Source organism: Cygnus olor, chromosome 2 (assembly GCF_009769625.2).
Source record: "Cygnus olor isolate bCygOlo1 chromosome 2, bCygOlo1.pri.v2, whole genome shotgun sequence".
Taxonomy (NCBI): Eukaryota; Metazoa; Chordata; class Aves; order Anseriformes; family Anatidae; genus Cygnus; species Cygnus olor.
In genome coordinates this window covers 22,655,259-22,727,347 of record NC_049170.1, presented here as the reverse complement: position 1 = coordinate 22,727,347, position 72,089 = coordinate 22,655,259, and the positions used below count along the sequence as shown (strand labels likewise).

General features: G+C 41.9%; 1 protein-coding gene and 2 long non-coding RNA genes across 7 annotated transcripts in view; 1 reads left to right on the top strand and 2 right to left on the bottom strand.

The window, feature by feature from the left end:
• The window catches only part of FAM171A1 (family with sequence similarity 171 member A1), an 89,666-nt gene extending 64,302 nt beyond the window's left edge, over positions 1 to 25,364 (bottom strand). Inside the window, exons 1-3 of one of the 5 annotated variants that reach the window (XM_040548111.1) lie at positions 24,644 to 25,364; positions 13,384 to 13,495; positions 12,314 to 12,396 (exon numbers count right to left, since the gene is read on the bottom strand). In XM_040548111.1, the coding sequence (XP_040404045.1) occupies positions 12,314 to 12,395 (82 nt within the window). In that variant the 5' untranslated portion in view covers position 12,396; positions 13,384 to 13,495; positions 24,644 to 25,364. Of the gene's footprint in view, positions 1 to 12,313; positions 12,411 to 13,383; positions 13,496 to 21,898; positions 22,277 to 24,152; positions 24,421 to 24,643 lie in introns of those variants that run through there. The other 4 variants (XM_040548113.1, XM_040548109.1, XM_040548108.1 and 1 more) reach the window with 4 other exon arrangements.
• An 8,031-nt stretch (positions 25,365 to 33,395) lies between these two features.
• On the top strand, positions 33,396 to 36,295 carry LOC121066226. The gene is made up of 2 exons (XR_005817600.1): positions 33,396 to 33,838; positions 34,385 to 36,295. It is a non-coding gene; the product is annotated as an uncharacterized LOC121066226 (long non-coding RNA).
• A 5,604-nt stretch (positions 36,296 to 41,899) lies between these two features.
• LOC121066307 lies at positions 41,900 to 53,267 on the bottom strand. Its single transcript, XR_005817660.1, has 5 exons — positions 53,127 to 53,267; positions 45,461 to 45,561; positions 44,570 to 44,789; positions 42,306 to 42,349; positions 41,900 to 42,210 (listed from the first exon to the last, which is right to left on the bottom strand). It is a non-coding gene; the product is annotated as an uncharacterized LOC121066307 (long non-coding RNA).
• Between the last annotated feature and the right edge of the window lie 18,822 nt (positions 53,268 to 72,089).

Below are 72,089 nucleotides of genomic sequence, written 5' to 3'. Positions count from 1 at the left end.
ATTTTCCATTTTTGGAGATGAGAAGAGATGCTCACAATATACATTGCTTAAGATGTTTCAGGCTTAACAAGAAATTGCTCACGAGGGAGCTATTTTGACAATCAGAAAATAATCCCCCATACTTTTAATTAGGGCTAAACAAGTCTTTCCCAGACAAAGGAGTGCTCAGTCCAGACTGATGTAGGTTAAAACCCCACCCTTGGATTGGTAGACACAGTAGTTGTGGGATAGCATTATATGATATGTTGAGGTCCAACCAATACCTGAAGCAAAGAAGGAGAAAAAATGGTAGAAAAAGGGTAAAAATAGGAAACTTCAAGACAGCTACGTAGGAAAAGATCAACTTACAGGCAAACCATAGTGGACTGGAGTAGTAAGCAAGACACAAGACCAGACCACATAGCAGAAAAAGAACTTGCTTCTGGGATCCCCTTCTACTGCAATTTCACTTGGGATCAGTTTTCAACTAACAAGCAATTCTGCCAAGCCAAATGTTGAAACAGAACATTCTTTAGCTGAATAATAATTAAAATATTGAAAATAGTTAAATAGTTATTTTCAGTAAACTCGGACAATCTTAGCTGTGTGGGGGTACTTCCTGAAGAAGGATATTCCATAACCCAAAGCATTCTTGCAAAATACCACAAGTACAATTCCCATCAAGAACCATGCAGAAAAAGCTGAGCTAAAAAAAAATATGATTAATTTTAAAACGTGGATGTGAAGTAAAGGCAAAAGAGCATGCAGAGTAGACTGCATTTCCCAGAACAAAGTACAGCATTTCAGGGAGAAAGACTGACATTAGCTATTTCTGAGATCATGGCTTTCTATAGATAGAAACTAGACGCTTCTGCTGCTCTGCTGTGAGACACAGCAATACAATCTTCCCAAGTGCAGGACCTGCCCAGTGGCCCCATCTTTGCCATCACAGATAGCAATAAGCAAATGATTACAGAAAGCTTCTTGGAAGAAGTCAGACCACTTCCTCTCAAAAGCAACTTGATTTGTATACTAAATGAGCTGATCTTTATTAAAGCATTGTACATTTTGCATCAAAATGTCTATTTTTTTTAGACTTACTACCACAGACGCTTGATATAATATCAAACTATAGCTAAATACAACATCAATTAGCTCTCTATTATAACTCTGTTTTCATCTAAGTGTTGAAAATGCTTGGATGGCCTATTAAAAGCTTCAGCTTTTGTCGCTTTATCACCTAAGACTTTAACACTACAAACACACAAACTGACAGTCTGGCAGTTGGCAAGTAGGTTCGCTGAGAAAAACCATCATTACATGAAATTTATTCCACCAGCTCAGTAAGGCAACATCTGCAATAGTCACACCTCCACAGGGCTAATGATTTATAATAGAGGTACCTAATAGCCATTTAACTTTTCCCAAAATTAGGATCTGCATTTCCAAGTTTGGTATGGTTTACACAGTCCTTTTGCTGTCCAAAGGTGGCTCTGCATTAGCAATTAACAACCACCAAAACCACCACAAACAAAAAAAGCAAATTCTCTCATATTTAAATCTCATTCAAATCAGCACTGAAACTCAGTTACAGTATTTTTCCTTTCAGTCCCTTGTCCACACATTAATAACTTTGCAATTTTACTCTCAGCACACATGTAATTATTTTCAACAGAATTAGAGTTCTCAATCAGGAAAAAGGGACAAAAGAGACTTAGAGAGTAATCTGCACAGAAATTATCAATGTATACTGACAAACAATCCTTAATAAACTGGAACATAAATACAAGAGGAAGCATAAACCTCAAGATTTCAGAGTTACTTTTTCCAACTTCTTGTGATGGTTTTGATTTTTACTTTTTATTTAAAGACTGGGTAACCTCAGGCCATTTTTAGAAAAGGATTTTATTTTTCCAGTGTTCCACTTCAAAAAAAGCAACAAAAATGCGAAGGAAAAAACATTTTAGCAGGACCTTCATAACACTACTGCATCTTTTCTATGTTTCTATTTTTTCCCCATTTGTTCTTAGAAGGAATGTTTTAAATTAGAATAAGGGACATAAAGGAATCCTGTGGGAAGTCAAATCTATGCCTTCACCACCACAAGAAACACACGTAATAAAAAGGCTCAAGCTTTTCAAGTTCCATCTTAAAAGGTAATTACACATCTCCTGCCCCCACACAGCAAGATGCTGTGCCAGAACACCATTCTTCAGTGGCTATTTCTTTTACCTGCATACTTTTCTTATGGCCAAATTCCTAGGTGTTATTCTTTCCTTAAACAGCTCTCTTGTTTATTTATCTATTTATTTATGTGGTTCTCCACTAATCAAGACACATTCTCCTTCGATTTATCAACTTAGCAAGCATTTCCAAATGTTTGAACTCATCTTTTCCAAATAGGAAAAAGATCTGAAGCCAGAATTTCAGGGAAGGTGCTGCCAACGTCTTCACAACAGCATTAATATCCCCCTGTCTGCTGAGAACAACTCACCCAATACATTCTGCAATCACATCTGCTTTTTCCATAGCAGAATCACTGCAGAGGCTCATAGAACACTGCGATTGACCAATATTCCTGTGTCTTTTACTTCCTCTGTAACGAACAACTGATGAGCCTCCAACTTAGACATTCTTATTATTGGTCCCAAAATACACAAATTCATACTGTAATATATAGTTGCCTCACATTGTAAAGAATGCTATAAAATTAAGTCTTTATAAATGTTATTATTAGAAATGTGAATAAAAATCCACTAGTAAAAATATTCAATATCTACTCAAAAGGCTGGTGTGTTAGGTCACACAGGAATGCTTTTACAAGGCCAAATGTAAAGCAAAATCTTTATGAAACCTTACTAACAGCTTTGTTACTACAGGTACTGTAAGGTTTAGTCTTTACAAGATTAATATTGAATGGGATAATAGTGCTGTTCGTATTAAGTTTATGCGCAATGGTAACATGTTACAGAGAAAGATCCAAAATAGCTTTTACACGAGTCAATCCGTCAGGATTTCAGCTTTGTAGAAAACAGCTGGAAACAGTCATAAATGTTCATTGTCACAGACATTTTCTGACTCTAACAAATAAAATGGCAAAAGAAGTATAAAAGGATAGGCTTTTTCCCTACCAAAAAAAAAAAAAAAAAGAGGCACTGGTTCTGGAAGCCTAAAGACAAGTGCAATCTGCAGACATGTTAAAGCCTTTATCAAGTTGTAAGAGTCAGAAGATCACAAGTAAAAATTTAAGATTCAGACTCTGCTAGCAATCCTGACAGATATGATGCTTATTCACACTAGTGGGTTACTGCACCGTGAAGCCACTTATTTCAAGGCCATTAATGTATATATTAAATGAATGACAGGACTACGACTGGATACATTTATGCCGTTTAATATTAATAGTGTTAGGTTCATTTTATGGCAGTCATTAACAAAGCAACAACATAGAGTAAGCACATACTCTTCAGGCAATGAACTGTGATAAGGTAATTCCAACCTCACAAAAAAAAGCAGTGCTGTTTCTACAAACAGTTAAACCCACAGAAGGGCAGTAAGGTAAGCAGAAGAATACCTTGTTATCTCTGGATAAAAAAGCTTAAGAAAGTTCCTGTGAGAATGAGCTTCCTATCTGTGAAAATTAAATTACAGTATTAGAGCCATAAATGCTCCAGACCGATGGAATTGTGCCCTGGCCACTAAGAAGGCCAACAGTATTCTTGGCTGCTTTAGGTAAACTATTGCCAGCAGGTCCAGAAAGGTGATCCAACTGCTCTACTCAGCAATGGTGAGGCTGCATCTGGAGAACTGTGTCTGGTGCTGGGCCCCCAGGTGCAAGAGAGACACGGACATGCTGGACAGAGCCCAGCAAAGGGCTGCAGAAGTGCCCAATTCCCTGATGTGTACCCAAGACGGGAATTTCCACCTCTGTCGCCTCCTCTTGCCTGGAGGCAGTGACAACAACTCTTACCGTGCCCAGGTGCTCGAGCACCTGCCCTTATCCAGAACACTTCCAGAACTCTTCAAGAGGGGCTGCAGGTCAAATGGGAGTAACCTGTGGTTAGGCAAGATACAGAAAACCAGCCCATATAGGAAAATTTAAGACTTTTTTCTTCTATCCCCAATGTTCCCCTGTCCTCCCCCCCCTCTTTTTTTTTTGGTTAAAGGATAGAGAACTATTTTTTTGTAAGTACTGGGATGCCGCATTAGGTAACAGAAAGCTGAGAGTCAAAAATCATGCAATGACATCTCTAAGATGCTGATACAATCTACCATATAAAATGATTGACGTGTGATTGAGTAAGGTCATCTGCAGTTCAAAAACTAGGTATCAACAAACAACAGAAACAAGAAATAAAAAGTTTAATAATTCATTTATTATCTCCAGTCATCACACGTTGATGTTTAGATGATTATTCAGGGCCTGAAGCGCCTGTTTCCTCCTTTCTGGGAAAAGAGAAAAAAAATTGAATGCGATGGAGCTGTGCCAGGTGGCACAAACAGACCTGAAGAGAATAAACACAGCCACACATGGCTTCGGGAAGCTCTGACCTCAGGCAAGCAACAGCAACCTTTTCTGTACAGGCAAATAAGATCCACTTCCTATTATCCAAAAGAGTAAGGCAGCCTTTTGAACAGGACAAAATACTGTTGATACAGCTACTTGTCATGGATGCAGAAGTGCAGGTGTATGAAACTGTATAATCACAAGGATCAATAGCAGCTTAGCATACTCATACCCGTGCTACCTTGCTCCATCCCTCACCTGAGTATTATTGCTCTTCCGGCTGAAGAACTGCAGTGCGTTACTTGAGCACATGTGATCTACATCAGTGTAGACTGAGTCTCCATCTGCTGATTTTGCCAGTGATGCTTACAGGTTTTTGGTAAGGGGAAAAAATATTAAGTTATCTGGACAGTGTAACAGCAACCAGTAAATGCTGTAAGATCCTAAGCTGATCTTTCTAGATCTGGAAGGACAATATGATCACACCTTAACTGTGAGGAAGAAACAGTATAAGGGGTATGTTATAAAGCTGCTTATCAAGTAAGGTATAGATGTTAACGTACATGACACTACAAACTTAGAAGCACAGTACTACCACAGTTTACTGTATTTTAAATTCTACACAGTCAGTTATGGATAGACAGAGGCAATGTTAAAACATTGCTCATCAAATGTTTTAGATCATAAGTAACTATTAAACACCCAAAATTCCTAGCAGCCCACCTTGTATCTTTACCATTCATGTTTTAACAAGTGCTATCAAAGCAGTAAAACTCCACTCAAAATAACCTGGCAGACTTCTGGCAATATCTTAGCCCCAGTATGGAATTAATAACCTTGAGGAAACAAGCAAGGCATGATTCCAAGAAAGATATCTTTTACTGGATGAATAATTAGTAAAAGCTTGATAATTTTTCAAATACAAAATTCTTTCTACCCTTTCTGGTCTTATCAGTAGCAGCACCTTCCAGCTAAGTTCAACTAGGAAAAAGCTGCTTTGAATGTGGCATAATTATGCTATTACACGTCAGTTTTTCCTCACATTCTTCTTCCTCTTAAAGAAGACAGAGCCAGGCTATTCTCAGTGGTGCCTAGTGACAGGACAAGAGGCAATGGGCACAAACTGAAGCAGTGGAAGTTCCCGATGAACTACGAACTACATAGCGATGATAATGGAGCACTGGCACAAGTTGCACAGAGAGGCTGTGCAGTCTCCATTGCGGGAGATATTCAAAAGCAGCGTGGACATGGTCCTGGTGGCCCTTCTTGAGGAGGAGCATTGGACAAGATGACCTTCACAGGTCCCCTCCAACCTCAATCATTGTCTCATTGTCTTCCTTGCCCCTCACAACTTGAATGTCTTCCTTTCCTCAAGCTGATGGACATAGACTAACTTCCCCCCCCCCTTCAACTTGTCTTGATACTAACTAAATTCAAGCCAGAGAAATTGCACTGAGGTATGTACAAGTTGGAAAGCCAACTTTGTCTGAGACATGGAGAAAAAAATGATTTGTGCAAGCCCCATTCGTTTGAATAAGACTAGAGAAGGAAAGCAGGAGGTATTACCAGGTTTATGCTAGCTTAACATTACAGTTCAGTTACTTAAGTTCTCCTGAATTACCAACTGGAATTAAACTCTTTCTTTTCCAAGCACTTGCGGCTCTGTACTGGTAAGTGTTTTCTGCATCTTTTTTGGCAGTGACCCTGCGTGTCCAATCTTTGGTTAATAAAGCACTTCCGTTTCATTATTACTATGATTTTTTTTCCCCGTGAGGGCATTTATACAAGTGCTAGTTTCACTGACCCAAACAATTCAGCCACTCAAGCTCTGACCTAACTATTTTAGTTGCTGTTACAGACAAAAAGTATTGCTGCATTTGTACAGGACAGTACAGTATTACTAACGGTGACATGCTCTGAAACATCTTCCGATACACATATTGTGGAATCGAGCAGAATTCAGTTTTAAGACGAGGTCAATCAGATTCCAAAAGAGCTCACGTGGCACCTGCTGTAGGGTAACAATCCAGTTGGTTCCAGTCCCACACTCCTACACTTCCACTGGGCTTGGGATCCATATTCAAAACTGCACTCCAAACATACTTATATCAAGCATATAGCTTGACACATTGCTGCGTGTCATTACTTCTCCCTGTCTACAAAGCAAGCCATGGTCACATCATGCACGCCACCCGTAACTTCTGCAGTGACAAGTTCCCAGATCCGATGGCAGAAGGGACATATGGTATGATCCACAACGTAATGCTGAGGAGTTTCACCTAGTTCCAAATTCTGTTCTTCATGCAAGCACCAACACCAAAAAGGAGAAATCAGCTAGCAAATATCTGCTTTCCATATTCTGCAGTTAACAATCACCCTGCTCCAGGTTGAAAGCAAAGAAGACAAGGTAGTCCACGCTATTAAAACAAAGTGGGAGGAGAAAAAAAGAGAAGGAAAAACACAACAGTAATCCAAAAATCAAGTACAGCCTATTGCTGGTGCCTATAACAGCTTTCAGAAAGTCAAATAAACACAGATTACTAGCAAGGAAATCTAAAGTTTATGCAATACACAAAATCTTGAGACTATTACTGAAAGTTATGAAGTGCTCCAAAGACTACAAATGGTCCCTGAGGAAATGATTCTAAAATAATAATAATAAAAAAATTAACCAGAAATCACAAATTGCATTTGTTCTGGCATACGACCTGTATATTTCTTGGAATTAAATATCTGTCTTGTTATTAAAAACATCCATGTCTGTTCATGCTGGGTTTAAAACAGGAACAGAAGACATTTGCTAGATTAACACCCTTGCTATCATGTTAACTTTTTAAACAATCACACAATAAAAACTTAGCATCTGATTCTCATCAGTTCACGATGTAGTCCAAAGTTTTTCTTCTTATCATATTAACTTTATTTGTCACTCGATATAAAAAAAAGACAGAAAGTAAAGAGTTAAAGCTGTTTGGCAGCTGTTATTTTAAACTCCTTTGGGTTTTATAATTTGCAGAGCATGTCAGCTCCTCCATCCTGCAACTTTTTTTTTTTTAAAGCACCCAAGCAGAGGAATGTCACAGCACGATCATCTGCCGTGAGTAGAACAGAGATATGATATATCAGCGGACCTCTGCCTCTGAATCTGTCAATTGTAATAAAGTATGGTATAGCCAGGAGCTGACTGAGGCCGAACAGACAGAGAAATCAAAACTAAGAGAGTGTGTGGAAGCGGACATGACCTATATTGAAGTGATGTAAATGGGTGAGCAGAGCAGTATGATTTCCTAGAGGGAGCAAATATGCAGAGAGGAGGGACAAGGACAGAGCCTAACGACACACTAAAGTGAAAGGGACAGATGAGTATAAAACCTTCAGTGCTCTTATAAAAAAGAAGCTATTTAAGAGCAGGCATTCAAGTACAAGACACACCAGTTTTCTGTTAAAGTTGCTCAGAAAGTAAAGACCAATGTGTGGTACTAAAGTCCAGCCACAGTAAAATCAGAGCATGAAGAAAACTCACCAGACAATGTCAGCATTACAACAACTGCAGGCCATGCAGCACACAGCAGAGACTGTTTGAAGAGAATACCTATGACAGAATCGTTTGCAAACTAGCATAAGAAAGAGAAACACTTGTTTATAATTCTTAAAAAAAAATCTGCTTTTCCTATTAGAGCCTCTTTTCCAAAACTAGGTAGAAATGCCATTTCATCACACGAATGTTGCATATTGCTACATCAAGCCCCTGGATCTAGACAACTCAACACACCTTGGAGCGGAGAATCCCTGTGCCAAAGAGAAGCTGACACTTAAAGATAGGTAAATTGCTATCCCATCATTTCATAACTTTGCACACTACCTTTGCTACCTCTAAAAGCACGCACTTCCATCAAACCCAAGCTATCAGCAAGAACGAATGGACAGCGAACTACCCTCGGGCTCCTACCCGCTACCGCAGGGTAGTACCTCTGCAGCACTCCTGAGCACGTGTCTTTGGCAAGTAAGGATGGGCAAACTCATCTCTTTCTGGTTTAGAACAAGCACCCAAAACCAGCAAGACCCACATGGGTACCTTTCAAGTATCCTCTGCTATTTTGTTCACCTCTTTCAACTACTCACATTTTCATACGAACTTATCCTGCGTTTTTACCTTACTTGCTCTTCCCTACCACACAGCTTGCAGCGTGAAGGATCACAAAGCACAACTTGTGCTGCTCAGCTCCCTGTGCAGTGGAAAGAGGAGAACAAATGCAGCAACCTGACAGGTTACAGACCAGGAGAACCCTGGTCACAAGCCGGGGCCCTGATGCACTGCAGCTATTTACAGACAACGTAAGACCCAAGAAGTTGGAGTGGCGGTAGGTAGCGCAAGGCCAGCATCTGCCTCCCGCAAGCAGAGATCAGAACAATGAGACATTTGTTCTGAGCTCACGCAGCACGGCAAAAACAACTGCACAGCAGCCACCATTCTTCTGAACAGAAGCCAATGGGATGATTTTATTTGATTTTATTTTTAATTTCCCCAAATGAGTTCAAAGAATCCTCGGAAGAATCGCTCTGTTCTTGTAATTATCGCATAGCTCCACACAATCCGGATGCAGAGTTACTCAGGAAAAAAAAAAAAAAAATGCAACGGGGTTGTGGTGAGTGCGAAGGAGCAGCAGCACAGCCCGCTTGCGGCTGCGTGCCCTGCCACACCAGCCCATGGCGAGAAGCTGCAGCTTAGGATCCTGAGCTGGCAGAAAGCCCACACCACTGAGCTGCTGGGCTTGGCTGCAGCGTGTCGAAGACGACGACAAAGCGCTGGCCAAAGCCACAACAGTTAGTAGCCATCAGATACTGACAGGCTGTCAAGATAACCAAGCTTCCCCTGAACAGGAATAGGAACACGCTGCTGTAGCTGCAGTCCCATCTGCGCGCATCCCCGTGTGCCAGGAAAGGCCATCTATGTCCTTATTCCACCCACACGTCCACATCTCTCCGCAGGACCCACTGAGCAACAACATCCAGCCTTCTCGGCCACTTCACGTGGGGACTGAGAACCTGGGAGCAGAACAACACACATGGACGAGAGCATTTCAGTCAGAGATGAGTTCAAGTGAATCTGACAGAGCATAAAATATCTCCAGAATCACCACGAGGGTGGACAATTTCCAGCTGGAGTTTTTTCCCCAAAGTCCGATTTCTACACAGTTGCCAGCACCAGAAGTCAAAAAGACAGTGGCGGAAGATTCAGCCATCGCAGGCATGTTCAGAAGAGATGGATCAGAGCATTTACAAACTGCACGAAGAGATCAATGGAAGAGATCTGTCCCTCTCACCACGGATATTAAAGATATCCACAAAATTCCCATTCTCTCATTAGATGGTATGGTGACTTTAACTGAGCATCTTGCCTTACATCAGGGCCATATAATCTTGGAAACAGGATTTCTTTTCCTTTGGTGACAATACATCAATACTAAACCACATGGTATCTAGCACAAAGCACTGCTGAGTTTGGAACAGGAAACAGAAATACACAAAATTCTTTGGTTCTGGGCAAATACCCTACAAACTGACATCTTGAATCAGATGCATCGTACCTACCTCTTGACTCCTGGTTATCTTAATACAGATAGAAAGACACAAAGTAGGTCAGGTCTCTTTTTAGTGGTAAGCATATTTGTGTTTTTAGAAGGGATTATTTATGAAGGCACTATTGCGGAGTAAAGGATGAATTCTCTCGAGTTACTAGATGGAGAGAAAAAATTCTAAGTGATACAGACTTATATAAAGATTAAAGCCTTAAAAAAAAACAAAACTATTATTAGACAGTAGAAGTCTAACATTAAAATCCACTGTTCCTGTGAAAGTTGGAAATTTGTAAGACCTGATAACAGTATGCAAATACCATGAAAATTGCAGGAAGAGAAGACAAGAAGCCAGTAATGCTTAATTAGAGGCCTCAACTGATTGTTTAAAATGCTTAAACGTGGAAGCCCACATACTCATACACACAATTATTCACATGCCTTGTATATGCTAGCAAGGATTTATTTCAAATCTATTGCTATGAACAAGAGAGCACAAACACATCTGTATACATTTGCAAGCCAAAGCTGCTTTGAATAAAGCAAGGGAGCAGAAAAGGAAAGACGACAACTCCTGGCGTTATTAAAATAGCCACAGCGATCCAAGGACAAAATTTAAGCCAAGTATCCTGGATAACACATTAATTCCATAGAACAATGACCATTTACAAAAGACAATCGCTTAAGTCGTTCAAAGCACAGAATACCCTACCATGAACACATAGCTGAAAATGGTGGAAAACGCATTACATTTTTACTGCCGTGAGGTAAGGCTTGATTCATACCATATGGCCTCACACGACAAGCATGTGCGCACGTCTGCACGTGTATGCACAAACGCCGAGGTCTCCAATCCGCAACTGTATCCATCCCACTCTTCTAGAAGAAGTGAGAAGATGGAAGGATTTGGGCAAACACAAAATCCATACTTTCCCAGGGCCATGCAGGAAAACTGTCCATCATGATTCACTATTTCTGTCTCAGAAATCTGGTAACTAATACAAATCAAGATAACTTAAGGCATGAAGATAACACCTAATTATGTTTATATACTACATCTCTTCTCTACAGCGCTTAAAAAACAGTAAAACCTAACAACAATCAATCACACCAGTGCCTGAATAATTCATGATAGAGAAAAGGATCGATGGACTTAATCATTAAGTTCTTTTCTTCTCCGCTGTTCTGTTTAACGTGGTATAAAGCATACAGCAGTTTATTTGCCCCTTGGGCAAAAAGGCCCTGTTAACACAATATACGGCTACCTCATAAAATCATATCTGAAGCCATCAGTCTGGGTTTAAACTAAAGAAACCTAAACCAAATATTATACTAGGACCACAGACAGCATTATGTACAAGATCAATTAGTTACCGGCATACTTTTCTGAAATCAACGTTTATTTGCACTGCCTCACTCTGAGATAAAATAATTGCTTCTTACAATATTTTCTTTACTGTAACTACAAACAATCACTGACTTTTCAACAGCACCTTGGATTCAAGGTGTTTTGTTCCCCTGGTGCTTAAGAATATGAAATGAGACTGATGTTACTAACAACATCAAGTTTGCAAGTTATGTTTGAAATACAGATTTGTTTACATGACTACTTTTGGAAATGTAGGTTGTCTTCTGGTAGACTGAAATTAGGTTTACAATTTAGCTCAACTCAATAGGGAGGGGTTAAGGGAAAGAGTAAGAGGAAAAGGTAGAAGGTTTTTAGTACTTGTAGCTGGAACACATTCAAATTTCGCTTCCTACACTGAAAGTTTTATATGCCCACCTTATCATCTTTATGCTATTTTTTTCTCACCCTAATTAGACAGATTCAGAAACCAAGACTGTCATCCATTCTGGGGACAAGTGACTGTGTGTCTACTTACAAAAAACCACCTCAAATTTGAACATCAGGATAGCAGCAATGGTCACCGAGGTGGCTGCTGTCTGCCTCCCACACGTGCTGAACGCCAGCCCAGGCAGGGGAAGCACAGCTTCATTGCCCACGGCCAGGCAGCTCCCTGGCTGCGCCCCACCTTTGGCATTTCTCCTTACACTCATGCAAGCGTGACAAAGAAAAGCATGGAATGGCAAGAAAAAGGTGACGAAACCTGAAAATAGTTTCATGAGGGTCCTGCAGTAACTGCCACGACTGAATGTAAATTCCTTAAACAGTCCCTAAACACTAAAGTAAAAACAGCGGGAATTAAACCCTCCACTCTTCTATGGCCTGGGTTTACTTCTGAGCCCTCACCTGGACAATGTGCCATCTCCATCACTGTGCTTTCTCTGTACTCCTCAACTGATCTTCTGCACAAGAGAAGCATCTTCTCCATCCTGTGGATAGAGAGTAAGCTCTTGAAGCAACAGGTGTTACTTCTATTTCAAAGTTAGGCCCATTTATTAATACAAACTTTTATTTTACACTCAACATGCTATAAGAACGATTTTGAGATGCAGCTGAACAAGAAAGTGCTACTCCTTTTGGTGAGCATGTGTACCTCCTTCAAATCCTTTGGGCTGTCCAAAGTGCTTCTGACTTAACAACATTTTGAGTAACAAAGGTCAAAAAGACACACCAGACAGTAAGCAGTGACCAGCCAGCAACCTGATGTTGTCACGTACTATTTATGGTCAGCCCCCAGATCCACAAAGCTCTTTCACAATGGATTATTTAGAACACATCCTTATTAACTGCTAATCTGAGTAACAGTAGACAGAATGGCATAAAGTAACAGTGAATGTAAAAGCAATGAAATTTTTGCCCCACGTTAGCATCGTGGGCAGAAACACTGCTGCGCATTCACCCTTCCTCCAGTTAATTATGTAACTTCGTGTAAAAGCTAAAATCACCACAATTTTGTAAAGCACGGGCATGTACGAACTGAAGAAACGTCACCTGAGAAGGAGTTTGGCCTGATTTGAGCTTCGGGATTTCCCACCACACAGGCCGGCTAGGGGCAAGGGAGGACGATACTCGATCATTCTGAGTGGCTAACTGATGCAAGGCTTTTAATACTTGAATGCACCAGATATTAAAAAGCATCTTTGTTTATGTGCAATCACCCATGGTAAACAGATTGTCCGCTGCTTTGACTGAATCTATAGGGCTATCATTTATTTATGAGTTTGATCTTGAGAGCTTACAATTACTCTTTTTTTATTTTTCTTCACCACAGAATAATTTCTGAAAGTTTGGGCTGCTCACTTAAATTATGCATTAAGGGAACATATACAGTATTTTCTTGCACAAGGGAAAAAGCATTACCTTTCTACAACAGCATCAAAATAAAAATGGCTTGGCTCTGTTACCTAGCCCCTCACCTCTGAAAGCCCAAAGATTTTTCTGTGCTGAACGTTAACGTGTGACACGACACAGCTTTGATCCTTTCTCTGAAGATGTCTGCTAAGTTAGTTGACTTATGCAGCTATCTTTCTGCAACAGTAAATCATGCTTTAAAAAAAAAAAGAAAAAAAAAGGATGTTAATGAAAGATTAACTGCACGCTCACAGGTAAAATTACTAATTAAAACAAGATCTCCAGTCAGATTTTTAACACAGCTAAGGAGTGCCAAGCAGTTTTCACTGCGGTAAAGCTTCACAGAGCAGATAGCTATTCATATCTGATCTAAAGAAGGAAGTCCTTATCTAATCAAACGTCTGGAAAAGCTAATGGTTTTCAGCATGAATTTTAGTACATGAAGGTTCTCTTCCTTCAACAACTGATATTTAAAAGTACTTTTACCAGCTTAATATTCTGAAGCCTGCTGCAGTTACAACCCAATAGCTTGCAGCAATAAGAAAATTTGAAATTCATCCCATTAGAAGCACTCGCTCCTACTGCTTCAAACTGCTTGAAGCAAGTGTATTTTGTAATTTTCACATCGGCTGCTAACAACAACATTTACATCGACTAAGTCCAGCGCCATAATTCCCTCAAAAAAAGTTTTAACAAGCAGTATGCTAAAGAATGAAAATAACTATCCCGGTAAGAACAAAGAAAATCTTAACTTTTGAAGAAAATGAGCTTCTTCATATTAAAGTTTTAATAGCGGGGGGAGAAAAAAAAAAAAGTAACACTTCCCCCACACAGACAGCCTGAATAACAACAAAAATACAGCTCTCGTTTCAACCATCTGTGTTCCTGGCTCCTGTAAATCATACATCATGAACCCAGAGACTGCTTCACAGTTAAGTTATTTGCCAGGACCTTGACTGCAGCACCACAGGCTGAAATAACCTGAGTTGCAAGAATGCTCTGGGTACTAACAGTAAAGCTAAAAGAGCGAGTATATTGCTGTGCTTCGCAGTGTCTGTCAACGTTATTACCACAAGTAGCTTTTTAAACTCCTGTAATATTTGTCCAGGTCAGCGTGCTGCTCAGCAGGTTTCCGAACTCGCCAGGAGCACGATTTAGAGCAAAGCAGTGAGAACAGCTCTCGCTGCCATCGCGAGCCGATGCCACCTGTCCTGCAAACACAACGCGGCGCCTGGGCAAGTTTGTCGCCGGGCTGCCCAGCAGCGCGTTCCCATCCTTGTCTGCCTCACCCTTGCAGCCCAGCGGTGCTGTCTGCAGAGCTCCCGAACCCGTTTGTTTCCCCAGCGCTGCCCGTCCGACTCCAGCAGAAATGAAAAGCCGCCACGCACCCTCCCTGGCAGAGCTTCCTGCTGGTGCGAGGCAAAAGCCCTCCAAGCCTTTCAAGATAGGAGAGGGCCAACACGGGAACAGAAGGAAGAAGGGTAGGATAAGAAGTTTTCACGTCTTATCTCTCAGCAGACACCCTAAACGAGGAGACATCAATGCAGAAATGCAATAACTAAGGAAAGCAAGGCAATTATCTGGAGGAAAGTGGGAATTGCTCTGGCCGACAGACAGTTGTGAGAGGAGTGACCAGACGCCATCGGGCACCAGGCAGTAATTACGCCAAATCACATACTTGGAGTTAGCTGATAAAAATTTCTCTAGCAGGATGCTATGTTAAGCACCGAGGACTGCGCTCTGCCTTTCTTCCGCATTTCAGTTGGCCAAAGTGCATCATTTCCTCCCAGGCCGCGAGGGAGGGGCTGAGAGCAGAGCCAAGATAACTCAGGTGCTAACCCATGTTCCTCTACAACTGGTAGGAAACTGATGAGCGCTACATACTGCGGGTCACATCGGCTTAAGCCGTGGACAAAACTCTGCTGAAACGACCATGCCAGGCACGAAGCGGAGCAGCAGATGCAGAGACAACCACCACCTGTCCTGCTGCGGACGGAGACGGCCGCGGCTGCAAGCATCTCAAACCATCCGCGAGTACATAGGGCTGGCCATATTCACTGCTCCGAGCTCTAGTGCAGTTTTTTCAGTCTCCTGTGGGCAAACTGGTTATCCAGAAAGCCTTTACAGTTTTTCTTTGAGCAAAGAGGGGGTAAAACATTTTCAACAGTTAGATGTTACTCCTTGAAGGAGACAAAACAGCTTACTTGCTATAAGCTGTGCCCTACAATTTAACAATTTAATCCTGCATCAACTGGCACTGTTGCCATGAAGTCCCCGTTTTCATTTACCAGCTCCTCTCAGCCCCTTCCTCTACACCGGCAGCAGCGTCTGCGTAACTCCCCGTGAACCCGACTTGGGAAGTGATCCAGGTGAAAACTGAAGCGGTGTGTACAAGCGTTTTCAGTGGGGTAACTTCCTCCATCTGATTTATCACACAGCTACACAAATGCCAGTAAGAGAGAAAACAGACAAAGGTGAGAGTAACAATAAAGCTTAATCCAGAATAAATCAACTCTTGGGAACACAAAACTAATTAAAACTGTGGGAAAAAGACCAACACGGAGACAAGCCCAAACAACTCCGCAAGCCTCCTTACTCGTTTCTAAACCTTTCTTTTTGTTTATTTACCCTTGGGAGGAAAACACTTGGACTCATAACACTACAAAGACAAATGGTTTAGAAATGTAAAATAGTGCCGTAGACAACAACTGGTTTGAGCCTTGAGAAACGCATCATAACCCAGCCAGGTAGTCCATGGGTGTGCATTCATTCCTCCAGCAGCGGTTATGTGCTACGCATTCAGTAGCTCTTAAGCTCAGGGCAACAGTGTCCTGATGAGACTTCCAGTTATGATACCTAGGGGAGGATTCATCTGACTAAATGGGAGTGCAAAACGCATTTTTGGCGAGTGCCTGGGCTGCTGGGCTAGTCAGTGGAGATCCCTACAGCCAGTGGATGCTATAGCATGATTCGTCTGACTCAGTGTGCTCGCTCTTGGTAACAGCGACGACGCTCAGCTCCATTAGCTGGATATATCAGATGTTTGCAGACGAAGATGCAGACACCTGCAGACACCTGAATGAGGCGAGATGCATGACAAGTGCACGTCCGTTACATGCGAAGCCATACATTCATATACCAAGTACGGAGTGAGAGATGAGATGTTTGGATCTCAACCTTTCGCTTTGCACGACTGCCCAAGGCGTAAGGTGGAGAGCAAGAGGGATAGATAAAACTGCCAATACGTTTATTTCCTCCCAGCAACAGCCTAAACACATCATTTACAGTTTTTTGTTTGTTTGTTTTTCTTTTTCTTTTTTAAAATCAAGGAAGCCTCACAACATCGCTTGAGAAACACTTGTTGCCACGTTAGTATACAGCCTTGCTTCTAAAGGATGGAAGAAGACAGTGTTTTCAGTAATGGTGATCACAAATGTAGGGTGAAACAAGGTGCTCCCAACATTGCTATCACCTCTAGAAACATCTCCAAGAAGAAACGCCTCCTTTTTTTTTTTTTTTTTTTGGTTTCCTTTTTGTTTTAAGCAAAGCAGGATTACCTTATAACTCTACCTCTTATTTACCTTGGCATTTACTGACTGTTAAATTAAGCTCCCTTTTACTGTGAAGCATTGCTATTATATTACCCACATCTACCACTCAGTACAACAGCTCTCCATCACTTTTGCAGCTGGGATTTCTTGAAAAAAAATGGAAGCATTTTGCACTTTATTGGATTCGGCTCAGTTGTTGCCCCCATGCCAAAAGGATGCTGCTACTTCCTTCCCTCAGCTTCCCCCACGCCCCTGCTTCCTCCCCGCTCACCCCTGCTGCCGCTGTGGCTCCTCAAAGCCTGCTTCCCACAGAGCGGGGAGGCTGAGGGTGGCCCCTGCGGAGTCACCCCAAGTCCAGCAAGATTTATGCTGGGTCCCCCTCATCTGTTACTTGCCTCGCTATCTGCCACACAACCAGCAAGCAGCACAGGAGGGTTTTCCACCGGTGCAGGTACAGGTTTCTGCTCTCAGTGACAGGTTTCTGCTTCACCGCCCAGTGTACGAGGTGTACAGATAAGGGATAAAGACAGGATTTCACTCACGGTGACAGCTCGTAGAACTGCAAAAACTAGGAGCAGGAACAATTAAAAGATAACTTCAATGTTGGATTTCCAGAGTTCTTCTGTGCCCTGCCTGCACACAGACCACTCACCACTTCTATTCTACATTATATACTTTACACTAACAGCAGCTCTGTTTAAATATACCCAATCCTCCACGCAGTCAGCATGGGAGCCAAATTTACAGATTATACTGTACATAAATTAATTTTCCCTTCAGATCATCTCTAAATTCACTGCTCTTCAAACAAGCAAAAAAGCAAAATGGGTATATCCGAAACAGAACATTTCACATTATTTGACCCACTGGCATTTTACACGGAATGAAAAACGTAGCCTTGTGCTGGATATTCTTAAATACTGCTTTCAAGGTTTCAGACTTGCCGTATGTCAGATAGGATTCTGCGTTAATATTTTAAAGTGAAAGATTCAATGCATTTATTAAAAGCAAGAACAAATTTCAGTATGTTCACATTCTTATGGCTCTGTAGTAACAAATATATCTTTCCAGTTTCCAATACAACTAAAGATGGTGCTCAGAAGAAGCATGCGTATAATGCTTATTACCCCTGCACAACAAGCCAGATATTACATTAGCTGAAAACTTAATGTAAACCAGCTTACAGGAAAATGTTTCTGGAATTTCTGGAAAAAAAAAAAAAAAAGGAAAGAAAAAAAAAAAAGCACTCTCTTTGGTATTTCCTAAAACAAAATGTTTTAGTATATATGGCAGGTTCTAAAAAGTGTTGCTACAGGTAGGTTGGTTGGATTCCTTCCCCTCACAAAAACTTGTCAGAATGGACTAAGAAATTAAGATGTCCTTCCGCCCCAGGTAAATCAATGTAAAAATTTTTGTATTACTCATTTGTTTTAGTAAATACAAGTCTCTTTACACAGGCTGCTTGTCTTCCTTACTTGTGCTGCCCGACAGGTATACAGTAAAACCCCCGAGACCTGTGGGAGAGGCAGGACACGAACAGCACAGCTCTCACAGAAGCTGCCTTTCTTCATATCCAAAGGTGGAACTGATACATACCGGTGCAAAGGGAAATTAATCCTACAAAAAATGCCATACAAGGTGATCAGTGTCACGAAAAAGAAGTACTGAAAATGCACACTTTCACTTCAAGTTGCAGATGTTTTGGAGACTATTTGATTCGCCTTTGGCTGACTGGAAGAAATAACTATCTCCCTACCTCATGGGTTCGAGGTACATGACAACTGGATTGCTCAAATGTACTGGAAAAATTTCAAATACATGAAAGCAGCATCATTTCCAACCATACCGCTACCCAGAAGCCAAACTTCAAACACTGCTCTAAGGAATGCCTTTCAAACCGTGCACCAAGCTGCCTGGTACGGCACGTACCCGTACTGCCACGCAGCAGCAGAAGCTGCCGTGTGCATCGCCACCCTGGGGAGGCTGCTTTTATGGTGTCAGATGAACTGCTGGTGGACAGGCAGTGAATTTCCTCCAGGTGAGCTGCTAATGGCCGCTGTGTACAAGGAAGCGTACCCATTCCTTTGTCATGAAGTTTAGTTTTGCCTTTAAGAAACCTCTGATGGTTACTTGCATTATAACGTATTCCATCTTTGCTTTTGCTCTTGCCCGAGTAAATATAACTTCTTAGAGAACACTATCCCGCATGGCAGGGGGGGCAGAGGGGTAGAACTGGATGGTCTTTAAGGTCCCTTCCAACCCAAACCATTCTGTGAAACAAATTCACTAGGAGAAGCTTGTGGTAATGGTCCTTAACCCCCGAAGTACGCATTAAGACTCCCTGCCATGCATTTTGCTCTCATTTTTCTTCATGCACCACGACTGTTGGTAGTCATTGTTCATTTACAGGAGTACGGAACTAATCTGAAGTATGTACTAACAGTGGGCAGTGACACTCCTATCCCTCAATGCACCAAAATCACTGAAGATTTCTCAAGTTTTCCATTGAACCTAAAAGCACAGTCCTCCCTCCATCCCCACACACATACGCCGAGGCTTCTGTTAAAGTACCAGGCATATGGTAAAATTGAATTTCATTGCTACGAGAAACCTCTCCTGTAGAGAGGGGACTGCTATTTGAAACCCTTCACTCGGCCAGCAGTCGGCACAGAAAGCAGCCGACCCTAAAACTTTCATGAACCAGGTCTCATACAGTCAGAGGTGTCGGTATGAGGTTAAAAACAAAAACAACAACAAAAAAAAAAACAAGAGAGGAAGAGAGAAGGTGGTTCTTCCCTGTGTGTTAGGGAACACATGTGATTAACACCGTCTCAAGGCACAAGCAGACAAGCGGCCACAGGGAAGCCAGCATGGGAATTCGCCATCCCCCGACAAGCACATACACGTGTGCTCGTAACCGTACGTAAGGTGAGCTGAACCACTCACTGCAAGGTGTTACAAGCCAAAAAGGTGAACACAAACATTCACCAGAAAGGCTGCAATTTTACACCATGCACTCACCAAGGTAATCGTTCATTTGGCCCAGCTCTCAGCATGCCATCTGCAAGCATTAGGAGTTCAAGGTAAACATGAAAAAGTCTAGCATTCTTCTTAATCTGATAACCAATAAAAATAACAAATACATCCTCCTCATTAAGATTTTACAATACTAGTACTAAGCAAACAATCTGCTCCTCCTAAAGTAAAACATCTTTTGTACTGTTATAGAGCAGTTTAGTTTCTACTCTGGTGAGTCCATTTGTGGTCTCAATGAAATAATGTTTGCATTTGAAGGGCATCAGTAATTTATAGCGGATTGAGAAGAGCTGGTGCTGCGATGCAAGATGAAAGAGATGACTAGTTTTACTTCATCTTAACTTTATCTATCATCACAGCTAGAACTGCAAGCTTGGCGTAAGTGGCTTAAAAAGAAGCCAAGAACTTGAGGGTCTCTTTACTGCGGTTACTGAACCATCCAGAGAAGAAACCTTCGCAAAATGCCCAGCTGAAATGGTTGTGAAATTAGCTTTCACAACGCCAAGTAATGTAATGGCTGGTTGCACGCAGGCAAGCAGCAGCACTCAAGCATCAATTTCCCTATCACCCATGCACCCAGAAGGAGAAGATATTGTGGATTCTGACTAAGTTGTGACAGCTGAACTTTTATTCACCATCATACTAGGAAAAGAAAAACCAAAGAGCCTGATCTTATCCTGCGGTTACAAAGTTGGGACAGCCTGAGCATATGCGTCTACCAGTAGAAAAGTCCTTGAACCGGCTGTTATTTATTATTCAAATGTGTTATTTTATTATTCAAAACTTCTTAGTTTTGAACAACTAATAACATATAAAGACCAGCGAAGAAATAAATTAAAACATACATCCACTGCATCAGCTGAAAGCCATCCTGGGCTTCTGCACTACAACGTAACACTCAGGCAGTTCTTTTATGAGATCCTCCCTTGCATCTACGAATGAATCATCACCACTTTCTACTGCAAAGCAAAGTTAAAAGCCAACAAAGAAATTGAACCCCTCTCAAATTACACTGATTTCACTTGCATTCTGCCTGGGTTCCTGTTGTCTCCTCGCATAACTCTTAAACTCCCACCTTGCCAAGGCTCCCAAAGTTTGAAAGGGTCTGCTCATATGAAGGGAGCTCATCGAGTGTTTTGTCTGTACCCAGACGAATCACCAACTGACAGTCAAAATCAAGCCTAAGGGGTCGTGGGTATTTTTGTTTGCTTGTTTGTTTTTTTAATTCAAATTCCTATACATTAATTTCAGCATACATTCAAACCAATTTAAGTTTCAGAATAAATAATAAAACAAATTTAAAAAAAATCAAATATAATTTAGTCCCACTTGAAACACTGGCCAGGTTGTAAGCATCTGAGAGTAATTAGAGAGAGAACATCAGATCAATCCTTGATGTATTTTCCTGGAATTCTAACAACTTCATTGCTGGGGTGCTAAGTCCCAATAATGACAAAAATGAACAACTCATCTGAATGGACTCTACTGTCCAAAAAAAAAATTAAAATTCTTCCATTTACTGAAACTTACAGGTTACCTCTGTGACCTTCGGAGGCCACACTGTATCTGCGTAATGAGCCAAATAAGGTAACAGCCTGCCAAAGTCATCCAATTTTCTAAATAGGGTGCTAAATGCGGAGCTTAATTACCAGTACTTTCCATATTCACCGATTATGTAACCAGCCTGCCTGAGCAGAATTTCAGGCTGGAATCGTCTGAACAGGAGGCTAAGAGCTGCGAGAAAGAAATGCTAGATGCAAAGACTCGCTCATCTTCCCTTCCTGAACCAGGACACCAGTTACGTATCCCATGCTCAAATAGCTCCAAGTCCGAGACATATTCACATTAACAGAGGAATGGAAAATCTTAACTATGTCTTATCTAACCTATCCCACCACAGGGAGGATTCTACCATAGCCTCCTGTAATCTGTCCAATAATAAATACTGCAGTTGAAGCTATTACTTCACAATAGCATCCTCTGGTTTTCTCACCTCCACCTTCATTTGGATCCCATGGTAGTCTAGTCTCTTCCCAGCCACAGGGGGTACATCCATTCAGAGGAAAGAATCTGCATGCATCCCTAAACTTTGGCAGTGGTGCTCTCTCTTCACCTGTAGCTAGAACTATCACCACAGTGCTAAAGGGCAAGAGGGAAAAAACAGTTGATTTAAGCTGTATAACCATTTAGCGCTTACTGTGCTCAGCACACAAACAAGGAACGTGCGGGGTGCTAAAACACTTCCCCATCCCCACCCCCAATGTTCACACCTGACGGGTATGCAAACAACAATTTTGCATCACAAGCTTTTTTTTAAAGAGATTCACAGTAAATAGCTGGTAACTAATAACTACAGCTCAGCAGAACACGCTTCAGTACTAGATCAGCTCTACATACCCATTTACCAATGCAGACATCCAAAGCTCACAATAAGAATTTGGGAAATAATGCTACCTATGAAAGCTCAGCTGTTCTTACACTGAAGATAAAATTAGACCATTCCAGCTAGATACAAATGTTCTCAACTCACTGACATAGCTGCTATTACTTAAATCATCAGCTATCAGTTTTGATGGGAATGCAGCAGCTATGGAGACAAGTCTCTCCAGATGCTCTGAACTGAGCTTACAGTAGAAGATAAGATCAACAGGGCAGTCAAAAAGCATTAATTTTGCTGATACCTCACTGTTCTGATCGCATATATGGACAGATTTCTCATATGATACAGAAATTACAATAGAACTTCAGATACCAAGTACCAAGGGATGAACACAGGTTTTTTTTTCCCGTCTCATCCATCAGTAAACTCAATATAGTCCTGAGTTTAATGGCACTTGAATCATAGTTTAGTACTTCTTATTTTGTAACTGCTGATGTTTTGTCCTTAAAAGAAGGACTGAATGTGACATTAATATCAGATTGCCTAGTTGTGGTATGTTTCGCTACGAGACACCAGCACCTTTTGAACACCCTATATGAGAACAGGAGTCTACCTAGAGCTTACCTGGTATACCATAAATACAACTATAAAGAAGTCAAAAAATATTACTTTGAACATATTCCTTCTCTTCTTGTGGCAAGCATCGCTTACTGGATCTTAATGAAGGGCAGGACAGGAAAGCTTACAGGAAACGGGACACAAGCACACTCTCACGCGGCGTACTTCCATCCCACCGCAGAGGGAAGAACGCCACTGACCACAGCCACAAGGGCTGAGCTGGAGTAAGACCTCTTCCATCCCTGATGGCGCACGTAGCCACTTGACAGCGCAAGCTACGAGGCAACTGACGATGCTGGAGACGCATTTTCTCCCGGCACATTCAGGACCTGGCACGTTCTGTACCATCAGGTAGCCAGGTTTTCTGCTTTCTGACACAGCCGTGGTCCCGGTAGGCACACCGCTGCTGCAGGGCCCTTTTCCAGGCACAGAGAGAAGCAGCTCTTCTGTCACACCAAGCCGGGAGCCACCGGGGCACGAAGCAGCATCTCCTACCCACCCGGTTTCCACACGGGGTGCGGGTTATGGCGCAGGTGCACCTTGACACCGTGCCCAAAGGTACCTGCGAGGAGTGGGGCAGAGCAACCCCTGGCTGGGCCCAGGAGGACGGCGATTGCCACAGGGGCTGGGGGCACCGCCATGGCACCCCGGGGTGCCGGGGTCTTGCCCCACCGGGGCTCCCGCTCCCACCCCAGAGGTGCTGGCGAGTGACAGGCCATCAAGTCGCCTTCCCCGGCTGCCCCAGCCCACCGCGCCGAACAAAAGGCCGGGCCGAGGCCCAGAAACGTCCCGGGGCTGCGGGGCCGAGCCGCCCGGCCAGCCCCGGGGGAAGGGGGCGAGCCCGCAGCCCGGCGGCCCCACGGAAGGGAGGCGAGGGGCTTGGGCGGCCCCCCCCCGCCCCGCCGCCCCTCACCGCCGCCTCGGGCCCTGCGGCGGGAGGGCTGCCGGGGGAGATGGACGCAATGCAACAGCTCCGGCGGCACGGAGGGAGAGAGGGAGGGAGGGAGGGAGGGAAGGAGCGAGGGGGCCGCACAATGAGGCCGGCGGCAGCCCCCACCGCTAACAAAAGCTCCCCAGCCCCGGGGGTCGCACCCGCCTCCGCCGCGGGGCTGCCCCCGGGAGGGGTCTCCCGTCGCCCCCCCGCCCCGATTCCTCCCCGGCCCCCCCCAAGTCGGCACGATGCAGCCCTCCCCCGGGGGGCCCGCGGCACAAAGCGGGCCGGTCCCGCCGCCCTTCTCCCCGCACCGACCTTGAGCCGCCTCGGGCGCCCCTAAGGTTTTGGTCACCGCCTTCCACACGTTGCAGCCCAGCAGGCAGAGGAGAAGCGCCGCCGACCTGCTCATCTCCACCCGCCTGCCGCCGCCAGGGAGAGGGAACCGCCGCCGGAGCCGCTGCCCGGAGGAGGAGGAGGAGGAGGAGAAAGAGCCGCATCAGGGGCCGGCCCGCTCCGCGCCTCCCTCCATGTTGCCGGGCGCTGCCCCTCCTGCTTTCCCCGCCCGCCGCGGCGCCCCGGCCTCCGCTGCCCCCGTCCCCCCCGGGCCGGGCGGGGAGGAGACGGGGGAGGGCTCCGCGGCCGCGGCTGCCTGCGGGGCGGCACAGCGCTCCCTGCCGGCCCTGCCCCGCCGAGGGGGGCGGCCGGGGGTCGCCGGGCGGCGTGGGAGCCCGTCCGCCGAGCCCCGCTGCCCGGCCGTGCCATGGCCGCAGCACGCCTGGGACCCCGCCGGCTGCCGCCGCGCTTACCTGCCCCTGGGCTTCGTCCCTCCTGCCCCGCCGCCCCCCTTCCTCCCCTCAGCAGCCGCAAAATGGCCTCTCCCCGGCACCACGCTCGCCCGGCGGGGGGGACGAGGCGGGAGAGGGGCGCGATGGCTCGCAGGGGCCTGCTCGCCTGTTGCAGACCCAAAGCGGTTTTGAAAATAAACACAGCAGCGATCGAAGGACCAACCGAGAATCCATCTGCTGCTTTTGCATACAGAATCGTTTCGTGAAAGGGCCTTCGGAAACGGGGCAAGAAAGGAAGGGCGAGCGGTTGAAGGCAGATGCTGAAGGCCGAGGTCGCGGTTCTGCACCCGCTTTGGCCTTGCAAAACCCGTGCGGATGCGGTGGTGGCTGTCACTGCCGTGCTTAACAGGGTGTCACAGGAGGGTTTCTCTCAGGTTTAATTTGTGCCATCCATAAGAGCATCTCTCGGTGTACTTTTTCTCCAGGAGACAGAACACAATGCCGCAGCGCTCACTTCTCCCCTTCCTGGCTCTGCTGAGCGTTATGCTTCCTAGGGGAGCGAGAACAGGCACTGCTCATGTTTCCTCCGGTGCAGAGACTGCTGCTAGGGACAGCTATTATGGCAAGTCTTTACACAGCTGTGCAAAGCAAAGCCTCTGCCCCACCAGCTCACGGATTTCCCATGATCTGGTCCCAAACACTGTCTATGCTTCTGTTTGCCTGTAAGACTGAAGTTTGCATACCTAAAAGTTTAATCCCTCATAGAGGCATCTTATGGCTTCAGGTTTTACTTGTAACATAATTCTATTTTTAAATAAAATCTACCATAAAAATGTTGTATATTTATTTATAGGAAGCAATACAGTTGTTTACCACTTCAGTATGTAAACAGACTAGCTACCGCAAGCTACAGGTTGTTTCTTTACTGAATTTTATGGAACTCATATCCCAGAAGTATAAAACTGATTTTGCAATCCTTGAATATTTTCCATTTTCTTTTTGGAGACACTCCAATTGCTTATAATGTATTTTACCCTGATTTTATGGTTAAGAGGTTCAAATATGTTTTCTTAGACTTGACAAATATGGTGTAGACATCGCTATTTTTTTATTTCTTTTTTTATTGAGAGTTTGGAGGATGTATTTGTAAAGCTCATTCCTATGAGAAAAGTAGTTACAGAAAGACTATTCATTTCAAAGAAAAGACCAAATGAGCACATACAGATCATCTGATTTTATTCCTGTTCTTAAAACAAAGATTTGATCTGATCTTATCCCTGTATCTTAAAACAAAGATTTGAATACTGTCTCATGTCGTGTCTGAACATTTACAATGAGCCAAAAATGGACTGAAGAGCCCAGAGAATTTATAACAGAAACTGAATGAAGGTTTCGAGGCTGTTAGTTACTATCATAGAATCACAGAATCATTAAGGTTGGAAAAGACCTCCAAGATCATCTGGTCCAACCACCAACCATCACTACTATGACACATTCCTTCATAAAGAAAGAATGTTGGCCATATGGTAAAAAAATGCACATGGTCTACCATCTTTTTTAAGATCCTACTTCTCTTTCTTTGGATGTCCATGGATTTAAATTAGCATAAATAAGATGAAAGTCATAGCTTGAAAGTTACGTGTAAGAGATCTCTGTCCATAAAGAAAGCTAGACTGATTTCTTACAAAGAAGAATATGCATTTTCCTGAATATAGTTCTATTATTTTCATAGAAAACAGATACCACGCTCCTTGCAGCATCAGCGGATAACTACTCCAAACAAAATTTTGACAATTATTGCTGTTTGGAAAACATGCTGTTTTAAATTATCAGTAAACCCTACATCACCTCAAAGAAGGCATTAGTCTGTGTATAGCATCAAAAAAGCTACCATACTTTGTCTCTTTGTCAACCATTTTAATAAATTATTACAGCTATACATTGAGGCAAAATAAACAGCATAGAAGTGCTTTTCCATTTCTGATTAGTATGTCTGGGTAGCTGTAGCAATGAAAACAGATTTCAAGCTTCTGTATTACATCAAAAATGCTTCATTTTCTGTAGACCAGAACTTGGCATGAGTCAAGTTTTTGCAAGAGCAAGCTGAAACGGGTTGGAAAGTACTTCATTATTGGTCCATGTAATGAGGAAAAGTTTACGCTAAAGCAACAAGATACCTGGATGTTTATTATTAGCATTAATGTTTTGATAACAACTTTGCCATCAAATGATGGCATTAAATATATCTCCTTGGAATGGTTGGGGTGGAAAAGAAATGAGATATTGCACTGAGAAATAGGATATTACACTGAGTTTTGTCCAGAATTTACATTTATGAAAGCAAAAAGCCTTTTACACAGGGCTCAATCATCTTTTATAAAAATAGAAGCTTTCGCTTTATCACTAGTAAACAAATATTCTGTTTCAAGGTTCAGTTTTGGCAGCATTTGTTCACTTGACCCATAATTCAATGAATTTGCAGTTCCAGAAAAGGAAGGTTTGTAATTCATAGTAAAAGCTACAGGCATATGGAAGGTTAACTTTGCTTTTTCCTCATTGCCTTCTTCCTTCAAATAAGAAAGACAACTTGTGGGCACTCAGCATAGCACTTGCCCCTCTCCTATGGCTGTACATTGAGAACTATCAAAACTCATCGGGATTATACACTGCTCTGGCCTCACTGTGTTATGTTTCCCTACCTAACTTGATTAAGAGACCTTAAAGTTATGAAATTCAACTTTGTAAGGCTAGTGGTCTCATAGCTTTCGGGTTTTATTTAGCCTAGGAAATACAGCTCGCCTATCTGGATTCCATGACTAAGAGATGCCATTATCTGCTACCACTTCACAGAAGACAATTAGATGGGAAGATAGGACAAAAGCTTTGTGGGAAGTGGTTATTCAGAGATCTCTTATTTTCAAATGATGTATCAGTTAATATATATATATTGATATTACAATATTCCATCTAAAGATAACTTCTCAGATGATGAAAAGAAAAGCAGTATATTCCACTCTATTTCCATAACTAATTTGACCTACTGCAATGAGATGCAGATACCTGATCCTAAATAGGCTGTGCATATTTTAAAAACACAAGCTATATGTACAATACCACAGGCTTCCTGTGTTAGCTCTCTTTATTGGAGCCCAGATATACTTAAAGACTATACTGGGCACGCAGGGCTTGTCTCTTTCCCAAGTAAGCTAAATTTATATATATAATTATATGGTAGCACTCTCATAAATGCACCCATTCATGTCATGAAAGTGAGCTATTCTTCCAAATAGCTCCTCTTGAGATGATCCTTTCTCCCTTGCTTCAGAGAGCACTTAAGTATCTAATACTGACATATTGGTAACACCATTGATTTCTGAATGAACACTCACTGTGACACATGGGATAGTTCATGTCTTAGAGCTCAATTCAAATCCTCTTCAAACTTAAGCAAATATCAGTTATACCCCGGTCATGTTTTCATGCTTTTTTTTTTTATTATTATTGGTACCTATTGGCTATACACCTTTATAGGAAAAAGGGAGCCGATTTCCTGCAGCTTGAGTAAACAACACATGAGAGATGTCAGTAAATAACACTGAAATACAATAAAATGCCCTGAGACAGGCTCCCGTGAGAGTTTAGCTAACTCTGCTCATTTCTGTTTAGGAGGGATATTTGAGCCCTGGCATTGGAGGTGCAGTGGGGGCAGGATGTGTTCTTATCCCAAGCTAGGAAATAAAATGTCTCCTTTCTACAGCATTTCCTATTCCTCCAGTCTGAGCTGAGGCTACGCATTACACATTTTCACATTGTATGAACAAACAAATTTCCAAATAGTTGACCATTCAAGTCACATATACTAATATACTTACTACATGATTAGCTATTACTAAGGCTGTTAGTACCAGGCATTAGTGAACAGATATTCAAAGAGTGCCTTGAAGACTATATGCTTTACTTTGAGGTTAGGCTTGTAGCTAAAATGTTCAGTTTCCTATGATGAGTAGTTTCACAGATGCTTTTGAATGGTGTGTTGAATATGCTTAAACAAAAATCCAGGCTAATTAGCTCTTTTCTGTTCTCTCTCACATCTTCTAGCACATTTTTTCAGGTGGTATCATTTCCATGTGTACAAATGTAACTTCTGAAAACAATGTTCAGACAGCCAACGACAAATCTATAATGCATTAACAGTTAAATATTTTCTATATAGCAAGTGAATTCAGTGATCCAAGAGGTGCAAATATTTTTCATAAATACATATCTGTAGCAAGCTGTTATCCAGCCTTTCTGGGTGGTAGTACCAGTCTGTATATTTAAGAATGGCTTTGAAGTACTTTTATCATTTCTAGCAGAATCCTTGTTTACCAGTGTGCAAGTTACATTACATATGCAAGATCACAAAACTAAATCTTAAAAAAAAAAAAAAAAAAGAAAAAAAAAGTGAATGTGTGAGTACAAAGCCCTGAAGATTATTTTGTAATGCTCCCAGTGAGCAGAGCCAGCTACTGATTTTGTGGTGTTCAGCATTTTCACATTAAAACTGTAGAAGTTATCTGGTCCTGGATCTTTGAGAGAGAACAACAAAGTTTTATAGCCAGGACAATAACAGCTTCCTATCCTTACCAGAAATCTAGGAGTGCTTGAGCACAACTGTTGCGTTAGCCGTAGCCAATGCTGAGTCTGGATATAAAAACATACTGCTATCTTTGGCATAAATATCTTTTACCCTGCAGATCTCAGACCATTTCAGTACTGACATACCCATGCTGTGCTATTAATATGAAAGTCAATGAGTACCTGTACGTGCTAGTGAGGCAAAGAAATGTTTGCCTAAGCAAGACCTAAGTATTTGTTTGCATAGGGATGTCAGCGTGGTACAGTTACGTGTGAAATACATCCCCACACCTGAATTCAGTAACCCCCTTGATAATCAACAGGTTGTGGACCAGCTCAAGCCTTCAATAAACATTAAAGCCAAAATTAGGTTTTACTGCCCAGTTTATATATTAAATAAACTAATTCTTGTCTTATGGGAACTACCAGAATAGGACTAGGCTAGGATTAAAAAAGATCTGTAAGCACTGCCTGAAGGCTGCAGAGGAGAGGCTATAGGGGAACCTTGAACTTGAAATGAGGGTTTTAGGAGGCTGGGCTGCAGCAGCTGAGAGACGACTGTGAGGCAGTGGTGGACCTGAAGCAGGGACAAAAGGATGATCAAGGAGTCAGTGGGCTGTGGGAAAGATGAAGGGGAAGTCAGTGGGGAAGGAAAGTGAGAAACGCCATGTGGGGTCTGTGGAGCTTTTGTTAACTACAGGAGACACCAGCATCTGTAAACTTGTACCTCTCCTGCAGCGTGGTCTGCTCAGAAGATGAGCAGATCACAGCTGTCCTCCTTCCTAGATCCTTTTCCTCTTCTAGCAGAAGAGTAGCTGGCAATGGATGAGAAATGAAGGTGAAGAGCAGGCTCCAGGTCGAGAGCAGTGGAAAGGGAGAACACAACTGGGGTGAGAGGTGAGAGGGCAGTGACTGCCACTGTGCAGACTGCCCTTTGAAGTGGCAAATTTTCCTTCCACCATGGTGCTTCTCTTAGCAGGAACAGCAGCAAGTCTGGCTCCGTGAGATCTGCATAACCATCTTGGCAGGTGTGCTGTGAGGAAACATCTGTCCCTTACTGGAGGTGAATGGCAGCTCCTGTAGATTGTTTTGTAGATAAATGGACTGAAACAAAAAATTTAATTATATTTAATTATCTTGGAAGAAAAAAAGAGTCTGGACTGACTCCAAACACTGTAAGGAGTCTAGGGCAAAGGCTTTCAAAAAATGCTGCTCAGGGTTTCACAGAGGGGAAAATGCAAGTTCAGAAATACTGCGCAATAAACTACCACTTTTCTGAAGTGACTCATACTTCTGCTAGAAAAACATTTGGTGGAAGCATATGATGAAAAAGGCATCCAGACATTAGTCTGCCAGTCCAATGGAGAAATGCCAGTCCTGGTACTTAGATATTTACTAGTGAAATGTGTGTCTAGGCAAGCCACGCACCGATACACCAGTTTGCTGCTCTTGAGGTAGGGCAGAATGTATTCAAGTGTGCAGCAGCTGGAAGTCTCTCTCTAAAACGTGGGGATATGCTAAAATCAGCATGTGGGGATATGTCCAAATTATTATTTATTTATCCAAGAAGTTTATGCAGGGAATAGGCTGGAGAGGATGTATAGCCTTGTGGACAGCTTACTAACAGCAAACAAGCCAGAACCCTAGTGCTAGGCTGAAGGGATTTCATTTAACCAAAAGACAAAACACCAAGATAATTCAAAATCAGAACATTGACAAGCAAACCAAGGTCTCAGTATCTGCCTGCAGATACTCTACAACAGAACTGTAGTTATGATGCATTTCAGCATCTGCCAGCTCCCACCCCAGTTCTCATACAAAATACAAGACTTTGGTCTTGCTTACGGCTGAGTAGCTAAGCATGGCCTGATCTCAAGACTCAGTTCTTGCAAACCTGAAGACTTAGCACCATGCATAATGCATCAAATGGATAGACACACACTTGCTTTCATTACTCGCAAACAACAAATATTTGAGAACCCCGTAAGAGCCCCTGACTTTGAGAGCTAAGTATTTACTAAGACCACCAACATAATAAAATTCCTGATAAGATAAGAAAAAGCAACAACATTGATACTAGGGACTGTTATAAGGTTACCATGGACTACAATTAAGAGAAAGATATTCTCCAGCTCAAAAATCCTTCTTTTCCCCTTTATAGTTATTTATGGCTCTGTTTAGCTGAAGGGATGACTCTATCCTTCTGATATGAGCTAGGAGGACTTAAAACTTTCTCTGGAGAAAGCTTGATTTCAACTCTGCTGGACACCACTTACGGGATTGAGCTGCCAAAAGCAGTCAAAAACACAACAAAATCGATGTCAGATGTAAACAAACCAAACTATCTTTCTGCTGCAGTAAAGGATGACAAAAGCATACTGATAAAATTTAAGCAAAGTACTGCTTTGGTGCAATGCCTTACTAAAAATCACTTCAGTTAAAAAAAAAAAAATCACTAAAAACCCCAGTGGTACAGCTCTTCTGGAAGCTGATGGAGGAACGTACGTCTGAGCACCCAGCCAGGTGCGGCTCTGTTCTGGGAGCCTGGGAGTGACTGTGCTTCCCTGTCCCTCCTAGCGGCAGTTCCTTCTGTTCTCTCCCTCCAATTCAGCAAAAATAAAACGCAAGGATCTTGCTTAATGGCCCTGAGCTGTCTTTAAGAGGCTTTGTACAGATCTCAGACTTTGGAAGAGTAATGAAGCCACTTTATAAATCAATAAAAAAGCCTGGCAAGCGTTGTTCTCAACAGCCATAATTTTAGCAAGATTTTTAAAAACTGATTTTCGCTAAAGTTCTCCAAACAATTGTGTCAGTCATCTTCTTTCTTTGGCTCCCCTTCCTCCCATCTGCCTGTCATCTCTGCTTTCAGACCTCCTCTCACTCAGGACACTTCACTTTTTCTCATGGATTCAGCTATTGCCTACGTTGCCAAAATCTCATTTATTTTTCTTGTCCAATTTTTTTCTTACTTTAACCGTGTGCTCTCAAGCACATCAGTTTTGCAGTTGGAAATTATAAACCCCTCAAAAACCTTGTCCTTTCCCTTATTTTAATCATATTTGAAACCTGCTTACTGTTCCCTTTCCCTCACCCCTACTTCTAAACACAGCACTTCCATTTTCCTTCCTTTTCTTTCTATTCGTTTTATCTCATGCATTTATCCCAGGTTCTTTCTAAACTTCACCCTTTACTAAACATACCTACTACTATACCCTTGTTCAAACAGTCTTACCTAATCTTGATTCCTACAGCTCCCTCCTCATTGACTCCCACCTTCCTACTCCAGCCTCTTTCCTTCTTTAGTCGAAACTGAGGAATGGTTCTTTTTGACTGATGAAAATTCATCCCTTATGTCCGTTTTATGACATTTATGACAAACTGCTGATTCAGACAGACAACCCTGCATCAGTTTATTTTTTTTCTACATATGAAGTAGAGATTTTTAAAGTTACAGCTTTTTTTTTTTTTTTTTTCCAAATGCTATTATTCAGTGGCTTAGAAATAATTCACAGTTATCAGTAATTTACAAAGGTGGAGAATTATATTATAATCCTGAAACCTCCAGAAAAAAAAAATATATATATATATTATCTGAGCTTTTAAAAAATATTCTAGCTATTCATTTCACCATATTACGCCACCATTACCATCAGTCCTTACTAGAATTATTTTTTGGAAAATTTCATTTTTATCTACCTAGTTAAAATATCGAGGCAATTATTGGTATTCTTTTTTCACAAATGATTGCTCTGCTACATCTGATTGCCACACACATCCCATCAAGGCTTAGTAATCTCTTAGACAGCTACAGCTCTGTTAGCAAATGCAACTAGTTTCTTAGCTCCCAAGGGCCCAGCTTTAAATTAACTGGTGCTAAGTAGTGTCCCTCCTACCAGAGTTAATGTGATGCACATTGCAAGGTAATTTTTTTCTTCTGTCACTATTTTCATGCTCCTGTTATAAATGTCTTCAAGCTCACATACAATTTGCTAGCAAGTGGTCTTGTGTGCTGTATATGTATTAAATTCTAAATATTAGTATGTGGAAACTACTTGGTTTTCACATGTATTTATGTTTATAAATGATTCTGACTGTTTACTTGCTTCCAATTTGTACAATTGCAGATGCTCTAGAGCTTATTGACCTAGGAAGCACCTTGTTGCGCTCGTGCCTTTTCCTCATGCTGCTCTTTCCCATTATTTTACAAGCAACAAGAAGCCAGACCCATCACCCTTTTGCCACTCCCTGCAAGTGTGGAAGTGGAGGTAGTCACAGTCCTGCTGAGCTCAGGTGGTTCCTGAACACCTGTCCTTGGTGCATAACACAGAGGGAAGAAGTGCTGGAAATGAGGGAAAACACATGAAGCGAGGTGTCAACGGTGTACCTAACATGTAAGGAAGGCAATGACTGAAGGATTGATAAGCAATGTAAGTGTTCTTGGCAGTGAGGGGAAGAAGAGAGAGGAGTGTTCTCTATGCCAGACTTTAGCAGAGAATTTAGTCCCCACCTTAGTGAAAAGAAGAACACAGTTATTTCCTACGTATTTAAAATGCAAAAGAAAATGAGGGGGTTTTACCTGGAGAATAAAAAAGTTATAAGGTAATTGGTTATTACACTTAATTTATTTATTTTATTTTTTTTTGTGGTTCACTGCTTTTCTTTTCTGAGTGCACTGAGACTGAACATTTTAAGTAAGCTAGCTTCAGCCAAGAAGTTAATTACCATACTGGCAAATATTTATACGATTGTGCCATGGCTTTTCCAGGTTAGGTTTTGCATATCTTACCTTGTATTTCCCTGTATTAGAAATGCACAGAACTCTGCACTATTCTCTCTTTTCCATTCTCTCCTTGTATTTGCCCAGGGAATGTAGATATGGCTGAATAGTTTGTTCATTTGAACTGCAATACTTTTCACAGTAAGTTTGCATTATGCTTGATATACCATAGGTCATATTGACTGAAGCATAAATACAGAACCCATCACTGACTGCTAATTAAACCTGACATCTGTGCCATTGATTACAAATGTACGAGAGTTGAACATTTGCTGAATTTTTTATTAAATGACGTTAGAAAGATAGGAGAATGGTAATTGTCTCAGTTGCTATCTGAGAATCAGCCTTTCCCAACCTCCTTTTTGAAGGCTGTCTGTCTGAAACAGATGCCACCGCAGATTTCCAAGGGGAGAGTGTGAATGAGAGGAGGAGCATCTGCAGGTGGTTTTGCCTGAATTACTCATCTGGAAAAGACAGCTTAAGCAGCATGCACAATAAACATAGCGAAATGAGAAATACTGAAATGATGGGCAGAGATATATTATTTGTCTCATGAGTTAATAAGGCCAGGCATCATAATTCATCCTAAATACCACTGGCTGGGAGGGACTTGTTTTGCAATTACTCAGGAAGACATTGAGGTTTCTCAAGAGGTGCAAGTGTCAGGAGGTGAGGGATGACCCACTATTAAATTGCTTTTGTGTCTGGGATTCTGAACCCTTTGAAGACTGCTGTGGGCAGGACTGGCTCTGAGAAAGGGAAGCACATAGCTGCCTATTGGAGCAGAGTCCTGCGAGCAACAAACTGCTGCTGCCACTGACACAGGGATCAGCTGCTGCTAGAAAAGACAGTGAACTTCCCAGACCCTTCACCTCAGCTCTGCTCACTGCCTCTGCCTGATCTGAACAAGGGCTGGTGTTTCCCACCATGCTGACACACCATGTACCTGATGGCTTATGGCTTACTCATTTTAGTCTTACACCAAACCCCGTACTACTTCCCAAGGAATATTTGCAGCCACTCACTGAATGTTCCAACACCTCTGGGTGCTCCATGAATGCCCTCCAGCTTGAAGGATACTTTCTGCAAAGAAGGAAAAAAAAAAGTCTTTATTGGCCCCTGCATCCAACACAGAGAAAATCTACTGAATGCAAGACAGTGTGTAGCCATATATTGGGAAGACTAATGAGAAATCTTAAACACTCTTTTTTTTTTTTTTTTTTCCCTTGGAGGGAAGAAACTTATGAGACATCAACTTATGAGAACATGGGAGTGTGGAATAATCTCCATAAATAAGAGCTAGGTCATACCTGTAGTGGCTGGAGGACATAAGGACTACTTTGTTTCTTTTACAATGACTGTACACTGTAGAGGAATAATATGGGAGACAGGAACCGTGAAGATATATTAAACTCACTCCTTGAAAGAGGTGGTATAGCCATCAAACAGATTATAGAGCCAGTGTGCCATGAAAACTGAGCTGCAGGTTTTGTCTGCTTTCAGCAGAATGCATTATGCCAACTAAAAGATATCTGTTTGAATGTTATCTTCCAGAGCACAAGGAATATGACTCTTCTGGGGAAACCTTGTACAAGATGTGAACTCATTACATGTGTGGTACAATGCTGTCATTTTATCTAGCTTGACAAATTTAAGATAAAAATGAGAGGTTTTGGTCCAAAGAAAATAGGCCCAAAACTTGATCGCAGCCTTTCAGAGCGTAAAGGACTTCAGTACTCTGACTGTCAGGCACGGTGTTCTCAGGAATATTTAGACACACCATTCCCATTAAAATGAAGGGCTCGGGTTGCTTGTAACCTGAGTAAATACTGCTGAAATGTTAGCCCTAGGAAATAGGAACTCTTTAAATGTGAGGCTTAGCCATGTATGTATGCACACGCATGTGGATACACACAAATTATTGAAAATGGAAATCCTGTAATGCCAACATGGAAGTCATAGAATCAAAGTATGCTTTTCTTGTATTTCCCCTCCACGAAAAACAGAATACTAGACTTTTTCATCTTTATATATGTAATGTTAGTATGCATGTTTATCAAGACAAATATACATATATATGTACATACAAGTGTGTCTGTGCATGCCACTGGTAGGCCTACATACATATGTATATACTAAAATTGTTAAATGAGTAAAAGGCTTTCATTCCTTGTTCACTTTAACATCTGTGGAGCTGGTATTGTTCTTTAAAAACGACCGTATCATACAGAGGCACACAAACATTATGTGTTCAGCAAAAATACTAGGCAAAAGTACATTGGTTAAACCTTATAGCTCATGTTCTTACTTTTCAGTCACTACGGTGTGCTTCAGAATAGCATTGTGACCTTAGAGGCAAAGCATGGGAATCACTGGAGTCCAGCTGACAAACCCTGCTGGGGTTATTAGCATGACCTCCTCACTATTGCTCTTAAGAGATATTAAATTGAGGGAGAGCACAAGGAGGAAAACAGAACAGGCTGGGCGAAAGGGTGAGACAGACAAAGATGAAGTCTCAGGACTGGGAAAGTTGAGAAGGTGGCTACAGGAAGTTCTGGCTACAGAAAGATGGGAACAACCGATTCATGTTCTGTAAGATGATCTTATGGTCCCAGCTGGCCTTGACTCTGATGGAAGGGCTTTGTTTAAGAACTATGAAAAACTTCAGTTTTCATAAGATATGAGTGTCATCTAGGAAGAGAGAGAATTTGTCTGACGTGAATCATGTGGTCTTTGTTCATTGTATTCCTTACTGAATTTAGGGAAAAATATGAGAGCCCTCCTGTGGCCAGCTGAACACCTGTAAATTCTCTTGGTTGCAGTCAAAGACAAGACAGTCTGCTAGGTAATGTGTCTGCTTTCTTGTTCACTGGGAGTAAGTTGTTGTTATCATATTATTTATTATGTCTATAGTATCAGAGGTGTGCCTAGCACTCTAAGGAGTAAAATACAAGATAACTGGCCAAAAAAACACATATCACCTAAGTGCACAGACACAATAAAGCAAAACACGGGTAAAAAAAATGCTTGCACAGAACACAGCACCATGTCACCTGTATGTGTAAATTGGCACAACTCCATCAATGCTGACAAAAGAAGAGGGGATTGAAGAAGCAGTTACATGGAGTGGACAAAAGGCAGCGGACCTGAAGAAAGGATGGCTTTCACAGAATCATAGAATGGTTTGGGTTGGAAGGGACCTTAAAGATCACCCAGTTCCAACCCCCTGCCATGGGCAGGGACACCTCCCACCAGACCAGGTTGCTCAAAGCCCCATCCAGCCTGGCCTTGAACACCTTCAGGGATGGGGTAGCTTAACACAGCTTCTCTGGGCAGCCTTGTGCCAGTGCCTCGCTGCCCCCTGAGTGAAGAATTTCTTCCTAATATCTAATCTAAGCCTACTCTTTTTTATTTTAAAGCCATTCCCCCTTTTTCTATCCCTATACTCCCTGACAAAGAGTCCCTCCCCAGCTTTCCTGTAGGCTCCCTTTAGGTACTGGAAGGCTGCTGTAAGGTCTCCCCAGGGCCTTCTCTTCTCCAGGCTGAACAACCCCAGCTCCCTCAGCCTGTCTTCACAGGAGAGGTGCTCCAGTCCTTTGATCATCCTCGTGGCTTCCTCTGGACTCACTCCAACAAGTCCATGCCCTTCTTGTGCTGGGGGCCCCAGAGCTGAACGCAGCACTCCTGGTGGGGTCTCAGAAGAGCAGAGCAGAGGGGCAGAATCCCCTCCCTCGCCCTGCTGCCCATGCTGCTTTTGATGCAGCCCAGGATAAGGTTGGCTTTCTGGGCTGCAAGCGCACGTTGCCGGCTCATGTTGAGCTTCTCATCCACCAACAACCCCAGGTCCTTCTCCTCAGGGCACCTCTCAATCCATTCTCCACCCAGCCTATATTTGTGCTTGGGATTGCCCCGGCCCAGGTGCAGGACCTTGCACTTGGCCTTGTTGAACCTCAGGAGGTTCTCACAGGCCCACCTCTCAGGCTTGTCAAGGTCCTCTGGAAGGCATCCCTTCCCTCCTGTATATTGACTGCTCCACACAGCTTGGTGTCATTGGCAAACTTGCTGAGAGTGCACTCAATTTCACTGTCCATGTTACTGACAAAGATGCTAAGAAGTGCCAGTCCCAATACCAACCCCTAAGGAACACCACTCATTACTGACCTCCACTTAGACATTGAGCCATTGACCACAACTCTTTGAGTGTGACCACCCAGCCAATTCCTTGCCCACTGCGTGGCCCATCCACCAAGTCCATGTCTCGCCAATTTATAGACAAAGATATCACAGGGGAGAGTGTCAAATGCTTTGCACAAGTCCAGGTAGATGATGTCAGTTGCTCTTCCCCTATCCACCAGTGCTGTAACCCCCATCGTAGAAAATCACCAGATCTGTCAGGCATGATCTGCCCTTAGTGAGGCCATGTTGGCTGTCACCAGTCACCTCCTTATTTTCCACGTGCCTTACCAGAGTTTCCAGGGGGATCTGCTCCATGATCTTGCCAGGCACAGAGGTGTGGCTGACTAGCCTGGAGTTCCCTGGGTCTTCCCAAGAATGTTAACACTGTCTACTACTTCCACATACCTTCAGCTTTATCAGACTAATCCTCATTTGTATCTACTTGGTTTAAAGCAGTATCATGCTAAAAGAATTCAATAAGATAAGAAGAGTTGGCATATCACAGTATACACTCTCAGTGTCAGTAACCTTTCTGTATAAAAGTTCCATTTACTACAGATGCAGGCAAATTAATTCTTTGCAGCCTCTCTTGAAAGGGAATCGCTGATCTGAGTAGACAGAGGCTAGAAAGGGTTAGAAAAAGAACTGATCATACAAGGAATATGAACCAAAATAATCCCTTTTAAATTAAGAAATTTGACATAAATTCCGCCTTTTCATAACTATAAAAATGTCTTGTCATGAAATATTTTTTTCATGTATGTAGTCAAATTCAAATAACAGTTTAGCTCTTAATACGAAATGTGCTCGGAGCTTAGCATGAAGAATCAGTGCATGTCTCTTATGTAATGAAAGGCATTACATTACTCAGCTCTTTAAATGGGTGTAGGTAGCTAAATACCTTGGAATAGTTATCTAAGATCATTTACACAATATTTCTGCTGATTTTCATTAGAACGAGTAACAGCGCAGGAAGAGAAAGCAGTTTTTAATTCTTTCAGTACAACATTAGTCAATGTTGCCTGCACTAGTGTCACCAGGTTTTCATGACTTGCAAGTCAAAGCAAAATGACATTTGAATTACCTGTATTTGTAGTTTTTCCAGAAGTAGTTCAACATTATCAAAAAATAAAAATAAAATAAAAATAGTTTCTCACTGAAAATTTTCAGTTTCATTATTCTTCTAGAATTTAAATTCTTGCATTTTTCTGTCTTCCTGTCCTTTTCAGTCATATACAATATGTGACAAACTAGCTCAGTACAGGAAGTTTAATGTGAGAATTAAAACCTCTGCAAATCCAAAATCAGTCTGAGTGGGTGCTCTGCTGGTAGTACAGCCAGTTGATCAGTAGATGGTGGTGGAGCACTGTCACCTGGTGCGGTTGGCTAAGGACTGCACCTAGCTGTTGAATCATTTTTACATTAGGGAAGAACGGTAACAGTCTTGGAGATGACTGGATTTTCAAAATATCTGATCATTAAGAAGTGAGAAATGCTATGTACCTGCCTCTTTTGTATTGTGGAAAAGCTGTATTTTCTTTTTGATTTTTCTAGTGTTTCAGGAAACTTCTAAGCTTCCTTTACCAGCACCCTGGAGTTTTTATTCTGTGGGAAGAAAGTCCCCTAGCTTTTTGCTGTTTTCAGGTGCCATTCAAAATGAAAGAAGCAAGGAGAAAGAGTGGGGAGATACAAAACATAAAGGACAAGCTGCAGAAATCCTGCCAACATGGTTATTTGCCTCCCTACTCCCCCTTCCACATTGATGTTGCCACAGCAGCATCTATTTTGAGGTGAAGAAGGGAGTGAAAGGAGCTGGTTTCAGCCTCCTTCTCCTAGACAGGTAGGATGGAGACGAAGGCATGCTGGGGATATCCTTCACCTATTTTATAGCAGCTGGTTCATGTATGGGATGCTGTCGTGCCTCTATCTCAGAGGCATGATCTGTTTTCACTGCTGCAGAAATTTTAGTAATACCTCTTAGGGTTATATAAGGCATTATTCATCTGAAGCCTGCACTTTCGTCATGATGGACTGTATTGATCTGGGGGCCTCTAAAGAGAGTGGAAGTAGTGGGGACCAGGACCACGAGTGAGTAGATTAGAGCTGCCTTTCTGAGCAGTACAGACACTGAAGCTTTATAGCAGGACCTCTGATGGGAGCGATATGCTGAAAGCAATACTTAAAATACTGTAGAGTGGGGGCCAAATAGCAAGGGAGGTCAAATTTCCAGTTAATAAGCATGCTTGCAACCCACTGGCTGGACTGCAGGTTCGCCTGTTGTTGCAATGGGAATCTGCAGTTTGTAATTTATTTACAGATCTTTACCTTTAAAGGATAATTAGGATGTAGAAAGCATAGTTTAACAGTATATTTGAATATTTCTAGGCTTTTGGCTATTCAAAATTTTTCATGTAATGATTCCAGAACTGGGCAGTGACAGGGCCATACTAATTCCTTCAACTGTGGGGTTCACATACGCCATCAAAAGCAATACTTTCTCAGTTACTTAGGTCACGCTGACAAGGAGAGGAACAGAGACAGAGGCTGACTAAATGACAGGCTGTGCATGTGAACAATCAAAGCTAAAATAGTAATTTAATTTTGACTAGGTATAAAGCCTATTATGGAGGTAAAAATAGGTGTGAGTCAAAGTTGAACTAGTAGCTGAGAACAGGATGAGGGAACTGATCCAAACTGTTCCCATTTGTAAAGCATCTGGTGTCAGAAGATGAATCTGGTGTTAGAAAAGATAACTGACGGGGGAAGACTTGGCTGAAAGCATCCACTCATGGTCTTTGCTCCTATTCAGAAGGTTTTGGTTTAGGTGCTATCTTCACGCAGAATTGCATTATGAAGGTGGATAAGTCTTTTCCTTATCTGAAAAGCACTTGTAAAAGCTAGGCACTGAAACAGAAAAAAAATCGTGCCCCCAGTCTACCAGACCAGAAACAAGAAATGACCTTTTGGAATTTTCCCACTATGAGTCAGATTGTTGTTTTTTCCCCTTTATTCCCTCCCCACTTCACTATAATTTTCCTATCACCTAGAAAATGCAGGAAATGCTTGTTTAAAGATGTAATGTAAAGAGTAATTCCCATGCTGCCTCTTTTGGATTTGAAAGCTGCTAAGAATTTATTGCTCAGTAAGTTAAATTTGATAATGTGACATTTCTGAGGACAATGGCTATCTAAATGCATCTTTATGCTGCCTCTGGGGTGCCACTGCAAACAAAATACAGTCCCCCTGGGCAATGATGTCACCTTTATATGACTGAATACAAAGAATGGAGAACCACAAAAATAACCTTTTGTGAACAGCTTCTCCTTTATTACGTCCTGCAAAAATATGTATACTTTCGAAAGGAAACAAAGCCAGGGAGGAGTGAGAAATTTAGATAATTTTTCATGGTACCTTCAAATATTAAAAGGGAATACAATAAAATACAAAAGCATTTCAGAAACTCATCTCTGCCCAGAAGTAAATCACTTTGCACTATGAAGACATCGGTGTAGAAACATTACCCATGTCAGAAAAAAATCCAGTCTTAAGACAAATTAATATCTTAGAGAAAAATCACAGTACAGCTTGTACCGTAAGGCTTAGTCATTAGAGAAGTTATTTAATATAGCTGTTTCATCATGCAGTATAATTAAAATGATAAGTTAACCACTGTCATGACAGTTCTTCCTTGATTAATATATATTTTTCTTATAGGCTGCTGGTTTTTGATCATAGTGTCATGAACTCTTAGTAAATTGGGCCTAGAACTTCCATATAGAGGCACGGTTTTTCATGGAAATGGAATTTCTAACCCTACAAAGACTTAAGAAAATTTACCTTTCTAAATTTAAATATCTCTGGTAACTGGATGGAGCAAAGACTCCTGTACAGAATGCGAAGGTCATGTATACTGTAGAAGGGATATATTTGATATACTCTAAGCATTAGTTATCACACCTATCCATTTAACATTTTCTTTGGCAGGTGCACCACAAATGATTCAGGAACCAGGCACTACCTAAAAAAAAACCAACAAACAAACAACCAAAACAAAACATTGTCAACATTGCAATAAAAAATAAAAATAAAAATCAAGCCCTGTCTGTTCCTTACCATGTTGTAAGTATTGTAGTACTCTCTGTTCCTGTAGATGATGCCTATAAAAGACAAAATTTGGTCTTTGATTTTGACTTGAATTTAGTAATTTATTTCATGTGGACTACTTCCTAACTGAGAACACTTCAAAGAAAGCAACACTGAGCATTAAAGGTAAGTTCCTTATTTTCCAAGACACACTATGGGAACTTCACTGTTGCCTGAAGAGCTAATGAATTTTTCATGACGATACTTCAAAACGGCCACTCAGCTGATTCTCTCTTTCTGCTGCTGTTTATGGATTTACAGAGGCATTGAACACGGTATGGGGAAGGACTCTGCGAGGTCACTCCCGCTGCTCTTCTGCCTGCAGCGTGCTCAGCTCTACCCACTCCGACTCTGCCATCCATCCTCCACCATCCCCGGCGACTGGGATGTTTTGTGCCAAATCACTCCCCAGGCAATCTGATTTCAGTGCTTCACTGCCCTGCCTGTTCAGAAACACTTTCTAACATCTACTCTAAATCTCCCTCAGTGACACGTAAGACTCTTATTTTTTTGTGGTATCCAACGTGAACACGGCAAGAAGATTACTCCCTTCCTCTTTGCGGCAGCAAATTTTTATGTTTGAAGGTTATTGCCATCCCCCTCCACAGTCTTCTCTTCTTTCAGCAGAACAACCCAATTTCTGTCAATCTTTCAAGACAGCTAATCATTCTTACTGCTCGCCTTTGGACCCTTTCCAGATCATCCACATTTTTCTCAAAGCAACTGGGGTTGCCAGACATCCCCTATAATGTGGGACTTCCCATATTTAAGCCTCAAATCTCACATGCCTTATTAAAAACATGTGATATTGCCTGCTCTAGTGTTTCCTCTATATTTTAATAGGGGACACAGGTTGTGAGGTTGAAACATAGGAAACCCTGCAGCTGCTTTCCTGCCCCATTCTCCAGAGCCTCCTTTGGGAGCATGGAGGTACGACGTGGTTGGTGGCTGCAAAAAAAGTGATAACCAGAGCATCTCCAAAGGATCTGGGGAGGTCCAAAGGCAGTGCTTACACTTGATGCACCAGAAAGGTGTCAGTGTTTTAAAATTCAGAACACAGCGACTCTCATATGCTGCCTCCCATCAGATGTAATTAATCCTCCTGCCAAGAACTCACCTATGTGAGAAGAGAAGAAATATTCCTGTTTTGTAGGCAATAGTTCGGTTATACAGCTCAGGAGATAGCACAGTAGGTCAGTGACTTATGTTTGGCTTGGGATTCTCTGCAATCTCTACTTCACAAAATGCATCAAGTCACGCTCTGTCCTGCACTCGTGCGGTCACTTATACCTGACTAGCTAAGTACCTTGTCTTTGCTGAAGTTGATCTTTTTCTTGTCAAAACACTTCTTCAACCTGTCAAGGCCATTCTGACTTCTAGCCCTGTCCTCCATTACTCTCACCATTTTTCACAGCCTGGTGTCATCTGTGACTTTAATAAGTCTACTCACTTCTTAAGCATGAAAATTATTAAAAAACTACTACAACCAGACCTCAGACAGACCTTTGAACTATACGCGATGTATCTTTAATTTCCACAGAGAACCATCTGCTCTGTTATTTGGAGCAAGTCAGGAGAACAGACTCCCTTCCACAATTTCCATGGATACTACAGACACAGAGGTCTGTGTTTGCTTCTTCCACTGCCAGATGTATGGATTTACTGCGTTGCTTGTAGCATCAGCCTCTTGTCTCTGGAAAGAAAGACTGGAAGGCAGCCTGAGTATCCTCAGCCCTCTCCTCTGCAGCAGAAGCACTGTTTCATAGACACAAGTGCAGATCCAGCTGGAGCAGATCAGATCAACCCAACAGAGGAATCGTCTTAAGAGCTGAGAACGCCCCAGCATTAAGGGCGAAATATCTACTCTCCACAAAGTACCTGCTGCAACAAATAACAGTCGTTTGTCTGCGGGTTCCCATGCACTTTGGAAATACAAGAGAGAAATTATAATTGCCTTTTTCAGCCTATAAAATTTGTGGCAATCAGATGCAGCAGTGTCCGTAACTCCTGAAAATGTAAACATTTCTTTTTCTCCTGTTGGCAGACCCCAACTGCATGAGAAGTATTTCCTTCAACATCACCAAAAGGCCTTGGATATCTCATTTTATGGCCACTTTATGAGCCGTAAGTGGCTTCTTTTCATAACTTTCTATGCATATGTGTGAATCTTTCCAACCTGGGTCCTATCAGAGGAGAGGAACTTGGCATTTGGGGGAGATTTGAGACCAACTCACTTGATTCTTTTTCCATTACTCAGACTGATTACACCTCAGTTAAAAAGGAATCTCTATAGCTAGTGTGGCTGTCCTTTCCATACTTGTCAAGGAGACCTTGCAGGCAGTGGCAATCTCAGCCACTCCACGAGGTAAAAAAGATGCTTGTCATCCTCATCAAGTCTGGATGCCTTTGCAGGACCGCTAATGGACTTCTTGGTAATCCAGTTGCAACACAAAGCTTTGGATGACCAAAGTGGATAGAAGGGAGGGAAGAAAAGCAACCCAAAGTAAGTTTCAAAGTTACTTTCGTTCACTTAATGCTATTCCTAACTAAGTTTCTAGCTTTTAAACAAGTTGCCATTATTTGCTAGAACATTAGAAAAAACAGCCTGTTGAAAATGGAGAAGGCAGTTTAGACCAGCCACCAGCCAAAAGTGAGAGCAGAGGTGGTTGGAAAGATCTGGCATGTACAGTCTGTGCTGATAGACCATGGGCTTGCAGGATTTATATGCGGCCAGGGACTACTTACAGGACTGTTCTGTGTTTGTGTGGCCAGACATGTGAACGTCACGGGGTAGTTCTTCCTTGCAATGATGCAAGGAGGTAATATTTCCCACATTTTTCTCTTGGTGTCAGAGGGAAGTTATCTTGAAGAGCAGGAAGGCTGAGGATTGGGACCTCTAGTTGCTCAAAGATGACATTAAAAGATTCTTTAACTCCAGACGCTTTGCATTACTAAGCTCCTTGCAGATTTATTACCTTTATGACAATCATTTTCCCCTGTGAAATTTTCCTTCTGCTTAAGTATTTACAGGAAGAAGTTTTCCGTTTTTTCCTCTTCAAGTCAGCAAAGCTCATCCTGTGAGGATTTCTGAATGAAAGGGGGAGATTACCGTTTCAGGAACGTACCTTAACTCAGCTTAGAAGCATTTACTGGACTTCCTGGCGTGCCTCCTCTCCAGCTGGCTGGGCAGCCCCTGCCCTGCCTGTCTCCATGCATGGCCGTTCAGCTTTATTTTGTGGGAAGGAATTGGGAAAAAAAATAAATACACAAACAAGCTTCAAGATGCTTTACTTCAGAAAATCCCACTGGGAAGATCATTGTTTTTGAGGAAAAGAGGGAGCTTCAGTTAACGGGATTAAGGAAATTTCCATCTGCTTAGAGCCTTCTTTTCTCTGCCTCCCATTGACAGGGAGAAAAGTTTAATCACTGTAATCGTACTGCAGGATAATGTACCCAGTGCACAAGGCTAGCCTTATGGCTACCAGTGGCTGAACTTTAGTGAAGGCAGTCAGCTGCACTCAGGTTTCTACCGAGACCCATTTCTCACCAAGACAGAGGATATTTATCTAGGTCCTTAGCTACACCTTGACATTTGCCTGAAATGAATAGCTCCTTTTTTATGAAATACTGACCTGCTGGGGACATTTGAAAAAAGTGAAAGAATGCAAGTCATCTTCTTTTGTTGAACATTAGTTTTTCACAGAAAATCACTTCGAGGTAATTTCCTTTCCTGCTTCTTTTGATTTTGGAGTACCTTTCACTGTGATAGTGATGGATCTGCATAATGGGATCATTCCCATTTTGTTAGTACAAAGTAAGCTGCGGAAAGAGGTGGAGGTACTGCAATCCAATCTAAAACCCAGCCAAACTACTTACATTATGTTTTTGAGATTAGTATGGTATGTTCCAGAGGGTTAGATGTATTCGCCTTTTCCCCCCATCCTCCAAGTTTATCTACCACCACAGTTTTTTTCCCCTGAAATACTTAGAGGGGTTATTAAAAGAGCACTATTAGACTGTTTTGGGATTGAGAACTACATGATCAGCATGCTGTTACAGGGCTCTTTCAACATAAGGAATCTGTAGATGTACTGTTAACATTTTTAACTTTTTTTTTTGTATAATTGTACCTTGCACTAAGCTCATTGTTAGAAAAGTCCTATCCATAACGGTTTCCAAAACAGAACAGGTCAGAGAGAAATTATGTGCTATTTTTAAAAGCAGATCAGTGTTTAATTATCTGCTGATGTATGTGTAATTATATAAGGTTATTTGCTGTTTAACACTATCATTGAAGTTTTATGAGAGGGGAAATTAAAGACATTCTGTGCCCTAAGGAGCTTATGAAAGGTTACATCAAAAGAAAAAGATGCAAGTGTTCATTAGTACATCCCATTCTAGTTCGAGGCAAAGAAAACACATACGACAATCTTTGAAAGTAGAACCTTTCTACTTTGTTTTACTGTCCAAAATCTGTTTCACCTTTTCATTTCTCCATCAGAGTTGGTTGCACAGGCCTATGTAAATGACAGCCTGTCCTAACAGAGGAGGAGCAGAACTGGTAACCCCAACCATGCAGCACGTCCTAAACACATGTGGATGGGAACTGGGGTCCTCACTGGAGAAACTTGTTCTGTGTTGGAAGCCATGGAGTCCTCCGTGCCCTCTCACCTCTCCTTCGTTTATGTACATGAGTATTAACACTCACGATATCTCTGTACGTGCTTTTCATCTTTGATTTTTAATTCAATTTATCAAAAGATTAAAGAAAAAGAATGGTTTTATTGAGTATGGCACATTTTTTTTTCTAACTTAACTTGCTGAAAACTGGATAAATTGCTCTTTCACTTTGTACATTTTTTAATGGAAACTTTTATGCTTTCAAAGGAAGCATAAAACTTTCACAGAGACTATTTTCAACAGAGTGAGGTATTTTCTTCTAAATAATAGTTTTCAATTTTTCCTAAAGAGTCAAAAATGCTTCCCTCAGAAAGATCAAGGAAGTTGAAATTAACATTCTTTGATATTGCTGCATGGCTTGTAAGAAGCCTCAGGGATTTTTATTAGGAGCTCTGGCACCTTAATTGCATCATTTTTACGTAATGAAGCTCTTGTTAAATGTTAAGTAAGGGTAAATCATGTTCTGCAGAGATTGCTAAGCAGCTTGGCTAAAATTGCTCCCTCCTCTTGATCACTTGATTTTCTTTCTAATTCATCATTTCACTACTTCTCTAGTTGCCATGGAGCTTGAACGGCTTACTGAAATCAGACAGAATTCCCAAATAAAACAAAAACCACAGCAAAATAGAACAGTAACATGAGGAGAAAAGGTACTGATAGGGCAGATAGAAACAAAAATTTCATAGTGCAATCTATACAGTATGTCCCCCTTGCATATCTTTCTCTCGGTTAATCAATGCCATATGAATTCCAAGACAAAAAAAATCCAGCCTCCACCTTTATGTTACTTTTCATTGATACATTACATTTTAATGCTGTCTCTTCACTGCTTGTTTCACCATTTTCTCTCGCCTTCAGCAACATGCCTGCCTAAGGGGCTGCAGGACTCCAAAGTACATCTTGTTTGCTGTATGAATGAATCACTGTTGGAGACTTATTCCAGAGACTTCTTTCTCATGCTGGCCTAGTTCCTCAGTGCCTACATCGCTTAAGCACATTTTAAATCCAAATATCTCCCAAAAGTTACGATACAAGACTTGGGGAAAACAAACAAACAAAAAACCCCCCACGTTTCTCTCTCTCTGAAGCCCCATTGATTATATATTTCTCAAAGAAGAAGTTATGTCATTTACTTCTTGCTAATGACTCTTGGCCAACAGGAAAGTGTGTAACAATAAAACTTAGGTTGTATCCATATGGAGAAGTTGGAAATTTCATTAAATGTTGGACAGCACCATATCCAAAATACTGCTACCACACTGCAACAGGTTTACACACAGTCTCCCCAGAACACAAGGAGAGAAAAGGTGTAAGAGTAGCCTTTTGTGTAGAAATATATTTGGCAAATACATAACCCTGCTGTAGCATCCCTTGAGAGGCTAAACAAATTTAAAACTTACATCCCATGCAGATCTCCTTTAAGGTGTTATTTTCTCCCCTAAATACCAACTTGAAATTCTACTTCTAGCAAGTTCAAAAATGCAAGCTACATTACGTTTTCAAAATTGAAACATAAATCTCTGTGAATATATTAATCTTGAGAAGTGTAGCTACAGGGAAACAGATGCAGACATTGCCCTATTGACTAATTAAAAAATAAAATAAAATAGAGTGCTTGAGCTTAATAAACCCAGCATCACCTGCAAGCCAGATTAGTACAAGGATATGCTCTCCTGCTGAACTGGTGAAAAAACGCATTTTCAAGAGTTCATAACTCAGTTGTAAAATGTTAACAACTGTTTTCCAGACTTCTCTTTGGTACAAAAAAATTCATCCCAGAAGTCCTTCCATTTCACCAAGTATGGTTCAGATTAAGGGAAAAAAAAAAAAAGGAAAAAGAAAATAACCTTTAAATATATTTGCAGTATTTTTTTTTTAAATATATAACACCTAAGTTCTATCAAGGTGGGAACCTTCATAAGCCATAGAATACAAATAGTTGTTTTAATTTGTGCAAATTGAATAAGCAATGTTAATTAGGTGAACACCTAAATACACGTAGAACTTTTTACCAGTAGGTTTCAAGAAGCTAGGCTTGATAACCCTGTTTCACAGCTGAAGAAATAAGCTAAGTGATGTGTAAGTCTATCCGCTGGAGTAGCGACCAAGCCATGAGAAAGACCGTGGGATCTTTGGTCGTAAGCGGATCTGCTCACCAGAAGGCAAGCTACACGTTCAATAAAAGGTACGACGTGGTGTACACACGCAGACAGTGTATTACAGCGTGTGTTGTATCACGGAGTGAGGTCTGTAACACAGCCTGCTCCCTTACACAGGCTCACATGTCGGCACAGCCTTGGCTTGCTCTGTTGGGGTGTGATCAAGAGGCCAGGGAGGGTTTTATTTGCCTGTAGGGGTACAGAGTGTCTGTCGTCCATGTGCTTTGGAGCATGCCATGCTGGTATTTTCCTTAGCAGGAAGAGGAGATGATTATTACACAGCTGTGGTATCCTAAAAAAAATAATGGTTTAAATACAGGTCTTGCAATTGGCCTAACTAGCTAGATATTAAGCCTACAGTTTCATGAAGTACAGAAATTCAGTTCTCTCTGATCTCCCTAATAATCAAAACAGGGAACAAAATCAACCACTATTATCCTTCCCCTGAACACCTCTAATGGTAATAGCTTGGTCAGAATTTCCTATTGAGCATAAGCATTGCGCACTTCATACAGTGATGTGTCATGCTTGAAACTCTTTTGCGGCAATTTATGTTTCTTACCCTACGAAAAAAATTGCAAAAAAAGAAATAATCAAGTTCAAAGAAAAAAAAGTAAATAACACATATTAGCAGTCTGATTTCTTGCTGCAATTTAAAGCTGGAAGTTCAGCCTTCAGTAACCTCTGGGAGCTTGTTCATATTCCAATGCAGGCAGTTCCACAGGAACATCTGTCTGTACATTTGTTACCCTTTATGAAGACAACATTGAAACAGAGAGATAATTAATTATAGTAAGATCATCTCCATGTATTGACGGACTTGACTCCTGCTAGCAAACAAGGGGGGGGGAAAACTCAGAAGGTCGGTAACATCCATTATAGACAGGGATCATATAGATGCCTACTTCACATTGTTTAATCTTTCAAAAGCACTATTGGAAAAAAACAAAAAAAAGTTATTCCTCAAAAGCAGATGAGCTATTTAAAGGCACTCAGGGCAATATTCAGGCACTGTTGTACAGTCTGTGCTCAAGAGAGCCCCGAGCAGTTGGGTCAGTCTGCTGTCCAAGGGCCTCCATGGCTGGACACACGATGGTGCTGCCAAAGGTGCCTGCCCCATCCCTTTGGCCGTGCGTGGCACTGATGCTCTGCACCGTGATGGGCATGCGGCAAGACTAAGCAGAAAACAAGACACTGGGAGAAAAGTGGCGGCTTTGAGATTTTGTTTTTCTGAAAAACGAGGGAAAAAAAAAAAAGAACTCCAACCCTCCCATAACTAAAAACCCAACCATGCAAGACATTTCATCTGGGAAAAAAAAATAATAATCGAATTCACTCATGGATCGAATGTCAAATTAGTCCAGCTCAGTTGGAGGCTGTATGTTGAGGCTTAAGCACTGAGAATACAGCTAGAGAATACTCCAAACGCAGCCTCTACCCCGAACTCCCTCTGCACCGCAGACCACATCAGAGAGAGCAGAGCAGGAGGCACTCCCTCAGATGGAGGGCTCTGTTACCTTCCTTAAAACATTGGCATCTAGTGCTGGAGCCTTTTCGCCTAATAAGGTACAGGTGAATTGCACAGCACAGCTGAGGCAGGTGCCCTGCACTCTCTGAAACTGTGCTGTTAGGGGAGGATTGAGAAAGGTCCCGCTGTGGAGTCTTCAGTGCAAGACTGAGTAATCGGTACTGATAGAGTCCGGAGTAGGCAGCAGTGCTCTGCTTCCATTTAACCTCTTCTTTCATAGCCTGCAGCTGGGAAAACTTTGACTTTATTACCAGTAAGATTTAAATTAATCTCCTTCACCATCACAGATGGCTATATTTCTATTTTGCTCGTTAAAGTACATAATTTAGATGCAAAACATTTTAGTTAATTCCTCTCTGATCCTACTAACTTCTTTCTACTTGAATCTGTAATGCAAATTGATAGTAAGCACCTTCAGTTGCAGGATGCTGCAGTGTAGTATTTAGTCACCAGAAATACACCAACAGTTCTCCAAGTTACTGTAAATCCTATAAACATCCAGGTTAGCTGCTAACCCTGTGTCAAACTGAAACTTGGGCACCAGGGGCTTTGACACAGATTTCAATGGGGTCTAAGCGTTCATTGAGAGTGGCAGAAGGAAGCAAGGCATGGAAAAAAAGATGTAAACTCAGAAAAATAAACTCTACATCCAACACTTCATATTAGTCCCCCGAGACCTTAAAACCACTGTTTGATTTGGGATTTTTCCCAGGATGTCAGTTAGAAGTCAGTAAGAGCGTGCACGAGCCCAGCACACATCCCAAAATATTGCTCTGTCAGTCTCAGCTCTGGCTCCGGCAGTGCCAGGGCGAGCGCATTAAATGGCTGTGGCTTTAGGGGTGACACCGACCTCCTGGTCCTTCTGCCCCTGCCCCCGTGCACAACCTGCAGGCTGTCAGCAGCACCAGCTCCTAGCCGCAACACCCAACAGCCAGGCTGGCACTGGGGTCACGGAGATGAGAAGAGTGTTTCTTTATAAAGCATTTAAAGTCATGCCCTGTTCCCTGTGGCTGCTTTCAAATATTTCCAGGTCAAGTAAAATACACGTAGCAAAACAAAACTGGGTATGCACAATCACCTGTAGTTTCTTCAGGCAAGGCCACCTCAGAGAAGCAAGAATAATAGTCTAGGAAAGTTTTAAGAGACTTTTTTTCCTGCCAACATACACAAATCTACAGTTACTTTATTCCCAGGGGCCAATTTTCCTGTACCACATCATGAACATTGCTGCCTAATTTGGCCTGAATTTTGGCATGTGTTTAACACAGCTTCCCTAATGTCACTGAGGCAAGTATAAAGCATCACTGCTTTCTCCTAGCCTGTTTCATCCCCTGATTACGTTCGCACATTCTTCACAGCACCACTGTGAGCACTTCAGCAGCCACCCTCCTGCTGTACCAGACTGAGAACCCAGTACAACCCACAACACCCTGACAGCCAGAACTTCTTCCTGTGGGGTTTCACCATCAGCTGTAGCCTTCGCAAGTTTTTCTAACACTGTCTTATCTAGACAGCATTCAAAAACCTAATTCATGCACGCAAATATATATAAATTGCTTGGTTTTGATGCGATTTTTGTCCAGTAGCACAGAGCATTTGCACAGAAGTTCATGCATTTGAAAACCTTGCATTTGTAGATGGATAAAAATAAACTCTATTTTAAATACAGTGTTTGCAATGCCCCTTGTGGCAATGGCAACAGTTTCAGCTAACAATACCTTCCCAGAAGGGCATTAAATTTTTGTACACATAGACCAACCTCTACTTTTTTTTCTAAGCTTCTGATAGCACCTCTGGCTTATTTGATGCTGATGCCCAGCTTTTACCTTACCATTGTGTATTAATGTAGTCATTGAAGACAATATTGGGCAGTCTGGGTTTACCCTTATCCCTGCTGGTTAATCCCAACAATTCTGTGAAGAACCAGTCCCAGATTTTCCACAGCTACTGTCGTTTTTCCGCTCTTGCATATAAACCTGCTTGATTTAAGGGAGCCACCTCAAATCACAAATTCATTGCCAATTTATTACCTTCAGCAACTCTGTATGAGGACCTAAGTGGCTCAATTAATCAGGCAGCTAATAGCAAGTAAGTCTCAAGGTAAGACTAACTAAAAAGGATCCTGGGGGGACAGCTGTGCAGGAAAAACAAAGCTAAAACTTAAGACTGCAGCGGAGACCCTAGTGGGATAGAGGCAGAGCTCCTAGCTGTGGGCTGTCTGCAGCTCCAGGAGCCCTGGCTTTCCACGCTTGTTGAAGGATTGCAGCTGCTGATACTGTCAATAGTCCAGAAAAAGTAGCAGCTGCAAGAGAGGGAGGGAGAAGGACTGTGTAGGACCTCCTGACTTGACCTCACACTTCTGCAGTGTAAATTGTTTCAGCCTCTCCCCTGCCATACTTCACCCATAAAAAAAAAAAAGATTACCATGATTTCATGCAGGTGAAGGGAATTTCAATTTCATGGCTTGAGAGTTGTTTCATTTTCAAATCTTAAGGATTTACAGAGCTTGGAGAGATCACAGGTGTGATTTTTCAAGTGTGAGGTTTTTGAGCATTCAGTGTCAGGAGCTGAAGTGCTAGAAAAATAAATATCAAAAAAATAAATCCACCACCCTAGAACTTGAGGATTGCAAACTATCGTGTGAATGTCATAAAAACAAAATACAGTTCTTGCAGAAGGTGGTTTGTCTTTGTTACATTTCATATCTGCCAGTTTTAACAGCATTCCTGTAAATCTAAAAAATTCATCATCCATATCATTTTGTGTTTAAATACAACACACTCATTAAAAAAAATTAGTCTGTCATTTATTGATTCTTGTCCTACAGAATTAGCTATGAATCTTCAACATATAAAGTGACTGACTATAAAAGAGAAACTGTAATTTCCTACGTAGTTAAACTTTTTCCTGAGACCTTATTGCTCCTCTCATATAGTTCAGCCATCTCATTATTTCAGAAAGACGCATTGCTTCAATAACAGAATTCTTTATTAGATATTTCCCTTGCAAAGCAATTCAGAGCTTTCTATGCTATATTATTCTATACAATTGCATAGATTGGGCATATAAGTGGACACAAGTTTTGTCAGAATTTTGTTTCATTTTTTTTCTTCAATAAATATGTGATCCTTTTTATTGTTAAAAATGCATCAAATACATTTTGTAGACAACTTCATAGCTGATTTGGAAAGGCCTGTAGAAAGACCAGTAGCCCTTCGTGTCAGCATTATGCTTTGGGGTCCCTATGTGAGGCTGGGGAACAGGAAGACCCAGCTGGGCTCATGACCATGTTCGTGTTCTGGGACCACGGCATCAGACTCTCCCTTTTGAGCCACCCCTTTTGCACTGCATGGATAGATGCTGCTCCCAGCCGGGCCCAAAGCTAGTGGCACAGCTCAGTCTGTGAATGGCTTTTCAACACAGGAAGCCTGCTGGCAGGAGAAGAGCTTGGTGTTGGTAGCTATTGAATGATCTAAGCCTAGACAAGGAGAGATGGATATGGGGGGATATTGATTCCTTACTGAGGAATTTGTTGGGGTGCTCTAACATCGGCATCCACTTTTTTCTTGTGGAAATCGCGGTATATGTCAGGAAAAAGGACTGGTAGGACATACATCCATAGCTCACACCATTACAGACGTATTCTAGGTGCAATAATTCTTTCAAATCTGACAGCTCAGATGTTGTCTGAGGACTACAGAGCCCTACGATTTCCTCCAAATCCCTCATTTTCCCCTGCATCAACAAGCTTTGATCAGTCCTTGGCAATACAGCCAGAAGCCTTTCACCCCAAGCCCTCCTGGCTGCTCCTCACAAGAGACAACCACTGCTCCTTGGCTTACCAAGTCCTCATCTAGAGGGAAGCTGTCCTGCAAGCTGTCTGCTTAATGAAAACATACCATCTATCACACATCATAAAAATGAAACAGGAGGATATCAGACAGCAAATATAAACACTCCCACAGACCTCCTGCCACTGTAAAATAGTTTATGGGGTTAGAACTACACTGGCATACCATCCCTGATAATGTTCCCACTGGCTTACCAGCACCTCCACTTTCCTTAGCAGTTTGCAGCACAATCCCAGCTCTCGTTCCAGTTCAACAAGTAACTTTACTTGGGCCTGACTCTTAAAAGTCTCGGTTGTAGCCAGCTGTCCCTCACTGAGTGGAAAACTGTGTTCAGCTGTAACAGAACAGCTATAATTAAGCTCACTTAAAGCACTGTGGCTTTTTATTGAATGACTCCAAAGATAAAGTGTAACTGCTACCATCTCATTTTTGCCCTCCTCAAACGTTTCACACAAATTACTGCAGAAGGTCTAGGCAACAAAAATCTTTCTTAGACAAATAAATAAATAAATAAACACACCAAATAAAAATAGGCTATTCACAAAATTTATCATGAGAAACAATACTCTTTTACCCCAAAATCTGTATGAAATTTTGTGACACCATTTGTGAAACTACCGTAATGTCCGTCTTTTCTCCTGTGGTACAATTTTCAGTGGGGGCACTGCTTTTCTGGTTGTTTGAGGGCTTAGTAACGTTCTTATGGATCTGCCATGCATGAGAATTTTTGTGTTAAGAATGCAGATAATAGGTCCCTAAGAAAGTCAAGTCTATAGGAGAAAACTTGAAGAGAAAATTCAAAGGCAAGAGTCGTTCGTTGTTGTAAAAACCCCTCCTGGGGAACAGCTCTAACACCAAATGGAAAGCCTCAAGCAGCAAACAAAAGGAGTGAGTTTGCAGATTGGGCCACTACCAGAAGCACCCTGATATTGCAGTTGGTAACTCAAAGCCACATTGCAGAAAAACCACAAAATATATCAAATGCTTATGCTGAATTTCCTCTCTGCTGTTTTGTGAGAGCATCATTGTAGGAGTCTTTGCACTCCCATAGGGACTCAAAAACCATCCAAGTATGTAAGAACAAAATGTCAACAGAAAGCACTTTTCTATTTGAGTGGTAAGTGCTCTACGGTAAGACAAATCTGAAAGGTTCTCATATCTAAAGAGCATTGAGCTTTTATGAACATAAATACGACGGATACAGAATACAATGTTCGTTACAAAATCTACATCACATGAAGTGGTTGGTGGTTTTTTTTTGAATGTTTTTTCCTAGCTGTGCATCTCTCTCTGTCTCACTGTTAAAACAGAGTGTGTGTGGCTGCTCTGAGAAGCTGTACTGCTGAAATGAATCGCAATGCGTGTAATGCCCACTACTGCGTCATTGCACATTTTTCCAGTACTAGCTAGAGAAGGCTAGAATAAGAGTCCTAAAGGAATTTTGTACCGTTATAAACTCATCAACTTAGAAGCTTAATTAGTTCTACACTCATCGAACTCAGTGGCAAAAATATGGCTGGATCCGGTGTGCTTTGGATAGGGGGGAAATGCATTGAAACACGTCAGTGCAGAGAGTGTTTGCTGCACCAGCATAGCCTTAGATGGGAGGTGAGAGACACAGCAGATACAGGATCTAGGGAGAGAGAAATACTTTATAGAAGTCATGGAAGTTATCATCAGCAATCTGGACCCAAATAATGCAGGAGCTATCCTCCCAGTAAAGCCTCTGGTAATTAAAATCACCTACGTTCAAAAGGGAAAAATAATGGCTTACTACATTCTTAATGAAAGCCAGGATATTTGAGTGTCGTTACCTGAAAAAGCAGGCTAAATTGTAAAAGCCTCTGGTGTTAAATATAAAAGTCAGCTTGCAAGGAGCCAAGACCAGACTTCCTTGCTGATCATGCAGTTAAACAAGGTAATACTTATTTGATTAAGTGTGGCCTGGATTTTTTTTTTTCTGTTTGCATCTCTTGAGTCACATAAAAATACACTGACAGTTAAAAATTGGAATAATTATAGTAATGGCTTTATTTATAAAAGGCTTTATTTTATAAAAGCTGCCACTTCTTTTGCCAGGTCATTTGGAGTGCTCTGCAGCAATAGAAGGAAAAAAAAAAACACACACACAAAAAAAAAAAAAAAAAAAAATGCCATAGCCTCTTAACATTTGTTAATGTTAACAAACAAATGTGAACAAAATCTTAACAAACAAGAGCCATTTGAGACAAATGTTTAAAAAAAAAATAGAAATATTTTATAATAGAAATAGGATAGAGTCGGAATCATAAATGATGGTTCAAATGTGATGTAACTAAAACATCTCTGAAACAGAATGTGAGGAAAGCCAGAAATGTCCTCTAAGATGCTGACTTATGACATGTAGGAGGGGAAAGGAGTTGGAACCAATGCAGATGCCATCCAGTACTGAAACTCATGAGAAACACCACAAACACCGCCTTGGGGTGTTCCACCTCTGTCATTCAAAAAATAATAATAATAAATTTAAAAAAGAATGTAAAAAAGCGAAAGATTTTATGTATGGCCCACCTCCAAAGGAAAGAGATCCCTCAAGGAAGGTGGGAGACCTGAGGGGGGGTGTTGTGTCCCTTAGCCCCACCTGCTCTCTGTTCCTTTCCCTGCCTTAATTCTTAAATTGCAAAGGGTCGTAGGAAGGGGGAAGAGTCTGATCCCGAAAATGTCCAGTAAGAATTCAAGACTACAAGGAGGGATCAGGGCCAGGTGACAACAGATCACAGTGCCGTTGTAAAGTGTGAAGTCTCTACAGCTCCTAAGGCTGCTGAGGTTGCTGGGGTGAGGGTGGCCTACCGACCTGCAGGGCATGGCAAACTGCATGACGAAAACTTCCTACGATAGAGAGCTCCTTGTGCCACAGGTCTAGCACCAGGCACAGGAGCTACCTCCAAACTACTCAAGAAAATGCCTGAAAAAGTCCTTCATTTCCAGCTTTTGAAGTCAGACTTCAACCAAGAAACATTAAAAAGCAATAACACGTGTATGTACTCCTCTGTTTTTTCCTCCAAAATTTAAATCTTCAAAACTAACCAGAGAAAGTTTCTGTCCAGGAATAAGCCCTAGGCTTTTTCATGGCATTGAACAACCTCAGCATTCCTCATTCACCTCTCTTTAAAACAGAGACAACCTCTGTATGTCTCTTTGTTAGTTCTGTGAGGCCTGAGGGCCCCACCTCACAAAATATTTAAGCACTTACTTAACTTCTGCGTTTAAAGACAGACGAAGGCCAGAACAGCAAAAAAAAAATCAACCCTTTGTGCAATAGATAAAACCAATGTATTATTTTGGTAGAAATTCTGCCAAAGAACAAATTTTTAAATGGAAAGAAAGGAAAGATCAATATTTTGACATTAAATTAAGTCCAAATCTAAGCTTGATTCTGTGTTCAGATACCCACATAAAACTCTAATGAAGTGAACAAATGTCATTAGTGTGAGTGTAACCACTGTGTGGAGATTATTTAACATCCTCAGAACAGAAACTGAGCGAGTGCTTACCGCCCTTTCTTCTCGACGTGAGCATCGACTAAAGAAAGTTGTCCTGGTCAGTGGTAATACCAAAGCAGAAAAGGGTGTTGAAAGACATGTCTAAGCTCTGGATAGAAAAGCCTAATCCTTTATATTTTTATAGAAGCCCTCTGAGCTCTCATTAGGGGCGATGCAGGGTATTAAGTGTGCTGAGGCCTGCCCCGAGTGCGGTGCTGCTGGCCTCAGAAGCGTGCCTCTCAATAAAAGTTAACAGCACTGCTCGTTGGCAAATACCCGAATGGAACCTAGGTAGCCTGAGGATACTTAGAGTAGTGTTCAGTGATAGAAACATTGTTGTGCTTTTTAAAAGCCTCACCAGTCTGGAAACATAAATTGGGTTTTCTTCCATTTATACAATGCCTGAATCATAGGTTATTTAAATCTAACACAGTAAAATACCAATAAGGAGAGTTCAGGGAACATTTGATGCTCCATATTCTTGACTGTCCTCATGATAGTTCTATTTCAGAATCCTTTTCTACACCTTAATCCCCCTCCCCCTCTTAGGAACACCTACTTCTCTCTACGCCTTCTACATTTCTATGGCTACCACATAGGAAGCTGAGAAATAGTGGATTTGTTACACAATCTGAGTGGATCTGTCCCTGGCTTCTGCTGTACTGGGACAAGTGCTCTTGTCTGTGGAGCTCCCGGTCACTGGAGAGGTACTTGAACTTGAGCCGTTTCGTTTTAAATAAAATCTTTGCTTAAGAATAGTTAGGTGACTCCAAGAGATTGTCCTTTTCATGGTGTGACACACAGTGACATGAACCACAGAAGAGTCCCCACACTCAGAGATCCTAAAATCACGGGGACAAATTTATTCTCAGCATAGCTGTATTGGCACTAATGAAGTTACATCTGGGATGAATTTGGCCCCCAGCCCATGAAAATAGAAACCTCATGAAAATCTATTGCTGAGTTAATGACAATGCTGAGCAGTAAGTAATTTTCCAGTAGGTTCCAATACACAGTGGTAATAAATTTCAACGAGGAAATTGTTTTCCTTCTTTATTGGCAGCCAGCCCCATTTAATTAGGCTGCTAGAAGGTGGGAAGTGTCCAGAAATCCTACTTGCTCTTTGCTCTTCAAATGCAGCACCCTTTAGGGCTAGAAAATCTGTATGTATACCGATGATGTGCCAGAACAGCCCCATGGCAGGTTTGTTTTGCTTAGCAGCACCCAGCTTCTCCTTCCACTTTTTTTCCAAAGGGCTGGAATTGGCGGGGAAAGCAAAACTGATGTTGTCCTGACAGAAGGGTGGAAGGGCTATATAATGCAGTATTACTTGAATGAGATGTGACTGAAGGACATCTTTCAAGAGAGCAGAGAAGGGAAGTCTGGAAGAAGAGAATCCTACTGAAACATCCTCTCCCTCCCACTGAGAGCGTGTAGGTGCTGCAGGATCCTGGGAAGGCAAAGGAAAGGAGGATGCAAGTTGGGGAGGCTCACTTTGGGGTTAGACCCTGACTTCAGACCTGTAACTTGGAGCTGGTAACATGCTGTTTATCAAATTCTTATTGAAATATTGAAGGGCCAGTTCTGCTTGCTGCCAAGGGGACACAGGTGGTCTGGGACACTGTGAGAGAGACGAGCACTACATCGTCCTGTCTGCGCAGCAATCAGGTCAGTAGGAGAAGCTCTGGGCTAAAGATCTGTCTTTGTTCCTCTTTGCTGAAACGCCTGCTCCTGGTACAGCTCCTTTCTACCAAGCTCTTGAGAGCAACATAAACAACCCTTGTATGTCTCTTCTTCAGTTCTATGAGGCCCTTGAGAGCAACAGCAAACGCAGAACTGGCATTGCGGAAAGTCTGCATGGAGCATAGGTGTGCTCCCATGCATTCACCTCCCTCCCCCAAATTCTCAGTTCAAGTTGAAAGGGGATGTGTTGCCTTGTCAGCGGACTTCAACACTGAAACTAGTTTTGCTCTGTCTGCAAGACACTAGGATTGTTTTTGTTGCTTTGAAAAATACCAAGGGAAGAATAACTTGTTTTAGAAATAATTTCATGAAACATTCCAAAATGCTCATGAAAGCATAATTTAAAAAAGGGGGGGAGGGAAGAATAATGAAAAAAATTCAAAGGAAAAAGGTATTCTAATAGTCTTTGCTTTTTAGCCTCTTTCTTACCACTGACAACAGAGGTCTCTGTCTAGCATTTAACCTTCCCTGCACCTCCACAGACTTCAGCTGGAGCACAGAAAAGCTGAGTATGTGCTGTTGCTTCATGCTAACCATGTTCACATTACCATGATACAAACTAACGCATCTGATTCACAGCAGTCATCATATCAATAAAGAACTCCAACGGTAGTAATCTCTCTAAAGACCTCAAGCAATATAATGAACTATAAACCATTCTAGCTTTCCTTAATCAGAGTGAACTTTTCCAGGTGTTCTTTAGCCGAATCACTTAAGCAATGTCCAGGTTTCTCTACAAACAATGTTCCATTTGCTAGTTTACAGTTTCGTGTCCTTTGCCCCCTTTAAAATGTGGGATTCAAATCTGCTAATTCTTAATCTTCAGGAATCTCTTCCTGACCCTTGTGAACTTCTAGAAAACGTCAGTGAAAGGACTGCAGATGTGTCTCTCCTACAAACTTATGGATGTACGTTATCTGGACTTCAGGCCTGCTTTTAGTGCATCTAGTATTTTTGCAGATGATACTGCTGTTATCTCTAACACGTGAGCAGACTCTCACCCTCCCTTTCCTTTCTGCAGACAGCTACAAATGAGCTGTTTAACAAATGTGCTATTTCCTATCACTCAATATCTATTCTTCACTATCATTTTTCATTGACCCCATGATTATCCTTTGTCTGGTGTGTATATATATAAGATCACTTAACATTTATCACACTAACCACATATAAATTCCAGAACTGGACAGTTGTAGGAGATTTTTAATGTGGAATCAAAGTCACTTACTTGAACGACTTGCAGATGTGATTTCAGAGCTGCCTCCTAGTGCAGCAGCAGGCATGGTATTTTGACCAACAGGCTGCTGGAGAACGATCGCTGCTTGTCACAGTCATTTTCAGCCTCAGCTCCAAAGTAGTACAATAATAACTTTATACAAAGTGAGCAAAAATGATGAAGTAAACAGAAACACCTACTTTCAAGAAAAAGCCAGAGGTAATAATACATATGTTTGGATGACTATGCAAAGAAACAGGTAGTGGGTTTTAGGAGCTGCCATTGATGACTGCTCTGTCACTTCACATTGCGGTTCCCCATATAGTTTCTGGAGCCCTCTGGAAGAGCTAGCAGTGCCCCAGTTGCTCATTAGATGACTCCAACGATGTTCTTGGCAATAGGGTTATTTCTTTGTTTTTGGAAAGGCCTGACATATTTTACTTTCCTCAACAGCTTTCTGGAATTCTACAGTCTGGGTTTCTGCACAAAATACAGTATATTTTGTATTTACCAGCACCTTTTCTTGCATTTTCTCAGCATCTTGCCTTCTTCATAAGTCTAATAACCTGCAGTGTACACACAATGTCCAGGTGTAAATCAGTAACGAGCAGAGTTCCTCAGGGGATGGTATTGGGACCAGCACTGTTCAGCATCTTTGTCAGTGTGGTGGACAGTGGGATCGAGTGCACCCTCAGCAAGCTTGCCAATGACACCAAGCTGTGTGGTGCGGTTGACACGCAGGAGGGAAGGGATGCCGTCCAGAGGGACCTGGGCAGGCCTGAGAGGTGGGCCTGTGCGAACCTCCTGAGGTTCAACAAGGCCAAGTGCAGGGTCCTGCACTTGGGCTGGGGCAATCACAAGCACAAATACAGTAGTCACTATAGGAACTAATTTAAAAATTAAGACCATCAAGCAAGATCATTACAGCTTATTGTGACATCCATCTTTGTAATAACCAGCACACATACACACACACAATCCCCTCTGTTAGAACTACAACTCATTATTTTCAGGTAGGAATAAGTACCAAAAGACAGCACCTTTGATTTAAACAAATGCAATAAATACGCATCTATCGTTATACTTTCAGCAATGGTTTTGTTCAGTAGTAAAGTATCGCCAGTATGAAATGAACCAATTGATGGAGTCCATAGCTAAATAGCAGACACTAAGTAAATCACATCAGTAATGCTATTCTCCTTAAATTATTGACATGCATGAGAATTTAGCCTTTACATTTCCAGTAGGTGTTTGGTGAGACATAACCATTTTTTTTCCTTTTCTGTATGGTTTTCCTTAGAGATGCTCTTATGCTGGATTTGTGTAATAATAGCAGAACTGCTGCCATCTGCTAAATGACCTGCTTTGCAGATTAAGAGAAACTTCATTTTAAAGAGATTAAAATGTAATACAGACAGCAGATTTTAAAGGAAGTTGCCCCCCAAGTTTCTTGCTATTTGAGTTTCTGCATCTCGCCCCATTTTATATCCGTGAAATAAGCCATGCCTGTGTCTGTGGTAAAGCGAAGACTGGGGTGGGCACGGCTGACCCGATGAGCGTGTTTGCAGGACACACACACCAGTGACACCACTGCAAGCTGGACATTTCTCCCCAAAACATCGTGTTTTCTGCCTCTCAGAAACCAGTTTACTTCTCATGACGAATCCAAATGCTGTTTCACAGCAAATATTGAAGCGAGAATGCATGACACCACTTCTCTGGACCAACCGAACACCCACCGGTTGCTTCGGGGGTCCTTACTACTGTTATTTACTTTATTTAAATGACTAGGTAATTCGGACAGCGCCAGAGGAGGGGAGGCGACGTGCCTCCGGCTCCGGCTCGGGACTCCGCCAACCTCAGCGCCTCAGTACCAAGGCTCTCATCGCCAGGGCCGCGGGAGCCGTCGACCTCCCCCCAGGGCAGCCTGGGCCGGGCCCGGCCACCGCCACCGGACGAGGCCGCGGGGCGTCGCTGCGCCACCGCCTACGGCGCCGCTGGGCCCGGCCGAGCCCGGCCCGCCCCGAGAGGCCGGCGGCTTCGGGCCTGCTGTGCCGGGACACCGCCGGGTGGGCACAGCCGGGGGCTGACGGCAAAATGTGGGCGAGGGCAGCGCCCAGGGTGCCAAGGACAGCTCCGGGGCTGGTGGCAGCCTTCTGTCGTTTGTCCCCGTTCAAAGAGGAAAGCAAGGCCATTGCTTTCATCTAATCTGTTTAAGAGTAATTTCAGCATCAGTGGTTTCTTTTCTCTGCATATTGATATCTTACTCCAAGCATTTTGCATTTTTTTTTTTTACTTATTCTCAACAGGAAAAGTGTTTTGTTTTTAAATATATATATGTAAGCATAAGCACCCTATAGATATTGCTCAAAACATGTTTTTTCCTTTAACTTCAGCATATTTCATGCCTGTCCCGTTCATAGTGGAAACAAGCACTTGAACAGTATGACAACCCTTCTCAACTTTGCTGCTTGAATGTGATTATACAGCACGACCCGAAACATCCTTGAGACAGTGAAGTGGCTCAGAAGTGCTGTTTACAGCACATAGCTGAGGCGCTGTTCCTGTTCCAGCTGAAGTCTCCACAGATGATTAAAGCAACCTCAATGTAAAATGGAGGTTGGGACTGCTTGTGGTACCACATTGCATTCCTGGCCAAACTATTCTTGGTCCAGAATTAGGAAATTCTGACATTATGGGTACTATAATAGTGCAGAGGATCATCTGAGATCGTTTCATCCCACAAAAGCTCTGCAGAAGATCAGCTCTGTATGAGTTGCACCATTGCAAAGTGTCTCACAACTCTCTCTACTGCTGCATGCATAAATAAATTTTAAAAATAATAATAAATCAATATATCCTAACTGCTGTTGTTTTGCATTTTTGGTTATGAATAAATTACAGTACCATACACTCGAAAGTGTGAAACTCTCACCTCTGAGAGTGAGCTGTGGAACCAGTCATGGCCAGCTGGCTACAGCTGTCAGCCTGACCTTTGGACAAAGCTGTTGAGTAGCTTTCTTTTTTAAACATAAAATAATATATATATATAATATATAAACATTTCATGATTATTTTTGCTCCTGAGACTTGAAATATCTTGAAATATTCTTGGAATATCACAAGCAGGTAGAAATGAGACTACATATTGTTTGGTATTTCTAATTTAGACAGTTCTGTTGGCTCTTTACTTTCAGCTGTGTCAGCACAGACTGTCACATCCTGCCTGAGGTTGTTCTAACCTTAGCTGAAGACAATGGCACCTAAAGGGAAGATCTGTACACTTTCTGTAATTGAGAATAGTAGTGTGTTGAATAGATTCATATTATCTCTCCATCTTGAATTAAACTGTCAGGTGAAGACATGCTAAATCAGAGAACACTTTTAAAAATATCAACTCCTGTGGTTCAGTTCTGATTTTTTTCATTATTCCACTGCAGTCATGGTATAAAGCTGAGGATACTGAGTGCTGATGCTTCATAGAAATCTGAAATGTCCTACATCCACACAAAGCTTGCTTTTCTACTTGTGTTTTGCATCAGAATACAAAGTTATATTTGCAGTCTTTTTACTGAAGACGGGTGTGGGTGACTGGAGAACAAGTAGGACTAAGCCTTGAGAGGGAAGTCAAGAGAAGGTGAGTCAAAAGAATAGCACAAAAATAACTTTTTATTGAAAAATATTAAGACCATTCTTTTCTTTTCCTAACCTAATATTGACCTTAGACATCAAAAGAAAGTAAAAAATATTTTGTTAAGAGATACTATTGACAGGCCACTTCTTTCTGCAGCTGAGCATTGCAAGAGCTCCCAGGCTTTGTCTATGAAGACCTCTATAAAAAGCAATCAGAAGTTGATACTGCTGAGAAGGTTGACGCAAGAAGGCTAAAAGAGGTTTTTCCAATCTTCTGTATTTGGACCATTGCTTCTTCCTTCTCCTCTTTCTTCCAGTGGCTGAGGAGCTCCAACTGTGCACTTTGGTGGCAGTGGAGGCTGGGTATCTTCATCTCTATTTGCTTTACAAGGACCTTACTTGGTCTGAAAAGGGCACCTGAACCATGTCAGCACCTCATCCAGTCTTTGTTCTAACTCAATTCTTTAGGTATAGATCATCTCTATATATTTCTTCATATGTCCTTTATGATGGGTACATTTGTATCTGCTGAAACCCTCCACCTGCACCCCTTGTGTGACTTTCATTTGAGATTTCGATATTATTTGTCAGTTTTCTTTGAATTTTAGGAAAAGGACAGAAAAGGAGAAAGAAAAAGAGAAAAAAAAAAGAAGGAAAAAGAGAGGACAGCTGTTGGCAGTCATACTGAAGTGTGTCATGGCTCTCCAATATGTAGCGATGGTCTTGTAGCCAGGGCGAGTCTCTAGGTCAACTGGAGGTAAAGAAGAGGATGTGAAGAAAGCACAAAGCTAACCCCTCAGTATGAGATGCTCATTTTTATGATGGCCTCTCAAAGAAGTTGTATTTCCCACATTTGTCTGGAGCCCTGAAGCCCTGTAATGAAAAGTATGCTGACTATTACAGCATATACTTGGGCCTATAACAAGGACCAAGTGCTGAGAGGTGGTGTTTGTTAGGTTCGGTACAGTGCCATGCTAATGCGAAGGTACGGCTTCCAGATGGGAGTTGGCTCCTGTCCTGCCAGCTCAGGGAGAAGGCAGAATGAACACATACGTGTCTGCCTGCACCCCTCTGTATAACTGCCCTCAGTCCCTACACTTGCCCAGAAGGTAGGAAGATACGTTATCACACAGAACGTATAAATTTCCCTATGTGACCTAGTTCACTTTTGTGCAAATGGTATTGATTTCCCTATATATCTGATTGATCTTTAAAACAAATTTCTTTTCAGAGTTTACTAGACAAAGCAAATCGTCTAAAATAAACTGCCTTGCTGCTGACATGCTAATGTTCACATGCAATTTCTGTTCTCCTGTAGAGTCTGGGAAACTAATCCTTAAGTTGATCTGAAGAGGTTACTTAGGAACTGAGCTACAGCGCTATGATGATATGACAGCATTTGTTTCTTTCCTGCTGGGTGCTTGGGCAATGAGGCGTATGGGTTATGCTGTCTTGTGCAATGCACAACCACATATTAATTCACACAGAAACAATGTGAGCTACAGTTCCAGTTCCCTACACTCCCATCTGAGAAAGACAAATGAAACTCCACAGATTTTGCCCAGTTTTGCCCTCCTGACAATACCAATTTCCATCCCATATCCTCTGGAGTGTTCTTTCATAGTGCATTTATGGAATAAACTTTTCCAACAAAAAATTATGGCAGGAACATTCTCTGTTCATCAAAGCATGAAACCAAGTGTCTGCTTCTTGAAAAACATAAAGGCGTTGTTGTGAACATTGCTCTAATATGTACGGGGGAATGGAAAAAATAACAGCTTTTTAAAGAGATTTAACTCAAATCCCCATGTGCCTCCGGCCTAAAGCCAATATAGTTTTTGATCCTAAGCCTTGCAATCTGAAGCTATCCTGTGGTTCTACAGTTGTGTTTGTTTTGGAAGATGCACAACAAATAACAAGAGGAAGGATAAATGAGATATCACAGAGAGCTATAGGGAAAGGGGTTACCACTCCAGGAAGGGGGGAGCCGTGTGCATGTGGCCTCTTAAAACAGAAACATGTATGTAGATAACATTAGCTTTTTCTACACTCCCTTGAGGAAACAAAAATAAAGGGCAGGAGGAAATTTATTTTAATTTATTTTATTTTTTAATTATTGCCTCTGGTTGCTAAGAATCAGATACTGTTTTAATCAGTTGATTTACTGAAGATAGGAGCGGAAAGTTTTAGCCTGAAAATCCTAAAGAAGGTTGTAGAGCAGACAGGAAATCAGCAGTGTAAATGGGAATCTGCTCTGAGCTGGCTGAAATGCTGAAGTTCTGTTCTGGGGGAAAAAAAAATTGTAGATATGCAGACGTGAAATTTTCTTTCGTCTCTGGTTGGAATGAAAAGTCAAAATTCAGAGCAGTATTCCCCAAAGCTGAACTTTCAGAATACCAAACTGGACTCATCAGACCATTTGAGTGAAGTCAGCGTTTTGTCATGATAAAGTCAAAGGACTTTGTTTTAACTTTTGATTTGAAAGCTCTTTGACACAGTAAATGGCTGAAGCCTGTTCTCTGGAGAATGTTGTGTTCCCTGAAAATCTCATGGATTGTGTTTGTAAACTGGGGCAAAAGAAGTTTGTTGGAATCTAACTCTGCAACGTTGGCCAGCTTCACTGTCATTTGAAAGCCACTAAAACATTCTAGTAAGGGGCAATATAAAGACTGGCAGCAGCTTGAAAATCATCAGCACTTGCAAAGATGCAGAAATGCATCTGCGCTGTGAAGTTTCGTGAAAAAGATAGTCGTAGGTACTTGTGACAGAGGTAGGGGACAGCCCCTCCATTTTACATGTGTTGGTCACTATGCACAGCCTGCTCAGTCTTCACTGGCTTAAGACAGCTGTATATTAATGCATTTTGACCACGCCTAAATAAATATATTCAGGCTGTCTTATGTCCTTGGGAAATTGAAAATGCAGTAAAGGCATGGTGAAACACTGAGGGCTCCTTGACTTTTGCACACAGCGATAGTTCCGATTCATGTTTTTACATGGCTGTTTGAATAGCCAGCTTATAAAGGTGCAAAAATTACTCATATTTACTACGTTTTTTCCTGCTTCAAGAATTCGAGTACTTATAAGGTTACCTTATTGATCAATTATAATCTGATAATTAGATATTAGAGTACTAACAAAGCTGGTAATGGTATTTCTTTTCTTTTCTTTTCTTTTCTTTTCTTTTCTTTTCTTTTCTTTTCTTTTCTTTTCTTTTCTTTTCTTTTCTGTGCTACAATATCATAGAGTCTATTGAAAAACTGCTGTATTTGTCAGTAGCATTTTAAGTGAGCATAATTATGAAGACAAGGCCAAAGAAAAGAGTTGTTAGTAACTGGGCAGTTAATTGCTACAGGTAGTTTTTGCTTGTAACTAGCAATTGTTATCCTGTGGTCAGCTTCCTTTAGAAAATGTCAGGACAGCCGTACAAAGCAGCCCAGGCTTCTGGTTGCAAGAAAGAAAGATGGAAGCATTGCAAGTAGATTAAATGTTTACCAGTGGGAACAGGAAAAGAAGGAGCAAGAGCAAACATTATTGTTGGCCTCAACTGAATTATAAAGGAAGCAAGCTAATGAACCTGCAAGGAAGCAAAGGTAGGGTTCAGACTAAGAGCAAGTGATTACAGGCATATTATCTTGGCTCATGAAGTCCATCCCTGTTGATTTTCAAAACATCAAAGTTAGATGCAGATCCTAGTACTCAGAAATCATTAAAGAGAGGGGTAAGAAATGTTCTGTGACTAAATGCAGGAGAAATTTCACACGTGAGTGGGCAAGGGAGAGGAGGACCGTTGACCATCACTGACAAGAAGCAAAGTGCACAGAACAAAAAAAAACGAAGAGATGGGGACAACAATGATTAACTGCAATTGAGCTCTTAATGGGGACAGATTAATTTCAGGTTCTACAAGAGAAAGGCATGAAATCTGTACTCTGTTATCTGATCTGATACTGAGGAAGAGGGTAGTTATTTTAAAGGAGATTCATATGGTTGATAAGGAGGAAGGAAATAAGAACAAATTTAAATTAAGACGTGGGAAACCAGGGAGAAAGAAAATAACAAACACTGTCAAGGAGATGGACTAGATGACCTTGAAGGTCTTCTCTATCTCATGCTTGTTTGACCCTTTAGGAAGACAGCAGGGTCTCAGTAGCGGATATTTTAATGGCCAACTTCAGCAGCTTTGTCCAGCTACAAAGAGTCTTCTTTTTCTGCAACCTCCCTGTCATTTTAGAGTTACAAAGTTACGGAAATGCAGCTCTGAGTTTCATCAAATCATATCTTTAAAATACTGGCAACGAGTAGAGGTGCACCTTCTCTCCTTTTACAGTCCAAGTGTGGTGGTATCTCTGTTGTGAATTATTCTGATGTTTTTCCAGCTGCCTTCCTATATTGCTTTGTACTCTGCTGAGACTGTCCAGGATATTTAGCTGTGCTGATATGCAGTCACCTCACAAAGAAGCCACCCTGTTCACAGGCTGGCATCCATCCAGTTTGTATTTGGCCTCTCCGGGGCCATTTCATTGCATGTCATTTGAACTGGGCTGTCCTGGATGTCCCAGCTCTGTGGGGAAAAAGAATGAGTATATATGAGTCTCTGGACACTTACCCATGGTGTAATGAGCTGCTGAAAAGCATCTTCTCCAGAGCTGCTCTTCAACCTCTATTTTCTTTCTCTTCTGGGCAGCCCTCACACTCACACTTAGCCCCCAGACCCTGCACAAGAAGCATTTGAGAAGTTCACTGAGGTATAAAGTACTCAAAGCAAATCCAGCACTCTTGTAGTATGTTCCCAGCAAGACTTGATCATATAAGGTCTGTGTGAGCACCACCATGTCACGTTCTGGAAGTTCTTCTTTCTGAACCCTTTGGAGAGGGAGGTTCTGTACCAACAAACTCCAGACACTGCTTATCAGTTCTGAGAAAACTGAGCTTTCATTAATATCAGGGGCTGCTCTGTTGTGATTGACTTGCAGTTCAGTGTTTGTAAACTTCTCAGTCAGTTCATGCCAGGTCTCTGAAAGCTGTGGGTCCCCCAAGGTAGTGGTGCAGTTGATGCCCAGCTCCTCCAGTTGGATCTTTGCTTGGACAAATCGCAGTAGCAGCCTAATTGGAAATGCCAGGATCAACTACTAGAGAATTTGTGAAATTCTCTGAAATTTGTGGGTGGAGGCTCACACTAATCAGACCCAAATGCAGATAGTTTGTCCAGCTTTGGTTTTATAGACAATATGTGCTGTGCTTTCTACCTCTGTGTTAGGGTGTGGGAGACTGTGTACAAACACAACTGGAAAAGACATACTGTCTTTTAACTGAGAGAGGGAAAGAATAAACATTAGCAAACATTTCTGGCTTTCCCCTAACTTTTGCTATGAAATCATCCTATAATGTATGGTTTGATTTTTTAAAATGACTTTTTATTGGATCATGTCAGTATAAAAGAGTTCATCACTCACAAACATATATACACAACTCTTAAAGACTAGACTCCATTCATTTTAGTGTTTTTTTTTTGTTTGTTTTGTTTTTTCACAATAAAAGGAAGAGAGCTATGAAGTATGTCTTGAGCATGAGTTGGTGAATCCAGGCAAAACTGGAAAAATCCCTGCCCTTTTTGTGTTTTACGGCACTCCACTATCTTTTTAAAGTTATGTTTTTGTGTCAGCATTCAGCAGATTTAAGGCGAGATAAAGTGTCCATTCTTTTATTTTTCCCCCATTCTTCCCCCATAGCATCTGGGATCTTATAACCAAAAAACCCCTATGATTTATCAGCCCTAATTGTCTCGCAGTGGGGTTTCAAAGAAGGGATCATTAGCACGCCCAGACATAACGCAGATGTTCCAGCGATGACATGTCAGCAGAAGGAGCGCATTTCTCTTTTGCCTCCTCCCTCTTCCTTACTGTTATCTAATCTCATTCCCCTCAACACATTTGTCATTGCTATCGGTGTGATGTTTGGTAGTGGGAGCAAAGCAAGAGGAGCGGTACTGCCAGCGGCTGGGCTTTGAGGCCCCGTGCACCCCTCTGTGTCTGCTCATTCACTGCGAGGTGTGCTCTGCTGTGCGCAGCCACGGGTGGAGGGAGACAGTAGGGATTAGCAGGACAGCCCAGGATTCACAGGCAGCCCACCTGCTGTGTTTGTGTGTCACACCCGAGAAAAACACCCCACCAACATCTCACCTGCTGCCCTGGCTTCGTGCCCCAGTGATGAGGCCCTTGCCATGAGGCTGGTAAATTGCAGGCCATCTGGGTGAAAAAAGCTTATGACAGTTCAGCTTCTGCTGCACATTTACTGTAGCAAAGCCAAAGTGTTATTTAGGAGGATTTTCCTTTAAAAATAAACGTCCTCTGGTCTGAGGAAGAGCAATAAATGCTCAAAGTTATGTCCTCGATCTTGAATTAATCTGGACGACTGGACAAGGGAGTAAAAAAGGGATGAAGCAAGTGCTTCAATTTATAAAGGAGATGGTTTTCTTCCAGCTGCCTGGCCCTCAGTGTTGGGAAGAACAGAAGCCACAGGCGCTCTGGATCTGAAAATGTAAAGAGTAAAAAATGGTGTTTGTATTTTTAAATGTTTCCTTTAAGAAAACAACAGCAACAACAACAACAAATGAGAAACAAAAGAAGAGAAGGATCACAGATAGCCATTTTGATAAGAAACATTTCCCAAAGAAAAAACGATGGAAGCCCTGCCAAATCAGGATTCAATAAAAATGCATGGTTATATAAAAAGCCCTTCCTTCTCTTTTCCCCCTCAAACCTATGCTGCATGCAAGATTTATTTTATTCTTGTCATGGCAAATCATTCTATGGCTGCTTTCCATTTTTGGAGTAAAGGCCGAACTGTTTATGTACAATTGCACCCATTTTAAGTTTCAGTGCGTCTGCACACATAATTATAAGTGTTAACACATTTACAACAAAAATGTTGCATAGACATCATATCTCCTGCTATATTTTGTGTATTTCTGACCTTGAGAAGAGCTGCAGAGCTCATGGCTGTGGTGGAGACAGCAGAGACAACTGACTTGCGTACAGAAACCTATCCTGTACTAGAGAAGGAAAGAGGGTTTTCTTTGTCATTGGGACTGACTAAGACTATCACTGGCAGTGGTTATGCATTTTCTTACTCTGGGTAAAACCTTATTGATTTGTCCCTTCCTTGCTGGATGTCAGTGTAGTAGGGCAAGATCCTGCCTTAACTGCTAGGGTTAAATTAGTCCCTCAAAGGAGGGTTGTGGTGAAACACTTCCATCTGGAGCAGGTCCTGCAGTTTCCCAAGTAGGCCTGTAACTCTGCAGGGCGAGAGGCTCTGGCTGCTGAGACTGCTGCTAAAGGCCACTTAGCCCTTTCCACAATGCACGTAACAGATTTTTTTGCCACTCAGTATACATAGATGGGAAGTCTGTTTTTATCTATCC